General features: G+C 37.9%; 4 protein-coding genes across 4 annotated transcripts; all 4 read right to left on the bottom strand.

Moving 5' to 3' along the window:
* Positions 1-12,111: 12,111 nt before the first annotated feature.
* LOC148154180 (uncharacterized) lies at positions 12,112-14,689 on the bottom strand. The gene is made up of 5 exons (XM_088015270.1): positions 14,552-14,689; positions 13,455-13,513; positions 13,334-13,372; positions 13,182-13,258; positions 12,112-12,979 (listed from the first exon to the last, which is right to left on the bottom strand). The coding sequence occupies exons 1-5, from the start codon at positions 14,659-14,661 to the stop codon at positions 12,881-12,883; spliced, it is 384 nt and encodes a 127-aa protein (XP_087871396.1). The 5' UTR covers positions 14,662-14,689; the 3' UTR covers positions 12,112-12,880.
* Positions 14,690-31,117: 16,428 nt separating this feature from the next.
* On the bottom strand, positions 31,118-47,556 carry LOC106914587 (uncharacterized). The gene is made up of 11 exons (XM_088015269.1): positions 47,365-47,556; positions 47,124-47,284; positions 46,808-46,945; positions 46,293-46,434; positions 45,889-46,066; positions 36,256-36,397; positions 35,963-36,106; positions 33,000-33,058; positions 32,879-32,917; positions 32,730-32,803; positions 31,118-32,233 (listed from the first exon to the last, which is right to left on the bottom strand). The coding sequence occupies exons 3-11, from the start codon at positions 46,810-46,812 to the stop codon at positions 32,141-32,143; spliced, it is 876 nt and encodes a 291-aa protein (XP_087871395.1). The 5' UTR covers positions 46,813-46,945; positions 47,124-47,284; positions 47,365-47,556; the 3' UTR covers positions 31,118-32,140.
* Positions 47,557-53,315: 5,759 nt separating this feature from the next.
* On the bottom strand, positions 53,316-60,710 carry LOC106914590 (uncharacterized). Its single transcript, XM_088015272.1, has 11 exons — positions 60,535-60,710; positions 60,271-60,455; positions 59,261-59,398; positions 57,929-58,067; positions 57,641-57,821; positions 56,616-56,757; positions 56,291-56,428; positions 55,664-55,722; positions 54,346-55,566; positions 54,160-54,236; positions 53,316-53,911 (listed from the first exon to the last, which is right to left on the bottom strand). The coding sequence occupies exons 1-11, from the start codon at positions 60,649-60,651 to the stop codon at positions 53,831-53,833; spliced, it is 2,478 nt and encodes an 825-aa protein (XP_087871398.1). The 5' UTR covers positions 60,652-60,710; the 3' UTR covers positions 53,316-53,830.
* A 3,192-nt stretch (positions 60,711-63,902) lies between these two features.
* LOC106914592 (uncharacterized) lies at positions 63,903-71,433 on the bottom strand. The gene is made up of 10 exons (XM_088015274.1): positions 71,263-71,433; positions 71,004-71,191; positions 70,597-70,734; positions 69,865-70,000; positions 69,289-69,466; positions 68,661-68,802; positions 67,814-67,951; positions 66,270-66,328; positions 66,032-66,105; positions 63,903-64,976 (listed from the first exon to the last, which is right to left on the bottom strand). The coding sequence occupies exons 1-10, from the start codon at positions 71,377-71,379 to the stop codon at positions 64,884-64,886; spliced, it is 1,263 nt and encodes a 420-aa protein (XP_087871400.1). The 5' UTR covers positions 71,380-71,433; the 3' UTR covers positions 63,903-64,883.
* Positions 71,434-71,681: the final 248 nt, after the last annotated feature.

Here is a 71,681-nt window from a genome sequence, read left to right as displayed (position 1 = left end):
GATTAGGTTTCAAAATCAACTCTCAACAGGTGGTTTTTAGTCTAGATTTAAAGGAACTCAGTGTTTTGGCAGTTTTGCAGTTTTTTGGAAGTTTGTTTCAGATTTGTGATGCGTAGAAGCTGAATACTGCTTCTCCATGTTTGGTTCTGGTTGCAGTGCAGAGCCAGAACCAGAAGACCTTAGAGGTTCTTGAAGGTTGCTATGACAACAGCAGACCTTTAATGTATTGTGGTGCTAAACCGTTCAGTAATTTATAAACAAACAACAGTATTATAAAGTCTATTCTTTGAGCTACAGGGAGCCAGAAGGACTTTATAACTGGGTGATGTGCTCTAACTTCCTGGTTTTAGTCAGAACACCAGCAGCAGCGTTCTGGATCTGATTGATTTTTAGGCCTATCTGTGAAGACTGTTGCAGTAATCCATGTGACTAAAGCTAAACACATGGATGAGTTTCTCTAAATCTTGCTGTGACACCAATCCTCTGATCTTGGAGATGTTCTTCAGGTGATAAAAGGCCAACTTTGTAACCGTCTTTATGAGTGTCTGAAAATTCAGGTCAGAGTCCATCGCTACACCCAGATTTCGGGCCTGATCTCTGGTTTCCAACTGTAGTAATTGAAGCGCGTTCCTCTTTAGGTTCAAAGATAACTTCAGTTTATTTGTGTTTAGCTGGAGAAACTCATGGCACATACAAACATAAATAAAGCCAATTCAATAGCTGTTACATTTTTCCTCCTTGACACTCAATACAACTTCTCATCAATGTGTGGATGGAAAGATAGATGAAGAACAAATTTCATTTTCAGAATACAAACATTCATCCATCAATCCATTTTCTGTACACCCTTGTCCCTAATGGGGTGCTGGTGCCTCTCCAGCTGACGTTCCAGGCGAGAGGCGGAGTTCACCCTGGACAGGTCGCCAGTCTGTCACGATTACAAACACCAAGCATTAAGAAATCTTCAGCAAATGATGCAACAATCTCAGCAGCCTAATGGAACCAAGAACATTCATCAGCATTTCACAAACACAAATCAGGATTTTAGCCGATCTTCTCCCATCATGGAAAATCCGTAGTTCTTAGAACAGCATCCAATTATGAAAGTTATTTTTAGACAGAAGTTAGTGGTTCATTTTAAATAATTTATTTAGGGAGCTCTTTACAAAAACTCTAAATACGATTAACTATATTTAATGCTCCACTGTTTCCCTGTCCACATAGAAAACATGCAATTCATCCTATTTTTGATTATTGCCATAGCTAAGTTTAGTCCCACGACATAAAACAATCCCCAGATTTAAAATAGGTAAACCCAGTCATATGTTCCTGAAGGAATCAGATTCATGTTCATATTTAGCCACTAGGGGGCAGCCTTTTCTTTGACTTCCTCTGAGCCTTTGCTCAGCATGCAGACCTTAATGTCTGCAGGCAGCCCTCATCTGATCAGTACATCTTTGATCTGCAGAAGAAAACATGAGATGAATGTCAAATACAGTCGGTTTCAAATCATGAAATACATTCTCCTCCAAAAGTATTGGAACAGCAACACAAACACACTGAAGACATTTGGGTTTAACATCAAAACACGACCATGACACAAGAGTTAAGAATGTCAGTTTTTATTTCCTGATTTCTACATGTTGATTTGTTAAGTAAATTAGGATATCTTACCACTTAAAATGAATAAGTATTTAATATTGGGTGGGATAACCTTTGCTGGCAATGACTGCCTCATACCTGCCACCCATCGACATCACCAGGCGATTATATTCTTTGTGACTGATTAGTTTTTCAAGAACAATCTAAAACACGACTTAATCAGTTAATAAATAACTTTTTTCCCATTTCATATTGTTTCTGAACTGTTCGTGCTTTGCTAGAGCAGGGGGGCAACAACATGGCTCTCGGTATTAGGTGACAAACTGAACGCCGCCAGGACGTTGAGACCCGCAGGTCCTCCTCTGACTTGTTTAAAACGTTCATAACTTTATTAAAGAACAACAACAAAAACGTCAACAAAACGTGTTCAAATTAATGACCCAACAAAAATAATAATCTCAGTGATTATTGTTTCAACAAGGTGTTGCGCAATTCTGTGTGTTTCGGTCCCATTACCAAAATAACTAGCAGAGCAGGAGTTTAAAATTAATTAATCAACCAACCACAGCTGAGTTCAAGGGAGGCTTATTAATAATCGCAACATAAATATCAAGGCTGCAAACCTAATATCGTAACGGACTGAATGTGCAGGAGGTTGCCATGGCAACGGGTGTGCTTAAATGATAGAGAGACGGAGAGTAAAAAGATGTGAGTAGTTTAGAGTTGATCACCTGTTCAGGTTATTTTACATTTGTTTACCTTTGCTGTGGCTCATTACAGCCTCTGAACGTTCAATAAACAACAAACATGGACTAATCACCTCGTTCTTTGTGAGTATACGTCATTGACAACAAACACCAAACACAGTAAATATGTTTCATTAAGTATTTAACAAATACTTTAAATGGCTTCTACCGCGATAATTATATGAAATTAAATTAATTGTCTAATATAAAAAATAGTTTGATGCTGTCGGGCTCAGAGTCTGAGAGGCTTTTCCTTTATCAAACTATTTTTTATTTTTTTTGCCTCTTATTTAGTGGAAATATTGATGTTAATGAGATTTTCTCCAAAATGACCTTTTTCAACCTTTATAGCTCCACTGTTGAAATTGAGGCTCTAACATTCACAAATGACATTGAAATAAAATCAAGTCCAACATCTGGTTTGAGGTGATTCCTCTGGAGCCTGTTGGAGGAAAAACATCACAACTTCAGAAGATGAGCTTTTTAACCCAACAGAGCTCTGAGGTTCCTCCTGTCAGTATGAGAGTCAGGGTGCTGTCCTCTGAACGCCCCCTGGGGGGCGGTACCGCCCACGTTGAGAACCGCTAATATATATCTTATCTACATTTAAAACTAATACATAGCATTCCTTTTTTTCAACACATCACCTATCATAATCAGATTCCTGATTATGAGCTGATACCAGAGATCTTTATTTACTTGGCCTGAAACCACAGTGACTGTCACGCAGTAGATTATTTACAAATCTCTAAACATTTCTAGTTCATTAACAGTTTATTACATTTGTCCTTTTCAGCTTCAACTCGCCATCTAGTGGAGCAGAAGTGTAACTGTTACCATTGATCCTTCACAGAAAGATTTCTAATTCATAATCTCAGCTTGAACTTTTTTTGTTGGAGATTTTTTTATCAATATTTTTCTTTTCAAAAACATATTTTCTGCATAAACTAATCTAACATGCAAAAACATCTGTTTATTTTTTTATGCATGAAAACATGCAAAGAAAACAAATTCCTAAAGAAATTTGTAAATACAGAAACAGAAAAAGAACAAATGACTTGAAACTTCAGAGAACGTTATATGGTTATATACAGGTATTAGATACATATTTGGCGTTAGCGTCTTGTTGTCACGGCCCTGAGGAGGCGAACAATCATTGTTGGTGGCAGTCCTCGTCTGACCAGTTCATCTTTAATCTGCAGAGGAAAACACAAGGCTTTGTTGAGATGAAATAAGTGGCACATTATGAATTGTTCTCAATTTGTGTTCATGTCAATCTGTAGCTGGGTTTTAATAAGTGAAATTTGATTCTGATTTGCTTCTTCTCTCAAATTTCAGACAAGACATTTTAAAAACACCATAGCAAGAGACAAAACAGGCTATAGAATAAACTTCATCAGGCATATTGTTCAAATTAGATCATGATCAGATTTCATGAAGTTACTGACCTGTTTCACAATGGTCTCATAATCATTTTCCAGTGACAAACTTGTGGAGATCCTGCCATTCAGAGCAACAACATAATCTAGAAGGAAATAAATATTTTTATTCAGAACAGCATGGAAAATAAAAGACAGTTTTATTTCTATTTACAGTATTATGGTCGACAAAACATGAATTGTAGCCAGACTTACATGGCCCTGAAGCAGGTGTTGAATTTGTAGGTGGGGATGTTGCTGTAGCTGTAGTCATAGTTGGGGATTGGGTTGTAGTAGTTGGAGACTGGGTTGATGTAGTTGGGGATTGGGTAGTTGGGGATTGGGTTGTTGTAGTAGGTACAGGGGTAGTTGTAGTTGTAGTTGGAGATTGGATAGTTGCAGTTGGGGATTGGGTTGCTGCAGTTGGGGATTGGGTTGTTGTAGTTAGGGATTGGGTTGTAGTTAGAGATTGGGTTGTTGTAGTAGGTACAGGGGTAGTTGTAGTTGTAGTTGGAGATTGGGTTGTTGTAGTTGGGGATTGTGTTGTTGTAGTTGGGGATTGGGTTGTTGTAGTAGGTACAGGGGTAGTTGTAGTTGTAGTTGGAGATTGGATAGTTGCAGTTGGGGATTGGGTTGCTGCAGTTGGGGATTGGGTTGTTGTAGTTAGGGATTGGGTTGTTGTAGTTAGGGATTGGGTTGTAGTTAGAGATTGGGTTGTTGTAGTAGGTACAGGGGTAGTTGTAGTTGGAGATTGGGTAGTTGCAGTTGGGGATTGGGTTGTTGTAGTTAGGGATTGGGTTGTTGTAGTTAGGGATTGGGCTGTTGTAGTTGGGGATTGGGTTGTTGTAGTTAGGGATTGGGTTGTTGTAGTAGGTACAGGGGTAGTTGTAGTTGGAGATTGGGTTGTTGTAGTTGGGGATTGGGTTGTTGTAGTTGGGGGTTGGGCTGTTGTAGTTGGGGATTGGGTTGTTGTAGTTAGGGCTTGGGTTGTTGTAGTAGGTACAGGGGTAGTTGTAGTTGGAGATTGTGTTGTTGTAGTTGGGGATTGGGTTGTTGTAGTAGGTACAAGGGTAGTTGTAGTTGGGGATTGGGTTGTTGTAGTAGGTACAAGGGTAGTTGTAGTTGGGGATTGGGTTGTTGTGGTAGGTACAGGGGAAGTTGTAGTTGGAGATTGGGTAGTTGCAGTAGGGGATTGGGTTGTTGTAGTTGGGGATTGGGTTGTTGTAGTTGGGGATTGGGTTGTTGTAGTTGGGGATTGGGTTGTTGTAGTTGGGAATTGGGTTGTTGTAGTTGGGGATTGGGTTGTTGTAGTAGGTATAGGGGTAGTTGTAGTTGGAGATTGGGTTGTTGTAGTTGGGGATTGGGTTGTTGTAGTTGGGGGTTGGGCTGTTGTAGTTGGGGATTGGGTTGTTGTAGTTAGGGCTTGGGTTGTTGTAGTAGGTACAGGGGTAGTTGTAGTTGGAGATTGTGTTGTTGTAGTTGGGGATTGGGTTGTTGTAGTAGGTACAAGGGTAGTTGTAGTTGGGGATTGGGTTGTTGTAGTAGGTACAAGGGTAGTTGTAGTTGGGGATTGGGTTGTTGTGGTAGGTACAGGGGAAGTTGTAGTTGGAGATTGGGTAGTTGCAGTAGGGGATTGGGTTGTTGTAGTTGGGGATTGGGTTGTTGTAGTTGGGGATTGGGTTGTTGTAGTTGGGGATTGGGTTGTTGTAGTTGGGAATTGGGTTGTTGTAGTTGGGGATTGGGTTGTTGTAGTAGGTATAGGGGTAGTTGTAGTTGGAGATTGGGTTGTTGTAGTAGGTAGTAGTAGGTAGTAGGAGGCAGTTGGGGATATGGTGGTTGTAGTTGGGGATTGGGTAGTTGTAGTTGGGGATTGGGTAGTTGTAGTTGAGGATTGAGTAGTTGTTGGGGATTGGGTAGTTAGGGATTGGGTAGTTGCAGTTGGGGATTGGGTTGTTGTAGTTGGGGATTGGGTTGTTGTAGTAGGCATAGGAGTAGTTCTAGTTTTTGGTGCAACTGCAATTGTTGGTGGATATAAGCAGAGAAAAGTGCATTAGTAGAAATATCACGAGTAATGAAAATAACCCAAGAATTATTCAACTCACTGTTTCCAACTGTTACAATGACACAGCGAAGTTCAGACTGATACTGAGAACTGGAGACACTGTGGAAGTATACTCAAATGTAAATATGTTCACTGGACAAAATAAAACTAGGTTTCAATGTCATAAACAAAAGCGCTCCCTAGATATATAAACAATTGTTTATACAACAATTGATATCAATGCTTAGTTAATGAATTGTTTATATAATGTTTTATTGTTCTTTGTTGTAGGGCTTTGTAATAATTAAGCCACTGCTTAAAAGTTACATATGTAGTGTGAATACTGTCCAATGTTTTTCCCTCTGTGAAAAATATTTTTCATAATTTGCACTGAAGAAATCCTGCTTAACAAGGTTCTTTAATGAAAACCTTATTAGGTTGTTTTAACAACTGGAAGCTGATTACTGCATCAAACCGGATTTAAGAAATTACTTAGGTCTCAAACATTTTCATTTCTGTGGCTAGAAGCACTAACTGACTTATCATTTAATACTTTTATATATCATCTTCACGCTATCAATGATAATTTAAAAGTTAATGTCTCTTAATAAAATGTTTCTGAACAGTTCAGAATAGTGTGATGTTTATCAGACTAGATACTGACGTTGCCTGGATAACGAAACAGATGGGGTGACTTTCTCCATCTTCGGCCACAGATGGTGTCCACGTCAGAGAGAAGCTTCCTGATCCCAATGAACTCTTAGTTACGTTGTACGGCCCGCTGTACAGGAGCTCAGATGATCTTTACCAAACAGGAAATGCAGAGAGTAGTTAGAAATATTTTCCAAAGTTTCAAGCAGCTGCTTTTCTTGATCTCATAATCTAAACGTGTTGACAGACATCTGATTCAGGCATGGAAACTTTTTTTGACAAGAGATAAGATCAGATTCCTGATTGGATGTAAGAGTAAAACCATTTTACTCTTACTTACGTGGCTTGAGTTGCCTGTGAACTGATGGTGATCATCAGCATCTGGTTGACTGATGTGTAGAGCTGAGCTCTGTTGTTTGGAGTTGGACTCAGGAATCTGGGCAGATATTGACCTTCTGTGCAGGACGGTGCTGCAGCGTCCACTGAAACAATACAGGAAAACCACAAACTCAGCCATGCTGATGGAAATACTGACTCATCTGTTTATGCAACAGACCATCATCTAAATGTATTAGTTCAAATCATAAACCCTGATAAAATGTCATGTAAAGAACCTCAAGATATTTGCTGTGATTTGACATTAATTCATTGTAGCCTTTGTTTAAAATTACATATTCCAGGTAAAACATGAGCAAATGTTTTGTTGCTTCTTTACACAAAGTTAAAAATTGTGATTTAATTTTTCTACACTATAGATGGATATCTATTACAAATGTGCACATATTTTTGTCAATATTCTGCTGAAAAACACACTTTTAAAATTCCTGTATTTCCATTATCTAAGAGATCAGTTTTTAGAAATGGATCTAAAACTCCACATGAATAAGTTTTTTCACACAATGAGTCACCATAAAGCATGCTGTCATGCTTCTACCACTTCTTGTTGTTTTCTACCATAAAACTAAAGCTTACTGCTAGTATTTAGTTATAGAAAAAAATCAACGTTGTTACTTTGTACTGCAGCCAACAGCAAACTAAAAGTACTTGTTAAGTTACTTTTAGTAACAACTTTTATTATGTATCATAATAAGTACTTCTAGTATTTATTATTGTTACTATAAGTTGTCACTATATGTTGTAACAACTTATTGTTGTTATTTATGGTATCAACAATAAGTTCATACTATAATTGCACTATATCTTATAGAGCAACTTTATAGATGTTACTATAAATTATATAAACTTGTAGTTGTTACTTTATGTTATGGTTACAACGTATAGTAACTATAACTTATATCAACAACTCTATGTTTTCTTACTATAAGTTGTTATTATTTCACATCACACAAGTGATGTGAAAAATGTCAACTGTGAGTTGTAACTTATAGTAGTAACAACCAGATGTTACTACGGGCTGATGTTATTACTGCCAAATACAAACATTTCAATATTTATGAAAATCCATCCCATCATTAAAAACAAGTTAATGATGATAATGATGATAATGATGACGGATGTACCTTTTAAAACGAACTGGATGGGTATTGTGCTGATGGCATCACTGGTCGTTTTCTGCACCTGAGAACCACCAGTTTGGGTCAGAGTGATGGTCTGCAGGGGAAAGTCCTCCATCACCATCTGGACCACATATGAACCTCGGCTGCTGTTTGCAGATGAGCTGAACAATAAAGTACAAGAGGACTGCAAGAAGAAAAAAGGAAACGGTCAAAACAAACAAAATCTTTTGTGCCAAATAATATTAAGCCCCATAATATGAATCTGACATGAATTCAGCTGTTGATGCTTACAGATGAGATGCTGAGGACAGACAGATTCGTGGAGGTGACACACTCTGACAAGGCACTGGAGGCAAATCTGCATCTAACATCGTCTCCATCGGGGTCAAAGGTCAAAATGCTTATGTTTCTCTGACAGTTATAAGGAACTCTGTGATAGAAAACATATGCAGACGTATGTCATGAAGAGTCTTTAACAATCATGGTAAAATTAAAAAATGCTCTTCTTTCTATTTTAAGGCTGTTTGACTTTTTTTTATCTCACTGGACAGGAAACGTGATCTAGTTTTTACCAGGTTCTAAAATGTTTAAAGGTCTACTATTATGCTTTCTTGAAAGAAATAGAGCATGTTCACTACATTTAATACACAAAATGCACTGCTTTAGAGCTGCATCACAATTATGCAGATGAGCTGCTGCTGGCCAAGCCCTCCTGACTCAGTGTTTCCATCAGCACCTGCTACAAGCACTATACTGGGAGAAAATGGGCATATGCTCTGTACTGCAGCAAACAGCAGCCATTGTACAGCATATGTCATGTTCCGTGTTTCTGTGTTTATTTTTGAGTTTCTGTGTAGTCCTGTTCCCTGAGTCTGTCTCTGCGTCTTCCCCGTTGATTGTTTCCCAGGTGTGTCTCATTCCCTTGATTACCCCGTGTGTATTTAAACCCACCTGTTGTCTGTGTTCTTCGTCGGGTCCTTGTCAATTGTTGTCTAAGTTTGTCTTACGTCTTGTGTTCGCTCCAGTAGAACTGTTAAGTCCTGGATAGCGTTAGCTCTCGTTTCCAGTCCTGTGTGTCAGTTGCTACCGGTATTTGGCTGTGTGCCTGTCTCTCTGTCGTGCTGCCTGTTTGGACTGTTTCGAGCATCATCTTTATTAAAACCATCATATTCGTACATCCTGGGTCCGCCTGCGTCATCTCCTCACCACCTCAACCACACCTCCTGACAATCCAGAAGAATAAACTTGGTGTCTCTTGTAATGAAGTGGTAAGGGTTCACTTGTGTGTAAAAATGGGTTTGGCATGGGTTTACGAGCTAAAAAACAAAAAATGTGATTCAACAGTTTAGAAGTTTTTGAACCAGGCTGTTGGTTCAAAAAGCAGCAGAACATTTACTTATTCCCAAAGGAATGGCTGGGTGTTTTTTGTTGTTGTTTGTTTTGTTTTGTTCTTTGACTGTTTCTAGAATAGAAGGACATGCAAAAAGTGAAATTTGCATAACAGTGGACCTTTAAATCATCCTTCATGTTTACAAGACACACAGCAGGTCTCACCGAGGATTTGACTAGATTAGAAAGAAGGAAAGGACGAGAAAAAAAAACCAAAAACTGAAATGTAAAAAGTAACTGATATATTTCAGTTTGTGTAAAAGAATGATTGATCTAACATCTAGCAGAATTACCTCAGAGCTGGGAGGATGGTTGTCTGCGGTGACGTGTTGGCTTTGCTGATGTCAGATCGGGTCCTTAGTTCAACGTTAGTCACAGCTCTCCAGTTTACGATATTCTGTATGTTACTTATCCAGTTTCCACTAGCAAATCTACAATGAAAGTAAAGTTAATTTACAACAATCTGATGCATTTTGGTGTTTTATGGCTTTAATTAGAGGAATCCAACAGCCAAGCTCTTTCCAGATATCTTGTAATTAGCCGAGCCACTGATACTTTAGAGTAGGCGTGTTAGATCTAATATTTCCTCTGTGATATGGGAAGAATAAAGAGTCCAGAAGGACTTACACAAGTGTAAGTGGAGAGTTGCTGGTCAGCTGTCGAGACGTCACTGCTTCTCTCTGGCACCATTCACCACTGATTTCATCAACTTTGGTTAAAGGAAGGATCTGGGTCTCAGTCCCACAGTTTCCACTGCAAGACCAAGAGTCAGTGTGTGTGCAAAGGTCATAGCTCAGTTTGTAGTGAAGCTCAACCTGCAGATTTAAAGTGAGAAGGCGGTAAGTACAATCAAATGATAAAAGAGTAGCTTTGAGAATCCCCAAAGATTTAACTTACAGAAGTAGATCCGTTCATGTAAGAGGCCTTTGGGTAGTAGGTCATCATGACGCCATAGAAATGTGAAGCGTAAGAATCGCTGACCAGCAGCAGCAGCAGAACCACAGAGAGGAACATGATGGCTGTGAAAGTGTCTCCACACAAAGTCAGAGTTTGTTAGAAACCAGGAGGTTTGATGTGATCCACGCCCTCTCACTGCTTACTGTCTGTCCCGGAAATTTGGCTTTACACAGAAACCTGGCATGAGGAACGCTGATTTGACTGAAAGATAATGATGAGAGATAGAGTGAGTGAAGTGAAAACAGGGATGTGCAGACAGAATTATTTATGAATATAGATCTCTAGAAAAGATTAAGAGCCCATTGCATTGAGCCCCATAGAAAACCTGATGATTATTCCACCAGATATTGATTTCTGAACGTTTCCTGAGTTAAAACATTAGTATTGTTGTTTCTAAGTCAATACAAACTTGTTTTGTTGCATTATTTGAGGTCTGAAAGCACTGCATCTTTTTCTTTATTTCTTCTAATATTTTAGTAATCCTAACTGACCTTAAAAAGAAAAAGTTTAGGCTGACTTGCCATCAGCTCATCTGAAACTGTGGATTTAAATATCAGGTTTCCAGTGAATCTGTGTTTAGAATAAACTCAGAGGAAGGTCTTTCATGGAGCCAGATTCAAATGAAACCTTTTTTTAAAACGTGGGTCTAACAAACAGCTGTAGTGTGAACCATGATTTGTTTGGCTGCTATTTTAAATGTGATTTGCCTGTTCAGATGGATTTGCTTCTGCTCTGATGGTGATTAAAATAGCCTGATTGATGCAGGTAGAACTGAGCTCTGTTGTTTAGTGTTGGAGGCAGGAATAGGAGGAGCTCTGTGCATGATCACAAGATAATTAGATCTACTGGAAAAACAGAAAAGGTGTTAAATAAAATCAATCAATTAATTAAGTTTAATTGTATAGCACATTTCAGCAACAATACAGATAAAAGAGTTTTACACCATAAAAACAAGAAAATACACAGTTCTAGAAAACAGTCAACAATTGTCAAGTGCCATTGATACACATCAAAATGTTGGTCAATGTTTCATTATGTTTATTTAGTCTAGATTTAAAGGAACTCAGTGTTTTGGCTGTTTTGCAGTTTTCTGGAAATTTGTTCCAGATTTGTGGTGTATAGAAGCTGAATGCTGCTTCTCCGTGTTTGGTTCTGGTTCTGGATGCAGAGCAGAACCAGAAGATCTGAAAGGCCTGCAAGGTTGCTATGACAACAGCAGATCTTTAATGTATTATGGTGCTAAACCGTTCAGTGATTTATAAACTAACATTATTTTAAAGTCTGTTCTCTAAGCTACAGGGAGCCAGAAGGAGTTTATAACTGGGTGATGTTCTCTAACTTCCTGGTTTTAGTCAGAACTCCAGCAGCAGCATCTGGATATGATTGATGTTTTAGGCCGACCTGTGAAGACATGGTTGCAGTAATTGATGCAACTAAAGATGAATTTCATGGATGAATTTCTCTAGATCTTGTTGAGACATTCATCCTCTAATCCTGGAGATGTTCTTCAGGTGATAGAAGGCCGACTTTGTAACTGTCTTATGTGGCACTGTAGGATCAGGTCAAAGGTATTCTTATCAAATTATCTGTAATGTTCATGTTTTGATAAAATATGAACATTTTATAAAGTTTTTCACACAGATATAAAAATCCACTGCACTATTTTAGTTTATTGTCATAACTAAGTTTAGTCTGACTACCATTGACATGTTTCTACCTGTTGCTCGTTGTCACTTCTTGTCTCTCCAGGTCTGTGGAGGCCGAACGTAAAAGTGAAACTCAGACAACAATCACAGATCAATCAATATTTTATTCAATCAATCAAAAGCATGAAATCACACCAACATCCCAACATGATCATTGATCACCACAAACTAAAGGAAACATTAACCACCTTGATAAAGATGCGTCTTCAGAGAGCACCGTGTCTCACCCAGTGATCTGACTGACTGTTGTAGCTCACATACATTTATACCTCGCTGTGTCCAGGTGCTTTTTCTACCTGGGCCGTCCTGCAGTGGCAGTCAGGAGACGGACGCTCTCCTTCATGAGGATTTTCTACCCAGAGATAATCCAGGAGTTATTTTGAACAACATATTCTTCTATAGAAAGTGAGTTCATCAGTATACTAGTGATTTCCACTAAGTCGTCCTCCCCATCGTCCTAATCAGCCTCAGACTGGTTTCTGAGGCCACACGGTGCTCTCCTTGACCCCATGATGACCCCACATGTCACAGAGTTAAACAGAAGTTTGATTACAAATAATTAATGCACATACCATATAATATTCATAAAGAAAACTGAACAACAATCAGTTTAAGATCAATACATATTTAAAAATTAAATGTCTGAAAACTCTTTTAATTTAACTACAACTGATTAACCCATAAATGAAAGACAAAGTACCGTGTAACGCTACTCACTACTCATCACTCAAATCAAACTTGTATTCCCACTCTACCTAAAACAACCATAATTTATTAAAAAGTACAAGAAGTAAAAACAGATAAACCCAGTAAGATTCATTGCATGGATCAGATTCATTCTCATGTTTAGCCACTAGGGGGCAGCCTTCTCTTTAACCTGCACTGAACCGTCGCTCAGCAGGCGGACCTTTATGTCTGCAGGCAGCCCTCGTCTGATCAGTTCATCTTTAATCTGTTTTAAAGAAGAAAACATGAGATGAATGTGAGACACAGTCAGTGGTGAATTATAAAATATACTGAACAGAATCTGATTAACATTAAAAACAACAACAGCAGAGCTGAACTGCATCACTGCAGGTGATCACTTTGGGTTATGATTTGACATTTGTGGTAAATTAGTTTGGGCTGAACTCAAAGTCCAGGACATCACTGACCGCTTTCTCGATTTCATCCTTGTTGTCCTTCAGTGACAGCGTAGTCGAGATCTTCAGCTTCAGAACCGTAAGACGAGCTGGAAGAACAAGAGATCAACATGGTAGAAAGAACTACTTCCTGTTACTTTCAGTCCTGTTTCCATCTGACTTACATGTTTCAGGAGGAGGACTTGGAGTTGCTATGGAGGGAACTGGGATAACAGCAGCAGAAACATCATGAGTTTGGAATATAACAAATAAGAATAAATTAAAGATGTGAAAGAAATGACTCACTGTTTCCAACCCTCACAAGGACACATCGAAGGTCAGACTGGTAGATAGAACTGGAGGCACTATGGAGATAAATTAACACCAAAACTTTAAACTCTTTTTGAAATCGCCATCAAATAAAATTCAACATAACCATAAAAGGCACATTTCATGCACAATCTACTTTGTTAGCCCTTAAATACATGTTTTTTTGTTTACTTTGAGTGTCTAGGAGTGCAAACTCTTTTTGAAAAGGCCATTTAATAAGGATCAGAATAACCATAAAGGAGACATATTATGCAAAATCCACTTTTTTAGTCCTTAAATAATTTTTTTGAGTACTTTCAGTGTCTAATGTGCAAAATATTTAATTTTTATTCTCTCCTGGTGCTACATAGATATCTTTATAATTGTTATGGGTTTTATTTTTCAGTTTGTTCATTTCTCTCTATTCATTATAACATTATCTCAGTTATGACATCACCACATTTTCTGTGGAGCTGATAAATGAGGCCATGACTTCCTGCTAATCAGTTTTTGAATCCAACATTTTTTTCCTTGGATTTTGTAGACCGAGTTCAGTTTTGTCTAAGTTTCAAGTAAACAAGTTAAAATCTTTGGTTCTAGAGCAGTGGTTGCCCAAAGTCGGTCCTGAAGTGTCGAGCCATCATTTGATCCAGCTGCATTAAACCAGGGAGAGACTAAAACATGCAGGATGCCGACCCTCCAGGACCGACTCTGGACGCCCCTGGTCTCGGGTTTATTAATGCAGAGGATTTGTTACATCGCCTCTCGGCATCAGAGCCTCTTCCAAGGATCTGGTCAAATTTTATTTTCCTAAGGAAAATCTGTTTATGGAGCCCTTATGGATCTCTGCTTCAGCAACGTCTGTCAGAATCAGGAGGGATTTTCCAACAGATATTTTGTATCACTGAAGGTGAAAATTTTATTTATTTTTTTTACTTTTTTACTGAAGTACATTTCAGAACCTGTACCTTATACTTTTCATACAGTAAAATAGTTATGTTTATCAGCCTTTTTCAGTATCTGAAGTATCTGTATTTCTACTTAAGTAGAGAATATAGGAACTTTTGAAACTTCTGATCAGATCAGATACTGACTTTGCCTGGACAGTAAAACAGATGGGATGAGTTTCATTGTCGTGATTTTGACTGAAAGACGGCGTCCATGTCAGGGTGAAATTTCCTGAACCAGATGAATTCTTGGTCATGCTGACCGGTCCGCTGAACAGCAGCTCAATGATCCTTTAACACACAGGAGACACATCTATTAGCGACTATCAAACAAAGCAGCTGACCAGGGGAGTGGTTGTTGACGCACAATCTGATCGAAACGTAAATCAAAGCTGCAGTTACAATGATTTTATTATCAATATCCCAGGCAAAACAGTGTTCAAAGGCAGCATAAAAACGGATCCGTAGAATTAAAGAGTGATCAAACACAAAAACATAGCGGTCAGCAAAAAGTAGACCTCCCCCATGACCCACTCACTGAAGTCACCAGGTGAGCAACAGGTGATCTACAATCACTAATAACACCACGTGATCCCACACTACCCCTATCCACAACATCAGTCTGGTTGGTTATATGTGCAAAATGTCCTGAAAACATATTTTTATGATGTAATTATCAAGATGCTCTGACTGTTAAAAATAATTAATGACCAGATTTTATGTGTTTTGGATCATTTTACCATCATTGTGTTATTTTAACACAATAAAGATAAAATTTCAGATTTTTACCATCGATTACATAGAAACTTACCTGATTAGAAACAACATTTATTTTCTACTCACTCAGCCTGAGTTGCTTCTGCTCTGATGTTGATTTCTATCGTCTCATTAACGTCTATGAAGAACTGAGCTCCATGTTCAGGAGTTGGAGGCAGAAACCTGGGCAGATATTCACCTGCTGTGCAGGACGGAGCTGCAGGATCCACTGGAGCAACGCAGGGAAAAATAATGCAGATCAAGTCATGAAACAGCAGAATTAAACTAACAACTGCTGTCAGTTTAAAGATAAATTCAGTGAAGTTACACAGTTGTCCATCTGAGTTGTTCTAATAATGTGGGATTTTCTTGTGTTAAATTCTTAATGATCAACTTTCAACAGATGATTATTGAATATTAAATGTATTCAGTGTTTCTCTTTGCAGTGAAGCAACATGATTGAAACATGAAATCAAACCTTTGAAAACAAACTGGACAGGCATTCTGGTCATAGAACTGCTGGAGTTTATTGATGTCGTTCCATCCTTGTAATGAGTCAGGTTGATGGTCCATCTGGGAAAATCCTCCATCATCAGCTGAACTGCATATGAACCTTTATTGCTGCTTTTAGTTGGTCTGAATGAAAGAGAACAAGACTGGAAGAGAAGAGAGAGAAATCAGATTATAAATCAAGTTTAATAACATTATATTTACTGGATTTCATTATGGATTTTATTTGTGTTTGTTTACAAATAAAACAAACACAAATAATATTAAATTATTAATATTTTTAATAACTTAAAATATTAAGTTATTAAATGTAATATTTCTATTAACTTTAAATTTGAAATTTGAAATTTGAAATTTATTTCGAACATGATACAAATATAAAAAGTAATATAGCACACAATAACAAAAATGAATAAAAAAGAAGAAAAGAAAAAAAAGAAAATACAGATATCTGTTTCAGTTAACATATCATGTTCAAAATGGGGTAGGAAGAAGTAAAAACTTATTAACTCCTACCCCCTCAACACTTGAAAACTTACAATACTACTGTTATTTAAAAAAAAAGAAGAAAAAGAAAAAAAAATCATCAATCAATTAAAAGTCAGAGTAGCTGTCAGCAATTACTAATATATACCTACGCATTATCCCTTTTTGTACTGGTTTGTCTTTTCAAACCCTTACCCCGAGTTGTTCTCCTCAATACACACACTATTACTATCTCTTACTCAGGTGTTTATCTCTATTGAAAATGACCTCTTTATATTTTCTTTTAAATTGTATTAAGCTATTGCTTTGTTTTAAATCTTCATCTAATTTGTTCCATAAAATGGAAATATTAACTGCAAATTAACTTAATTTGCTGATTTATGGCTATAAGCACATCAACTGAGAGTTCATGCTGAGAATACAATGCAGCTAATTTTCAATTTAAATATTTTGTGGAACCACAAATTTAAAGAGTCGGACTCTCTTTAAGCCTCTGAGATCGAGGGCAAATATAAAAATAAAATTTGAGAATGAAAATAAATATTTCTATAGATTTTTAGCAGTGAGAAGCAGGTTGCTGAATCATTTTGTACCTTAAAAATAAAATGCTGTTGTATGAATGTATCTACAGTGAAATGCAGTGAACTAATTCCAGATGAGTCTTTGAAACTATTTAAAGCTTCTTCCAAAAATCCTGAGTCACAAGATGCTAAAAATAATTTTTGCCAAATAAATTATGTCACCAATAAAACAATATTTACATTAGAATACTAGTGTGAGACTCGTGGGTGTCCAGCTACTGTGATTCTCCTTTGAAGAATAATCCACAGAAAATAATTGAGCTCAGTGTCGAACATTTAATTTTTTTTTCACTACCCCCATCAGCTGTTCTCGAACTCAGCTGACCGGTGTTCTCTCGTCATCGAACGTTTGCGCTCTCTCCCCCATCCAGGGAGCCTTTCACAATAAAACATTTTACATTTCATAACTCCAATTTTCACACTTACACTACTTCCCCCTTACAACAAAAGAAGCGTCCCCACTTCAAAACATAGCAAATAAAATGGGGTGATTTAGTACAAGACAACAGCCATTTTCATAAACTAGAATTATAGGATTATATTTTTACAGGAATGAACTGTTAACACAGGAAACAAGGAAGAGAAAAATAAATAAATAAATTACAATGCGACTTCAAAAACCATTCTGAACAGGGCATCAGAGTAACCAAAAGTCATAACTTAACAGTGAAGGAGGGAAAAAAAAAAAAATAAAGTAAAATAACTCTTCAGAAGTCAGGGCTATACCTGTCTGGAGGACGAATGGGACGTCTGTACCTAGTTTGTTGCTTCACTGGGGATGGAACTGCACTGTCTGGTGGGCCTGCTACTACAGTTGGAATATTGCCCTCACCTTGACCTCTAGATTGAGTAACATGTGCCATGTCAGGTGTTGCCATACTGGTGTTGCCCAGTACATGGTTGAGCATCTGTCACAGAAGACCTGGGTACAGGGGACCTATACGGCTTCAGACGGTTGTAGTGAACAACTTTGGGTTTAGCTCTGGGGTCAAGTTGATCTAACACCTCATAGTCAACACCCATGTCTGCCTCAAAATCCAGCCGTTTTAAAACTTTGAAAGGACCAGTCCATCTAGGAGCCAACTTATGTCTAGATAACGAGGGGATGTCAACCCACACTAGATCCCCAGGATCATAAGCTTCATGTCTCACTTGCCTGTCATAATAGTGCTTCTGTTGTATGGCTGTAGCAGCCATGTTAGCAGCTGCAGTGTCAAAAGCAGAACACAGTTTGTTTAGGAGACTAGCAGCATACTCATTAGATGCACATGTAGGTGTTTGCTCATTGTTAGTGGGAGCACTAAGGAAAAGATCGCCAGGTAAACGAGCCTCCCTACCATGAACCAAAAAGAATGGGGTGAAATTTGTAGTGGAGTGTACACAAGTGTTGTATGCAAACTCAACCTGTTTCATGTGTTCATCCCACTCACCCCCTTTTGAGTAATGGTACTTGGCTAACTGGTCTTTTATTGATCTGTTAGCCCGTTCCACCATTCCATTTGACATTGAATGATATGGAGATGTCCTTGTTTTGTGTACACCCATACTCAAACACAGACATTTAATAAGGTCTGAGTCAAACTGGCGTCCTTGGTCAGTGTGTAGGCTGTGGGGAACACCATGGCGACAAATGTAGTCCTCAAACAAACACTTGGCTACAGTAACGGCTTTCTGATTAGGAAGTGCATACAGGTTAATGTACTTCGTGAAATAGTCCATTACAACAAGCATGTATCTGTTTCCATAAGTAATGAGGGGCAATTCAGTGAAATCCATCGCTATTTTTTCAAATGGTTTTGAGACAACATGTTTCAAAGGGGCCTGCTGATGGGGCGTTGGCGGCCGCCGTGCTTCGCACACCACACATTCTAAACACCACTCAGTTATGTCCCGAGACATGTAAGGCCAGTAGCACCTAGCTTGAGCACACTGTAAAGTCTTTACTGCATCAAAATGTCCAGCAAGAGAATGACCATGTAGTGCCCTGAACACTTCTTTTTGCAGACCACTTGGAACAACAATCTGCACAACAGGATCGCCAGGGGGATGCCGAACCTGCCGACAGAGAAGAGAGTCACTAACAATTAGTTTTGGAAACTCCCTCCAAAAGTGTCTATGCTCTGCAGAGCACTTCTTTATCTTTGCAAAGGGAGGCCTGTTATTTGTAAGAACCCATTCCAGAACAGTTTTTAACACAGGATCGTTGTTCTGGGCCTGTCTAAGATAGTCAGCGTCTCTGTTCAGGAAAGAGAGGTCAATAGGGTGATCTTGAGCCACCTGGTGGACCGATGCAGTAAAATCCACAGAATTTGCAGTCACTGTTGGAACAAGAGGAGAGTTTGAGGGATTTGAAACAGTAGAGCAGTCAACTGCAGGGGATGGTCGGCGTGACATTGAATCAGCATTTGCATGTTTGTGTCCTTGTCTGTGTTCAACAACCCAGTCATATGGATCTATTTCAAGGGCCCACCTGGCTCTACGTCCAGTTGGGTCACAGTCCAAAGCCATTTTCCTCAGACTAAGAAGAGGTTTGTGGTCAGTGATGATCCGAAAGCGGTGTCCAGTTATATATTGGCGAAAATGCCTAATAGACCAGACAATAGCCCATAGCTCTCTGTCATAGGTGGAGCAACATTTTTCTCTTTTAGTGAGGACATGACTACCACAGGCAATGACATTTTCCATATTCATGTCATTTGTCTGCGATAGTACACAACCAGTGGCCACATTTGAAGCATCTGTAAAAAGCAGAAATTCAGGTGAAAAGTCTGGATAATAGAGAACGGGATCGCTGCTTAGAGCATGTCGCAACGCATCAAAGGCACTCTGTTCAGTTTCTGTCCAACAAAATAGTTTCCCTTTTTGGGTGAGTGCAAAAAGGGAATATGCCAAGCTGAGACAGCTTGGCATATTGATAGATAAACCGTCTGTAGTATGAGCACAAACCTAAAAAGGCTCTCACTTCTGTGGGGCTGTTTGGGGTGGGCCACTGCTTTACTTTTTCCACATTTTTGGAATCGGGCCTAAGGCCTCCAGCAGATACAACATGCCCAAGAAAAACTACTTCTTTTTGCGCAAAGTGGCATTTGGAGGGTTTCAGTTTCAGATTGGCTGCTCTGAAGCGGTCAAAGACTTCTCTTAGGTGTTCCAAATGAGTAGAGAAGTTAGCACTGTATACAATTACATCGTCAAGGTAATTGTATAGGTTTTCCATGACAGACCTTGTAAAACCAACTACATCAGATACTGAAACGTAGGTGGAGCATTTACCAGTCCCATTGGCATGACATTAAACTGGTAGAGAGCTCTACCTGTGGTGAAAGCTGTTTTCATTTTGTCTTGTTCGTCAAGCTGCACTTACCAATAACCTGATGAAAGGTCCATAGTGCTGAAAACTGAAGAGCCTCTGAGCGCATCCAGTGTGTCATCAGTACGCGGCAAAGGATGAGCATCTTTAGTGGTGACGGCATTTAAACCCCTATAATCTACACAAAACCGCCATGAACCGTCCTTTTTTCTCACCATGACCACAGGGGCAGCCCATGGGCTATGACTGACTTCAATAAGTCCCTTATCCAATATTTCATTCACCTGTGATTCGATGATCTCCTGCATTTGTGGTGAGGTGCGGTAAGCTCGTTTACGAACAGGGGTTGCAGTGCTGGTATCAATTTTGTGCTTTACAATGTCTGTCCATCAAAAATCGTTGGGGTTTTTACTAAAAATGTCCATGTACTTTAGCAAAAGGTCATTAAGTTGAGACTTTTCCACAGGAGATAAGTGTTCCTCATTCAGATCAAATGGCACTTGGAGCTGTTGATTGAATTGATTTGAGTTGGTGGTTTGGTCCATGTCAACGCGACATATAGGGGTTGGCTGAATTGGAGTACTGTTCACGATGACGTCCTCTTTAAAGACAGGGAAAAACTGGCCTACTTTCATCCCAGGTTGTAAAGTAACAGGTCCACCGCTGCCACCAGTGTGAGACTCGTGGGTGTCCAGCTACTGTGATTCTCCTTTGAAGAATAATCCACAGAAAATAATTGAGCTCAGTGTCGAACATTTAATTTTTTTTTCACTACCCCCATCAGCTGTTCTCGAAATCAGCTGACCGGTGTTATGTCGTCATCAAACGTTTGCACTCTCTCCCCCATCCAGGGAGCCTTTCACAATAAAACATTTTACATTTCATAACTCCAATTTTCACGCTTACACTAGTAACCTCTTTTTGTAAATGGTTTGTGTTTTTGCACAAACTATTTTTCTATGAACTATTTACTAAAATCTGAGATTCCATCAAACTACAAATCTCTGTATTTCTCTCACTCCACCTTCAGACCGGATGGTTCTCACCTGTCAGGTTCTGTCCTGAAGCCAACAGTGTTTGCTTTACCAATTTGTCCACCAGGGGGCAGTGTTCACACACCTGAGTTTCAATCAACCTTTTGCTAGGCTGTAGCTACAGAGAAGCTCATAATGTGTTTCATTCAGTGGTGAAAGTAGCTTTGAATTCTTGGGTTTACAATAACTAAAAACCATCATTGGCTCATTGTTCTCTGTCTCTCTATCCGTGTGTTTTACAAAGGAAACTCCAAACCCAAACAAAAATGTATCAATGTTTTACTTTACTGCACGCTACGCATTTCTGCTATTTCTAAGGCAGAAATTAGAAAACCTTGATGATATGAAAAACAATGAATTTTAACAATTCATTGTTTTTCATATCATCAAAACAATGACATTTGTTTTGATTTGTTTTGTAACAAATTTATGTCATTACTGACATAAATTTGTTATAAAATAATTACTGATTGCACTTTAAAAATTAGGTAACTTTATGTTATTAAAGGTAAAGTTTAAACAGTAATGATTTCCTGGTTAATGTCAAGTTGTCATAACAAAGACATTTTGAATAATGTCAACTTTGTATTAAAAGTGTCATAATTTACCGAATGACGCTTTATGACAACAGTCATAAATATTCATGAAGGCTTATTCATGTTCATGACAGGTGTTATGTCATGTTTATGACAGTGTTATGTCAGTCTTATTCAACCCCCTTCAAATAAAGTGTTACCGCAAATGTTTTATTTTAATATGATCACTGTGGAGGTTCCTCCATCTTTTCCTCAGTGTTAGTATTTATTTAAATGCTTTCATATGATTAGAATTTCACTTTTTCCACCAGGAAGTGGAACAATCCATCAGGCTGCTGGAAGCAGGGGACTTGATGTCAAAGAATCTGACTCTCTCCACTAATGGCATAATTGCTAAAACCTTTTTGGTGTTAGGTTATTTTGGTTTTATAGTTGTGTTAAAGTCAAAATGTTTTAGTTTAAATTTGTCATTTATGTTTATACATTATTTGTTTTTGCCTCTTTCCCCTCCTCGTTTGTGTAGGCTAGCCTGTTTGTATAAATCCTCCTGTGTGTTCATTGTGTGAGGTCAGTTTTTGGTTTGTTATCTTCAGTTATGTTTGCCTTAGTTGATTTATTTTGGGCCTATTTTGTTATATTTTTTTAGATTTGTTGTTGAAACCTTTTGCTAAGATTTTTTTTGGAAAAAATAAATAGAAGATATTTTTTTATATATGCCTTTGTCCTTGACCGGTTGGACCGTCACACTCACATATGTTGTTCTGAATACCCTGGAAATTCTCCTTAATCTCCCATGTACACAGACACACACACACACACACACACACACACACACACCCCCACACACACACACACACACACACACACACACACACATTTATCTCTCCATCTCTGTATCAAACCCTAAACTAAACCAAAACTCAACTCTCACATCAGTCTTAAATTCAACCCCTAACCATAAACTGCATTTCTCCTTGTTGTTCAGACCTTCTGCTTTTTCTGCCTCCTGTCAAACTGTCACTCAGTTTGACTGAAGGATATTTACCTCCTCTCTTCTACTGTGAACCTCACATGTTCCTTTCCTGTAACTTGACACCAACATTTATTACTTACCGATGAGAGACTGAGGACAGACGGAGGTGTGCAGGTGTAGCACTCGTTGCCGTTTGATCCATGTCTGCATTGAACATGGTCTCCATCGGGGTCAAAGGTCAACAAGCTGATATTTCTCTGACAGTTTGAGGGAACTCTGAGAGAACCAGAAAACAAACTTCACATAATTATATCTGATATCAAATAATCTGTTAAAATTATTAGATTTACATCAAGGAGCTTCAGGATACTGACTGATTTGTGCTTCAGTGTTTTTCTTCCATCATTTTTTAGGTACTTAAACTCTTGTTTGAACATTGTTTCTTTGAGAAATTACAGAATGGTTCCTATGTTCAGTATGTCTAATTTAATCTGCAGTTCACAGAATAAAATTTGTCTTAAAGAAAAATCTTATTTGTAAGTAATTTTTAATGAATTACAAAATCTGCTTTGTTTCCATGTAACTCTTTGGTCTCTGTTACAGATGAAATCGATTCACAGAGTTTGGATCTCATTTTTCTTTACAAGAAAAAAGAAGAAAAAAAAACTTCAGAATCAAAATACAATTTATGCTCAAAGACATGAAAGGTTTCATGTATTTATTATTAACAACATATAAAAATTGAATTACCTCATAACAGGAAGGATGCCGGTCTGTGGTGATGAGTTTGGTCTGTTGATGTCGGATCGTTTTCTCTCATCAAGAAACATCATAGCGAGGCCAGATGTAACGCCATTTGTGTTGTTTATCCAGGGTATTCTAGTCCCCCATCTTTAATAGAAGATATTGGGAAGATTTCTAATATTACTAAGATTCTAAAACACAGAAAACCTTACAGAGCAGCAGACCAGAAAACTGACAGGAGGAATTTTAGACTTCTTGATAAAAACAGAAAATGATTAGATATAATTTTGTATAATGTTGAGATTCAGTCACCCAGAGTAGTAATCGTAGAAGTTCCTACTGGTCCACCAGTTGTACTCTCCCAGACACCATTCACCGCTGCTTTCATCAATCTTCTTACTACAGCCAGAGCACAGCCATGACTCAATTTCTCCACATGAGCTGTAGCCAAACTTAGAGCGACGCACAGCCTGTAGATTTAAAGTGAAGAAGCGTTGGATACAAGATGATATCTTTTCAAAAGGGAAAATAAAAAAACTTCAGAAAATATTAACTTACTGCAAATCTGTCTCCTTGTACATTTTTAGTGGTGTGGGTAAGCACAGCACCAGTATAACCAGCTTCTGTCCAGTTGACCATCATCATCATCATCATCATCATCATCAGCAGCAGCAGCACAGAGACCAACATGATGAACGAATCGGTTCTACTAACTAAGATCGGATCATCAGATACAGGCGACTTTATACAGTCACTCCTTATTCTCTCTGTTTACTGTTGGTGACATGGAAACATATTTTTATGGACTGTATTTACATAATGAACCAGGAAATGTCGACACCTGATTCATGATGATCAGAAAAACATTTCCTAGGAGGTAAAATTTGCTTTGCAAACTGAAAGACATTAAATCTATATTTGCTTCATCTCAGTGTTTCTAAGTCCTGCAGCTCCACCAGGTTCATTATTTATCTCAGTTTTTGTGTCTCAGTGAATATTTAAGATGTTCACAGATCAGAGCTGATCACTACCAGTTCACCACTGGTTTCACCAGATACAAACTTTAATGGCTGCAGACCAGCAGTTCATCTCTGCAGTTACACCAATAATATCCAACATATAATCCATGTTATGGTTTTTGTTTGCTTGTTTTTATACCAGTTTTTCCTGATGAATTTTAAACTCTACTTAGTTTGATGGAAAACCTTCTGCAGTCAAAGTATAACTAGGAAGCTGTAAATGATCAGATTATTTAAATATATTTATGTATTTAATTTGCTCTCCTGCCTGCTGACTGTATAACTCAGTAATTTTTGTTCTTTTTCTTCTCCAGACAATTCAATGAACATAAAATGTTTAGGCTGAAACTCCGCCTCCAAAGGTTTCCAGTGAATCCGTGTTTAGAATAAACTCAGAGGAAGGTTTTTCATGCAGCCAGATTCAAATGAAACCTTTTTTTAAAACGTGGGTCTAATAAACAGCTGTAGTGTGAACCATAATTTGTTTAGCTGCTATATTAAATGTGATTTGCCTGTTCAGATGGATTTGCTTCTGCTCTGATGGGGATTAAAATAGCCTGATTGATGCAGGTAGAACTGAGCTCTGTTGTTTAGTGTTGGAGGCAGGAACAGGAGGAGCTCTGTGCATGATCACAAGATAATTAGATCTACTGGAAAAACAGAAAATATGTTAAATTAAATCAATCAATCAAGTTTATTTGTATAACACATTTCAGCAACAAGGCAGTTCAAAGAGCTTTATATCATAAAAACACAAAAATTCAAAGTTATAGAAAACACAGTCAACAATTGTCAAATTGTACATTTACTTGACGTTGATACACATCAAAATGTTGATCAATGTTTCATTTATTTTATTTCAAAAGCAACTCAAGATTTGTGGTGCATAGAAGCTGAATGCTGCTTCTCATGTTTGGTTCTGGTTCTGGATGAAGAGCAGAACCAGAACCAGAAGACCTTAAAGCAGTGGTCCCCAAACTACGGCCCACGGGCCGAATCCGGCCCGCCTCCACATTTTGTCCGGTCCCCTGAACAATACCAGAGAGCATTCAGATTTTTTTTCATATACCGTTTTTTTCAGGACTAGAAGCCGCTTATATGTGGATTTTTCTTCAACCACCAGGGGGCTCTTTAGCAGGAAATCATTGGAAGTCAAAATTGGAAATAAAAGAAGAACGCGCCCATTAAAACGAAATTAGGTTTTAATAGGGAATTGAAATTTGAGAATGTTGTTGATCAGTTAAATAGCATTGAGGGGAAAAAGAAGATTTTTCAGTTTTTTTAAATAATACTCGGATCATTATGAGAATTTGAGGTATAGATATTAGGATCCAGTAGATGGCAGTAGTGCAATAATAATGGATTTTTTTTTTTTTTTAATTAAATGATGATAACAAACAGTATACAAAGACTCGTAGAGGTACAAAGAACATTGCAGCCTAGTTACATAAAGGAATAAACAAGGCGTGGGGCTAAAAAATAAAGACAATGACATTAAGGCAAATGAATTAAAAGGCAAGAGAAATTAAAACAAAAGAAGAGCAGAGATACTTGTGGTTACTTTTTTTTGCATAAACAGACTTCAAAAGTTTCAATGAGGTGAAATACAATTTAAATTGATTGAGAAAGAAAACAAAACCAGGGGTAAAACCTCTCCATTTACAGCAGTGTATATGATATTTAACAAGCAAGAAAACAATATTGACCATATCAGATATTTTACTATCAAGACCATCAACATAGTATAAAACATGGCTGATGTTAATCTCAGGAATGTTTTCAATTTTAAGGGACAGCCACCTTTTAATATCACCCCATAGTTTATAGGAAAAGGGACAAGAAAAAAATAGGTGATTAAGTGATTCTTCTGGACATTCACAAAAGGCACAGCATGTTAAATCAAATTTAAATCTTTTATGCAAAAATTTTGCCACTGGGTAAATATCATGCGAGATTTTGAAGTGAGTCTCTTTAACTTTAAGAGAAAGTGGCCATTTAACAAACCTGGAGAAAGCCTTCTCGATAATAGACAAATTGGGTGTCACCAAGAAATAGTTGTTGTAATCATTAAAAAGTTTAGATTTGAAGGCAGTCACAAGTAGAGCATTATTGCACTTCGTATCAGTCACAATATATTCACCAACTTTCAATTTGGGTAAGGATGCAGCGACCTTTGAATATCTTAAGGTGTTTTGGATGAGGTGGATCAGAGCCACAGGAATAGCTTTGCATATTTTAAGATATTCATTACAAGAACAGTTCAAATTAAATTTAATAATAAAGTATCTATGATTTAACAACAAACCATCACTACCCATTAAGTCAGTTACAAATAAAATACCTTTTTCATACCACTCAGCTTTAAAAATGGATTTTCTGTTTATTAGTATTGATCTGTTGTTCCACACTATGGATCCATGTGGGGTAAAATTGTGGGTGAAAACCATTTTCCAGAAATGCAGAACTTGTTTATGAAAATTAGACAGTAAAACAGGAATCTTGGTTAACTCAAAATCACATTTTAGCAGGAAATCTAATCCCCCGAGGCTTTTGAATATAGATTTAGGAATATGAAACCACATTGAGTTGGAATGGGACAGATAAGCCTTTAACCAATTTATTCTAAATGAACCAATCAGAGCCTCAAAATCTAAGGCTCTAATACCACCCTTGTCATAATCTTTAATAAGATGAGATCGTCGTAAATAATGAGTTTTGTTCCTCCAGATAAACTGAAAGATTATTGAGTTAGTTTTCCTAATATTTTTGTTAGAGATAAAAACAGAATGGCAAGGATAAATTAATCTGGATATACCCTCTGCTTTGGCTAAAAGAGTTCGTCCAAAAATAGTTAGATCTCTAGTTAACCAGCGGCTCAGGGAAATCTTCATACTAGCCAAGCAACTATCAATGTTTTCCTCTTCTCTTCTAGTATTATTATTAGAGATCAATAAGCCCAGATATGGAACCTCAGACTTAACAGTGATGGAGGCAACAGACGCATCAGAGCAGGAATGGATCGGCAGAAGTTCACACTTATTAATATTGAGAGACAAACCAGACGCTCCGGAAAACATAGAAATGGATTTTAGTGCGATGTTTACCATAGTTTTATCTCTTAGAAAGATTGTTGTGTCGTCAGTAAATTGACTTATTTTGAACTCCTTATCAAGAAATTTAATACCATGCAAATTAGAATTTTTTTATAATTAGAAGGGTAAGCATTTGAGATGTTAATATAAACCATTTAGGTGAAATTGAGCAGCCCTGCCTGATTCCTCTAGACATAGAGAAACTTGAGGTCATACTTGTTCCCAGGGAAACTGAGCTACTTATATCAGTATAAAATAATCTGATTGCAACAATAATGGATGCAAGCTGCCGTTGAAATCTAAAGAAGAAGAAGAAGAAGAAGAAAAAGAAGAAGAAGAAGAAGAGGAAGAAGTCGCCCATTTTCATGTAGCACATGCTAGTAGCAGACACGAAGCATCAGCACTTTTACAGTTACCGTTCGGAAACTACTGTAATCAGTTCAGTTAAATCTCATCTTGGCAACTTTTTCTTTTTCAACCGTAATAAATGTGATATTTAATTGACCTGTTATGACTCAAATTTTGGGTGACGCTCCCCTCTGCTGCTGCTGCATCGTTGTGGAAAACCTGGAGCGGCAGAGAATATCTGAGGCTTATATGCAGGCACGTGCAGAGGGGTGGGGTTGGGGGGGCTTGAGCACCTGCCCCTTTTGCTCCTTGCCCCCAAAGTGCCCTTTTGATCAAATTTTTTATTTTATTTTTTTTGGTATTAATATTTCCTAAGCCCTCGTCTGACACATAATAACATGAACTAAAATTATTTAGTTCTTTTGTTGGGGTTTTTTGTACAACATAATAAGCCATCCGGTCACCTTGTTACCTTTGACCTTTTGCCCGTGACGCATGACAACAGTTGCCTCTCGCGCAGTGAGATAAGGCGGCTAACTGGAGCTCAACGTAGCGAATGATCCAGATTACAGATCAGTTTTTGGTGAATTATAAAAAACATTTTTGGTGAATAAAGTGGAGTAGACCTGCTACTTGTCAAATGACTGAAAACGTTGAAGTGTCGTTTCTGCTTCAGCGGTTTAAGCAGAGAGGTAATGAAATACAACAGACACTGACAGGCCTCTGCATCTGCCTTTCTCTGAAGAACTACTGAGTGGGAGGAGACAGCCAGGTGAGGAAAAACTGTTCTTATCTATCGATTCAGTAATTTTATCATACAGACATTAGGCTGTTGTTGTTGTGCTATTAGCTAGCTGCTAGCTAACGACTTTGCTAGCAAACTAAAAAGCTTCTTCCCTGTATCGTTAATAACAGCAGTCATTCTTCAGTATTGCTTATGCAGTAGAGGCACATCGCGGTAAAGCTAGCTGGCTCTTCCAACAGCGGCACGCACAAGATATTCCTGTGCGTGAAAGCTCAAGACATAATGGTAACCTATGTATTTGAGGAAAATACATAGTTTAGGTAAATGTATTTTGAAGGAGAATAGCACTTAAATAAAAGTCCAACAAGGATATTCATTTAGAATTAAAAATGACTCACCCTGAATTACATGATAGATATAATGTATGTAATAAAAGTGTGTCATTAATGAAGGGGAAAAAACTCAATCCAGACTTTAAGCAAGTTTAGGGTCTGGTTCGCAGAGTATGAAGTTACTCTGAAGTTACATTGACTCAACTACATTTACTTGAGTAACTTTTTTTGAAGAAATTTACTTTTAGGAATATTTTTACTACGCTGTACTTTTGACTTTTACTTGAGTAATTTTATTATGAAGTATTTCTTCTCTTACTTGAGTAAAATTTCTGGATTTTCTTCCCACTGAATGAAAAACAAACATGATTTAACCAAAAATTCACCAGACACAGACATACACCTGCAGTTTATGTTACGTTTCATCAGTTTTTTATTCAAATAAACTGGTTTGGAAACATTTTCTCTTGTCCTATTTTGCTATTTGTTTTGTTACTTAAATGAATTAACTTTATATTTTGATCTGTTTATGTAATTTTCAAATATTAAATGATTGATAATTTGATCAGTTACTCAGTACTTGAGTAAACTTTTTACCAAACACTTTTCTACGTTTACTTGAAGTGTGGTAAGTTTGGAGGAAAACCATTTTAAACTGATTGTTTTAATAATTGAACATGTTCTGATGTTTTTATGCAGGGCCACAATATTAGTGATGTTCCAGTAGCAGCAGCATTATCTGGGCGTGTGGCTATTTGACGCTGCAGGTGTAACAACCGATATACATTTGTGTTTTTAATCAGATTGTATTGCAGGTTTTGTTTTGTAGGGCTGCACCAGATCCTTTGGATTTGACTTTGAGTGTTTGCTTATGTGATACATGAATGCACATAAGCATACCTTTGTTTAGTTTGTTTTAGATTGATTTGATTAAAGTGTTTATTATACGTGTGGCAATCTGTGGTTAAAATATGCAATTAGATTTGTTTTTTTAGCCAACAGCGCCACCTGGGACTTCCACCCAGGAAATCACCTGAAGGACAGACGCAGGTACATTAACTAAAGAAAAAAATTATGAAATAAATTCAGCTGCTGAGGCTTACCAGTAGGTACAGCCAGGTCCTGGATGGGAGGCTCCAAAATAAAGAAACCTCTACAAAAACCGTGAAGTCACTCACTTGTTGGATTTCCATCCACCTATTTATGTTGATCAGGACACAGTCACACCAAAAAGGACCCAAACGCACCAACGTTGATTCTCAGAGCTAAAAGCTGAATAAAAAGGAGTAAAAGACAAATTGTAATTTAAAATACAGGTAGAAAAAGACAAAATAAAACAGTGAAGAGTCTTTTGAGCTCAGCCAGCACAAGTCTATCTATGGAGTGGACCAGGATGCTGAATGTATATTAGCCCCAACCCAAAATAAACAGAACAAAAAACTATCAAAAAAACTCTCTATATCCTTTATATAAATGTCATCTTCTTAAGGTATGTCATTAAAAAACAAAAATATTCAGAAGTAGAAAGTTTGTCCAAAGTATCTAGTATATTTAACTGTAATTTACTGTCTTGTAATCTTGACATTAATTCTCTTTTCTCAGCAGGATATTTGGAACAGAACTAAACATGTTTTATTGTCTCTTCTTGAAAACAAAACTCACATTTTCCTGTTGGATTTTTCCCATTTTAAATAAAGTCCTATTTAACCCTGTAGGACCAAATCCTAATCTGGATTTAATGGTTTCCTCCTTTCTATTTCCTCCTGTTCTCCTCTAAACACTTTTCTTTGGATTCTGTGAAGCCGCCTGTCGGTTCTTTCTTCATCCTCCTGTTTCTGCCATCTTTCCTCAACCTTTTGTTTAATAATTTATTTGATTTCTCCTTTACTGAAAGGTGTCAGTCTACAGTTTGCCTCAGTGTTTATGATGAGCGCCCCCTGGTGTTGTTGGCTCGCCAGTGAAGTCTCCACCTACTTCCTGCCACAAAAGCATTTAGAAATTTTTATATTTTGTGTTTTTACGGCTCTATCACTGCTTCCTGCTGTACTTTAAAGTTTATTTTTTCTTTCTGTTTGTCTGTCCAGCTTCTGGATTATGTTGGTTTTCCTCAACAAGGAAAACCAACAAGGAAAACCAACAAGGCAGTTCAAAGAGCAAAACACAGAAATACAAAGTCATAAAACACAGTAAACTTTGTGTAAGGATAAAGAAAAACATGTTAAAAGAAAAGCATAAAGAGAAACCACTATATCAAGTAATCAGATTATTTTTATTCAAAAAATGGTGAAAACAAATATAAAACAGAAAATAAAAAGTGTTGTCTGATTGTTTTAGTAAAAAAAATATTGCAGCAAATTAAAAGACGTCCAAATTACAACTTCCTCACAAGCAAACGGTCCACTCAACATTTAATCTGACTAATTTTGTTATTTGTATTTTTACCTTCTAATTATTTTTCACTAATCTGTCTTGAGTTCATCAGTTTGTGAAACAACAGATAAGATCAAATTTTAGAGTCGATGCCCTGAAGAAAAAAACAAACCGGTCCAACCAGATTCAGTTCTGGATGCACTTCCTGCTTAAAGGTCAAATCTTTGGAACGGCTTTGATCAGAACATGTGGACTGGGCCGAACCACTCAAGGTGTTTTCAGTTTCAATTTGGGTTCATAAAACACAAGAGTCAGATCAACGTAGCGCGCTTCCATGTCAGGATACAGAAACATGCCGCTAAGCATTCTGGGAAATAGTTCCTTCTCCTGTCTTGTTCTTCTTTCAGGTTTTTAATTGCTAATCTAAAAACTCAGTTTATTCAACTCTATGACAAAATAAATACAAAGTTAACACCACTTACTGCTGTGAATTTATCTTCCACAAACTCACATTTAGGTTCAAAATCTAAAACTGGCTAAATTTATTTGACTTAAAGAGTGAAGATAGTAGACACAACTCAATATGGCTCAAATGTTTTACAGTGCATTTAAAATATTAAGCTGAATAAAAATCCCAGAGATACAAATGATACACATGAACACAGAGTAGTAATCCCTCAGTAAATATAAATATTGACCTTATTTACATTGGTTTACTTTATATTGATAATCTATCAATATATAATTTGTGAAAGTTTCCCTATTTTATAAAAAGAAAATCTATTAACACAGACTAAATTTACTAAAAACAACCAAAAGTCCCTGAAGTAACTAAAATATACAAGTAAAAACAGATTAAATCACATTTCCTGCAGAGATTAGATTCATTCTCCCATTTGGCCACTAGGGGACGGCCGTTTTATTAGCTGGACCGACTCTGAGCAGACGGACCTTTATGTCTGCAGGAAGCCCTCCTGCAACCAGTTTACCTTTAATCTGCAGAAGAAAACATGAAATCTATGTTAGATACAGTCATTTAAAATCTTATAATTAAAAATTGGAAAAAACAATAAAACAAATTATGCTGATTGACATGCAATTTTATATAATTAGTTTTCAAAGGAGCAGGTAGAAGATCTCATGACTTCCTGTCCGTCTGATATTCATCAACCTACAAACATTTAAATTTCCCCACAAGAGGTAAACTCTTAAATTATTCCCACATTGATTGATATTTAAATCTCACATTCTCATCCTTAAAGGTACAATAATTTACACATTTTTAATATCAAAAATAGGCCCATCCTATACACCATATTTCATTTTTTAACAGTTTTTTAAGCTGATTTATGTTTGTAGGAAGAAGAATTGGGTGGAAGTTGATAGTTTCTTACTTTAACAATTAATTTAGGTAAAATGACATTTTGGATAAATTAGTTTGGTTTAAACTCAGGTTGTGATGGTTTGTGTTAAAGTCCAGGACTTTACTGACCGCCTTCTCGATTTCATCCTTGTCTTTCAGTGGCAGCGTAGTCGAGATCTTCAGCTTCACAACCGTAAGACGAGCTGGAAGAACAAGAGATCAACATGGTAGAAAGAACTACTTCCTGTTACTTTCAGTCCTGTTTCCATCTGACTTACATGTTTTAGGAGGAAGACTTGGAGTTGGTATGAAGGGAACTGGGATAACAACAGAAACATCATGAGTACAGGAAATAAAAAGTAAGATAAATCAATTATCAAAAAGAAAGAAATGACTCACTGTTTCCAACCCTCACAAGGACACATCGAAGCTCAGACTGGTAGACAGAACTGGAGGAACTGTGGAGATAATTTAACACCAAAACTTTAATATTAAACTCTTTCTGAAATGGCCATTAAATTCTGTGCAAAATAACTGTAGAGGAGACATATTATTCAAAATCTACATTTTTAGTTCTTAAGGGAGATCATGCAAACTCCATGCAGAAAGACTGGGAATCAAACCCAGAACCTTCTTGCTGCAAGGCAACAGCTCTACCAACTGCACCACTGTGCAGCCCGTACTGTGAGTGTCTCGGAGTGCAAAATATTAAAATTCATTCTCTCCTGGTGCTGCATAGATATCGTTATATTCGTTTTGGGTTTTATTTTTTACTCTCATTATTTTCATTATAATATTGTCTCGATTGTGACGTCCCCACATTTGCTGTGGAACTGCTGAACAAGGTCATGACTTTCATCACTTTTGTGAATCCACCATTTTTTCCTTGCAGTGATTTTGTAGTCCAAGTTCAGTTTTGCTGAAGTTGCAGGTAAACAAGTCAAAATGTTTGGTTCTAGCGTGTATTAACCCACACAATTCCTGACATCACTACTCATCAGAAACTCTTCAAAGTGTCTGGTTCCTCTCTATTTTCTCAGTAATGTTCCCACATCAGAGGGGAAAGTCCGTTTGTTGGGAGCAGAGTCCTTCAGCATCCTCTGCCACTATGGAGGGATTTTCAGGAAGACTTTTCTGATTGAGGGCCAGAAAAGTTTCTTCTCTACAGAAATTACCTCTAAAATGACAACAAAGCTTATTTTAGTGATGAATCTTATGTTTTGATATTGATGCCCTGCCATTGCTTTGCTAGTAGCATTGGTGCTAGTAGCTTCTGTTAGCGCTGTATGCTAGCTTTTAGCTGCCTCTTTGAGAATAAAACTGTTCTGCATGTTTTGGGTGTAATTATTTGGCTTGTTTTTGTCTTGGGGGAAAATGATGCAAATGCATTCAGTGATGTTAGTGTTGAGGAAAATAAATATTCTTTGTGTTTAATACAGTTAAATCTTACGACATGTGAAAATAGTGGCTTCAGTAAGAGTCCTTTGGATGAAATCTTACAGGGCCTGCAGAAAAGAATGTCTGTTATCAGGGAGGAACCTAATAAATTAACTTTGGCACACAGGCAGCGAGGAGACACCTCAAGTCATCTCCCTCAGAGAAACACTAAAACTTAGACAAACAAAACTAACAACACAATACTAAAGATTATTGCAATTTAGTTAGTAGAATACCATTTAGTTAAAATTAACATGACTTAAACTAGCTTAATTTGTAGTTTTATATTAACAAGTACTAGTTAGTGTCTAACTCATATTAATACACGTTAGGTTATTATAATCAAAATGATTAGGAAACTTAATGTTTTAGTAATGAATATTTCAGGTATGTTGTAAAAGTTCTTGGGAAGATAATCGTGTCAGTTCTTTAAATCCAAAGTCTCGGCTGTGTTCTACCCGCTGGAAACCACCAGGTCATTTTAGGGTTAAAACAGGAATCTGTTTTTTGGTGAATCGCTCAGGCAAGAAAACAAGCAAGGTTTAGGTGAAAGATACATTTCTTTCTGACAACTAGGGTCTTTGTTCAAATGTTTATCAAGAGAGCAACTCAGATCTCAGATGTGATCGCTGTGAGAACATCCTGCTTAAAAATGACCTTTTGCTCTTTCTCTCTTTTATCTTTGGTTTTGAATAAGGTCTAAAACCAGGTGACAAAACTACTTAGACCATCCCATCTAGGTAATTTAAAAACTGGGTCTGTCCATACAAGGAGAACAAAACGCCTTAATCGCATAAATTAAAACAAAGGAAACACCTTTTTGAACAAAAGTAAAGGCCCCAGAGGAACAAATCAGATTTGCTTTTGCAACTCTTCAAAGACGTCTTTGCCTTTCTGTCTTTCTTCTTCTTTTCTGTTTTTCAGGTAAATGAATGTCTGTTTTAGTGTGTTTTGAAGTGTATGTGTTGGCAATGTGATTTTATACTTTTAAATGTTAGAATAAGCTCTAAAAATGCATGACGTGGAGCTCTGATTGTTAACTGTGGCTTTTTCTTCCATGTATGGCGTCATTGAGAGGATAAGAGAATACAACGAGCCAGAACTTGATGATTTTTATTCTCTTACATTAGCTAACTCATGAATTATCTCAAGGCTTTGTTTACTTCATTCATATTTTAATAATCATCTGATTTGTATGGACACTGTAGTTAAACTACGCTACATTTGGTAGGTAGTTGGTATGAATGGAGACGGTTTAAATACAGTAATAACAATGAGATGCATTTATTTAAATGTGTGGTTCTGCAGGCTGTTCTCTGGATCAGACTCTGACTCCAACATGTATGGATGCTAGATGATTGTTGACATTTTTAATAAACTTTGAAGAAAAAAGTTTATCTGCCGGTAGATGATGTGTTGTTGTCGTCACACTACAGAAATGGCCGAATGGGGTGGAGTGGAGCCCTCTGTGATCTGGAGAGGGGCGGGGCTTGAAATGTCTCATTTACATTTGAAACGCAGCAAAACGAGTTTCTCTAAAACCTCAGAACAGGAGTGAACACAAGGTCTGTGAAGCTACAATAACCAGGAATTCAAACCAAAACAGTGCAGTTCTCCTTTATATAGACCATAAGTGAATGGTTTATGTAAAAGCGTGATATATCCACTTTAAATCTAATGTATTTTGAGTTGCATTTTTTGTTATTTAACTAACTATATATCACTATATCAAAAGTCATTTTGTATCAGTGAAGATCTAAATAATTTTTAACTTTTGTACTTGTACATTTCATAACCTGTACTCTGTACTTTTACTTAGTTTTTGCTTTGTACTTTGTTACTTTTATCAGTCATAAGTATCTGTATTTCTACTTAAGTAGAGAATATGAGGATTTTTGAAACTTCTGATCAGATCAGATACTGACTTTGCCTGGACAACAAAACAGATGGGATGGGTCTCTTCATCATCATATTGACTGAAAGACGGCGTCCATGTCAGGGTGAAATATCCTGAACCAGATGAATTCTTGACCATGTTGAACGGTCCGCTGAACAGGAGCTCAGTGATCCTTTAACACACAGGAAACACATCAGTCTGTTTGGTTATACGTGCAAAATGCCCTCAAACCAGACTTAAAAAGTATCTTTGAAATGTGATTTTCACCATGAATTATGTCAAAACTTACCTGATTAGAAACAACATTTATTTTCTACTCACACAGACTGAGTCGCCTCTGCTCTGATGTTGATTTCTATCGTCTCATTAACGTCTATGAAGAACTGAGCTCCATGTTCAGGAGTTGGAGGCAGAAACCTGGGCAGATATTCACCTGCTGTGCAGGACGGAGCTGCAGGATCCACTGGAGCAACGCAGGGGAAAAAAATGCAGAGAAACTAATGAGACACATTAAAAATGGTTTGTCTAGTCAAATAAGTGGACAGTTTGTTTAAAAGATAAATTCAGTTACACATTGGTCATATAATCCGTCTTTATAATAGGCAGGGGTGAAAGTAGTTTTAAATTCTTGGGGGTACTATGACAAAGAAAAATACATATATAAAAAAAAAATTCCCTTCTCACCCTCCTCGGGTGGTCTCTCTCTTTCATCCTCTGAGCTCGGGTCCTCCACCAGAGGCCTGGGAGCTTGAAGGTTCTCCTCCAGTATCTTGGCTGTGCCTAGAACTGCACATTTCTGGACTGAGATGTCTGATGTTGTTCCTGGGATCTGTTTGAGCCACTGCTCCAGTTTGGGGGTGACTGCCCCGAGGGCCCCAATGACCACAGGCACCACTGTGGTCTTCACCTTCCAGGCCTTTTCCAGTTCCTCTCTGAGGCCCTGGTATTTCTCCAGTTTCTCGTGCTCCTTTTTCCTGATGTTGTGATCACTTGGTATTGCTACATCCACCACAACGGCTTTCCTCTGTTCTTTATCCACCGCTACAATGTCCGGTTGGTTCGCCATTACCATCTTGTCTGTCTGGATCTGGAAGTCCCACAGGATCTTAGCTCGGTCATTTTCCACCACCTTTGGAGGTGTTCCCCACTTTGATCTCGGGGCTTCCAGTCCATATTCTGCACAGATGTTCCTGTACACTATGCCCGCCACTTGGTTATGTCGTTCCATGTACTCTTTCCCTGCCAGCATCTTGCACCCTGCTGTTATGTGCTGGACTGTCTCAGAGGCCTCCTTGCACAACCTACACCTTGGGTCTTGTCTGGTGTGGTAGATCTGAGCCTCTATTGCTCTGGTGTTTAGGGCCTGTTCCTGGGAGGCCAGGATGAGGGCCTCCGTGCTGTCCTTGAGTCCAGCTTTCTCCAGCCATTGGTAGGATTTCCTGATATTAGCCACTTCAGTTATTTGTCGGTGGTACATCCCATGTAGGGGCTTGTCCTCCCATGATGGTACCTCTAGCACCTCGTCTTCTGTTCCCCATTGCCTGGGACATTCGCTGAGCACATCGTCCGTTGAGGCTTTGTCCTTGATGTATTGATGGATCTTGGATGTTTCATCCTGGACAGTGGCTCTCACACTCACTAGTCCTCTGCCTCCTTCCTTACGGCTTGTGTACAGTCTCAGAGTGCTGTATTTGGGGTGGAACCCTCCATGCATGGTTAGTAGCTTCCGTGTCTTAACATCCGTGGCCTTCATCTCTTCCATTGGCCAGCTAATTATTCCGGCAGGGTATCTGATTACTGGTAAGGCATAGCTGTTTATTGCACGGATCTTGTTCTTGCCATTGAGCTGGCTTCTCAGGACTTGCCTTATTCGTTGGAGGCATTTGGCTGTGGCTCCTTTCCTTGTGACCTCATCGAGGTTGCCATTTGCTTGTGGTATTCCCAGGTACTTGTAGCTGTGCTCTATGTCTGCTATTGTTCCCTCTGGGAGTGAGACCCCTTCTGTGCGGACGACCTTCCCTCTCTTTGTAACCATCCGACCACACTTCTCTAGTCCGAATGACATCCCAGTGTCAGTGCTGTAGATCCTGGTGGTGTGGATCAGTGAGTCGATGTCTCGCTCGCTCTTGGCGTACAGCTTGATGTCATCCATGTAGAGGAGGTGACTGATTGTGGCCCCATTCTTGAGACGGTATCCATAGCCAGTCTTGTTGATGATTTGGCTAAGGGGGTTCAGGCCTATGCAGAACAGCAGTGGGGACAGAGCATCTCCTTGGTATATGCCACATTTGATGTACACTTGTGCAAGTGGTTTGCAGTTGGCTTCAAGGGTGGTTTTCCACAGCCCCATTGAGTTTGCAATGAAGGCTCTTAGCCTATTGATGTTGTACATCTCTAAGCATTCAATGATCCAGGTGTGTGGCATTGAGTCATAGGCTTTCTTGTAATCAATCCAAGCGGTGCACAGGTTGGTGTGTCGGGTTTTGCAGTCTTGGGCAACTGTGTGGTCTACAAGGAGTTGGTGTTTGGCTCCTCTGCTATTTATGCCCATGCCCTTCTGTGCCGTGCTCATGTATTTATCCATTTGCCCACTTATCTTAGCTGCTATGATGCCTGACATGAGCTTCCATGTTGTAGAGAGACAGGTTATCGGCCGATAGTTGGATGGGACTGAACCCTTTGAGGGATCCTTCTGGATCAGGATTGTGCGCCCTTCAGTTAACCATTCAGGGTGAGTCCCATTTTGTAGCAGCTGGTTCAGTTGAACTGCCAGTCGCTCATGGAGGGCAGTGAGTTTCTTCAGCCAGTAGGCATGGATCATGTCAGGCCCTGGTGCTGTCCAGTTTTTCATACCCGAGACTCTTTCTTGGACATTTGCCACAGTGATGGTTACCGGGGCTTGTTCAGGGAGGTTGCTGTGGTCCTCTCGTAGAGAGGTTAGCCACTGTGCATTGCTGTTGTGGGACGCCTCCCTTTCCCATATGCCTTTCCAGTATTGTTCAGTCTCCAGCCTTGGTGGGTCTGCTCTGTTGTTATTACCCTGCCATTGAGAGTACACTTTAGCTGGTTGGGTGGAGAAGAGCCGGTTAATCCTCCTGGCTTCATTCTCTCTTGTGTATCTCTTTAGGCGGCTGGCCAAGGCTTGGAGTCTTTGTTTGGCAGTTTCAAGTGCTTCGGGTATGGGCATCTGGCTGTACTTCTTAGGTACTGATCTTTTCATTGCACCCCTTAGGAGCTCTGAGAGTTGGCTCACTTCCCTCCTTGTTATCTTGATCTTAGCCTCTAACAGTCTTTTCCATGGTGGATATTGTGTCTCATGGTTGCTCTTATAGCCAAGCATCTCAAGGATCACTGATGCTGAATTGTATATCAGGGGCGATATATATATATATATATATATCTCACTCCCAGAAGGAACAATAGCAGACATTGAGCACAGCTACAAGTACCTGGGAATACAGCAAGCAAATGGCAACCTCGATGAGGTCACAAGGAAAGGAGCCACAGCCAAATGCCTCCAACGAATAAAGCAAGTCCTGAGAAGCCAGCTCAATGGCAAGAACAAGATCCGTGCAATAAACAGCTATGCCTTACCAGTAATCAGATACCCTGCCGGAATAATTAGCTGGCCAATGGAAGAGATGAAGGCCACGGATGTTAATACTCGGAAGCTACTAACCATGCATGGAGGGTTCCACCCCAAATACAGCACCCTGAGACTGTACACGAGCCGTAAGGAAGGAGGCAGAGGACTAGTGAGTGTGAGAGCCACTGTCCAGGATGAAACATCCAAGATCCATAAATACATCAAGGACAAAGCCTCAACGGACAATGTGCTCAGCGAATGTCTCAGGCAATGGGGAACAGAGGACAAAGTGCTGGAGGAACCATCATGGGAGGACAAGTTATTTGTCGGTGGTACATGGGATGTACCACCGACAAATAACTGAAGTGGCTGATATCAGGAAATCCTACCAGTGGCTGGAGAAAGCTGGACTCAAGGACAGCACGGAGGCCCTCATCCTGGCCGCCCAGGAACAGGCCCTAAACACCAGAGCAATAGAAGCTCAGATCTACCACACCAGACAAGACCCAAGGTGTAGGTTGTGCAAGGAGGCCTCTGAGACAGTCCAGCACATAACAGCAGGGTGCAAGATGCTGGCAGGGAAAGCGTACATGGAACGACATAACCAAGTGGCGGGCATAGTGTACAGGAACATCTGTGCCGAATATGGACTGGAAGCCCCGAGGTCAAAATGGGGGACACCCCCAAAGGTGGTGGAGAATGACCGAGCTAAGATCCTGTGGGACTTCCAGATCCAGACAGATAAGATGGTAATGGCGAACCAACCGGACATTGTGGTGGTGGATAAAGAATAGAGGAAAGCCGTTGTGGTGGATGTAGCAATACCAAGTGACCACAACATCAGGAAAAAGGAGCATGAGAAACTGGAGAAATACCAGGGCCTCAGAGAGGAACTGGAGAAGGCCTGGAAGGTGAAGACCACAGTGGTGCCTGTGGTCATCGGGGCCCTCGGGGCAGTCACCCCCAAACTGGAGCAGTGGCTCAAACAGATCCCAGGAACAACATCAGACATCTCAGTCCAGAAATGTGCAGTTCTAGGCACAGTCAAGATACTGCGCAGAACCCTCAAGCTCCCAGGCCTCTGGTAGAGGACCCGAGCTCAGAGGATGAAAGAGACCACCCACGGAGGGTGAGAGGGGAATTTTTTATATATATATATATATATATATATATATTGTCGAGAAAACTGGCCTGGGAGTGTGAGATCTCTCTAGGTACACGCAGAAAACGGAGTACGGGCCTGGAAGGCAACAGTGACTTTGTATGATGATTTAATGATGATTAAAGAAATGAAATATAAATTACATATGGGTGTAATAGTTGAGATGATTGATGTTATTGTAATCACAATGTCTGTAACGTATAGTTGAAATATATACTCTGTATTCATGATCTGTAGTAATGGTAACAGCTTAATTATTGTTGTATTTTGAGTTGATTGGGTTTCATGATATTATAAGAAGACTGTGGATTTGAGTACAGGAGAAAAAGAAATGAACTGTGTCACAGGCAGTACACTGAGCTGGGCAGAGGTCCCAGAACATCTCCAAAAAAGGCAATAACTGCCAAATAGCCAACAGGAGAAAAAGAGAAGTACTGGACAAGAGTTGCAGCAGTCAGACAAGAAAAATTTGGGTATTTCCAAATTCAGGGTGGAGCAGAGTTGGGGAGGATGGGATGACTTTCCGATGAAATAATCGGGAAGGATGAGTCATGAGACCTCTCCCACACACAACTATGAACCAAGAGGGTTTAAAAAGCCAGCAAGCTGGGGAGGAAACTGTTCTTTGTCCGCGGCGCTGAGGAAGAGACAACGAAAGGGCGCAGACTGAAGATCAGCGGAGGACCACACCCTGGGACCGAGGGAGAGTTGAAACTCTGCGCCGCATAGAAGGGACAAGATCCATCAGCCCCCAGCCTTGGTCCCTGATTCGGCTGACTCCTCCACCTCCACCCAATGATCCGTATTCTACTGTGGCGGACTTGGAGAAAAGACAAAGGTCACTGGGTGATGAAGATCCTGTTCGTTTAATGGAAGACAGACTGATCGACTTTTCTTCTTTTCTGAAAAGAGAACTTTGCTCCGTCAGGACAGAGACTCTAACCAAGGACATCTGAGGACCTCAGCTGCCAAGATCAATTTGCCACCGGGTGTGAGTTGTACTGCCCCCCCCAAAAGCCTCGCTTAGTGGAACTGGTGACACAGAGTAGGGTTAGGAAAGAGAGTAGGTTATGATTGTTTTTAATTTGATTTTATACTGTCGTGAATTGTAATCTCTGAAAGAAACTCTGCTTGTTATTTACCCCTGCTAAAGCTTGCATAATAAAGTACCCATCAAAAATTAATAGAAATTGTGGACATTGAGGTTAATTGAGTCAGTTTGATCATTAAGGGTTCTCTTGACAAATAGTAAAGTTAACACACATGATTCCAGAGATGTGGTGGCTTCATACTTTCCTTTGGTGAGTGTTAAAATAATGGCCCTGGGACTTAGATCTAAGTCACTAAATCCAATCTAGCCGATAACAAGTGCACGTTATTTTCAGGAGAAAAGCTACCGTTAACAGGAGTGGTTGTTGGAACTATGCGGCAGTGAGGGCTACTCTGCCGACTGTTTCTCAACTGAAAAGGGCCGTAACTTCTGGATCTGAAGGTAGTTAGAGCTAGACGAGTTTTCTCCGCCACCAGTTTAAACAGAGAATCTCCTGTATACCTATTTTAGGGTAAGACCCAGGTTTCAGGGATTTTCCGGACCTGTTAGACAGAGAGCTGGTCAGTAGTCAGTCGGTGGTGAGATTAAGGCGTGGCTGGCTATTGCAGAATAACGAACAATATATATATATATATATCTATATATATATCTATATATATATATATATATATATATATATATATATATATATATATATATATAGATATATATATAGATATATATATATATAAAACCAGATCCTTCTAAAAAAATTTGCATATTGTGATAAAGTTTATTATTTTCCATAATGTAATGATACAAATTAAACTGTCATATATTTTAGATTCATTGCACACCAACTTAAATATTTCTGGTCTTTCATTGATTTAATACTGATGATTTTGGCAAACAGCTCATGAAAACCCAAAATTCCTGTCTCAAAAAATTTGCATATCATGAAAAGGTTCTCTGAACGAGAAATTAACCTCATCATCTGAATCAACAAAGTAACTCTAAACACCTGCAAAAGATTCCTGAGGCCTTTAAAAACTCCCAGCCTGGTTCATTACTCAAAACCGCAATCATGGGTCAGACTGCTGACCTAATTGCTGTCCAGAAGGCCATCACTGACATCCTCAAGCAAGATGGTGAGAAACAGAAAGAAATTTCTGAACGAATCGGCTGTTTGCAGAGTGTTATATCAAGGCACCTCAGTGGGAAGTCAGTGGGAAGGAAGGAAAAAGGAAAAAGTGTGGCAGAAAACGCTGCACAACGAGAAGAGGTGACCGGACCCTGAGGAAGATTGTGGAGAAGGGCCGATTCCAGACCTTGGGGGAAGCAGTGGACTGAGTCTGGAGTAGAAACATCCAGAGCCACTGTGCACAGGCGTGTGCAGGAAAGGGGCTACAGGTCCCTCATTCCCCAGGTCAAAGATCAAGCCACTTTTGAACCAGAAACAGCAGCAGAAGCGCCTGACCTAGGCTACAGAGAAGCAGCACTTTGGACCACTGTTGTTCAGTGGTCCAAAGTACTTTTTTCGGATGAAAGCAAATTTTGTTTGTCATTCGGAAATCAAGTTACCAGAGTCTGGAGGAAGACTGGGGAGAAGGAAATGCCAAAATGCCAGAAGTCCAGTGTCAAGTACCCACAGTCAGTGATGGTCTGGGTGCCATGTCAGCTGCTGGTGTTGGTCCACTGTGTTTTATCAAGGGCAGGTCAATGCAGCAGCTATCAGAAGATTTTGGAGCACTTCATGCTTCCATCTGCTGAAAAGCTTTATGGAGATGAAGATTTCATTTTTCAGCTCAACCTGGCACCTGCTCACAGTGCCAAAACCACTGGTATTACTGACCATGGTGTTACTGTGCTCAACTGGCCTGCCAACTCTCCTGACCTGAACCCCATACAGAATCTGTGGGATATTGTGAAGAGAAAGTTGAGACGCAAGACCCAAAACTCTGGATGAGCTTAAAGCTGCCATCGAAGCATCCTGGGCCTCCATAACACCTCAGCAGTGCCACAGGCTGATTGCCTTCATGCCGCATTGAAGGCTGCAAAAGGATTCCTGACCAAGTATTGAATGCATAACTGAACATAATTATTTGAAGGTTTACTTTTTTGGTATTAAAACTTTTCTTTTATTGGTCGGGTGAAATATGCTAATTTTTTGAGACGGGGATTTTGGGTTTTCATGAGCTGTATGCCAAAATCATCAGTATTAAAACAATAAAAGACCTGAAATATTTCAATTGGTGTGCAATGAATCTAAAATATATGACAGTTTAATTTTTATCATTACATTATGGAAAATAATAAACTTTATCACAAAATGCTAACTTTTTGAGAAGGACTTGTATAGTGGGGAACACCCCCAAATTTTTATTTATTTATTTTTCCCGCTTTGTGTGCTTTAGAGTTTCTATGCCGATTAATTTTTTTGCAAAGCGATAAAAGCTGGGTAGCTCTTCAATTGCTACAAAATAAAGCTGTATTTCCCTCAGCCCAATGGATATTGACACCTTGAGATGCCATGTGACCTAAATCCTGAACATCATGGCATGGAGTGCGTCCCAGTTTTCCATGTCTGGCATATAACCATTCATTTTAGCTTTTAAACTGGTTCTATTGATCCTGTGTCCAGACAGAGGAATAATCAGTAGCCCAGCATCATGACCTGTTTGTTCTGAAGATCCTGCAGCTTCCACTTCTCTTCCTATCATGGCGCCTCCTCACTCTGAGGAGGCGCCATGATAGGAGGAACCTCAGAGCTCTGTTAGGTTAAAGCACATCTTCTGAAGTTGGAATATTTTTCCTCCAACAGGATCCAGAGGAATCACCTCAAACCAGATGTTGGACTGGATTTTATTTCAATGTCATTTGTGAATGTTAGAGCCTAATTTTCAACAGTGGAGCTATGAAGGTTGAAAAAGGTCATTTTGGAGAAAATCTCATTAACATCAATATTTCTACTAAATAAGAGGCAAAAAAATAGTTTGATAAAGGAAAAGCCTCTCAGACTCTGAGCCAGGCAGCACCAAACTATTTTTTTTATATTAGACAATAATTTAATTTCACATAATTATCGCGGTAGAAGCCATTTGTTTGTCAAATACTTAATGAAACATATTTATCATGTTTGATGTTTGTTGTGAATGATGTATACTCACAAAGAACGAGGTAATTAGTCCAAGTTTGTCGTTTATTGAACGTTCAGAAATTACAGCGGCTGTAAAGAGCCACAGCAAAGGTAAACAAAGGTAAAATAACCTGAACAGGTGATCAACTCTAAACCTCTCACTCCCTCTCTCTCTCTCTCATTTAAGCACACCCGTTGCCATGGCAACCTCCTGCGCTCTCCGAGCCAACCAGAGGTTACATTAAAAACATAACATTTAGTCCGTTACGATATCAGGTTTGCAAACTTGATATTTATGTTGCGATCATTAATAAGCCTCTCATGAACACAGCTGTGATTGATTAGTTAATTTTAAACTCCTGCTCTGCTAGTTATTTTGGTAATGGAACCGAAACGCACAGAATTGCGCAACAACTTGTTGAAACAATAATCACTGAGATTATTATTGTTGTTGGGTCATTAATTTGAACACGTTTGTTGACTTTTTTGGTTGTTCTTTAATAAAGCTATGCACGTTTTAAGCGAGCCAGAGGAGGACGTGCTGGTCTCAGCCTCCTGGCGGCGTTCAGTTTGTCACCTGATGCCGAGATCGACTCAAAACCTTCCACGATCGACGTATTGCAGCGCTGCTCTAAAGCACGAACAGTTCAGAAACAATATGAAATGGGAAAAAAGTTATTTATTAACTGATTAAGTCGTGTTTTAGATTGTTCTTGAAAAACTAATCAGTCATGACTGCACAGTGATCCCATTGATTTTTTTTACAGCTGACAGCCGCTCCCCTCTCTTGCAGGTACTCCGTACCCCCACTAAATATTTTAGGGGTTTGCTGTACCCTACCGTACCCCCCTACTTTCACCCCTGATAATAGGTGATCTTCATATGTTACATTTCTGTATCTGGAATTTAAAAGCCTGATGTATTTTAATAGTCTTTAGTTACTGGTCATCTTCAAACAGACACTTATTGAATATTACATTTATTAATACCAGTGTTGCTCTTTGACAGTAAAACAAGTTGATTGAAACATGAAATCAAACCTTTGAAAACAAACTGGACAGAGATTTGGCTTATGACGCTGCTGGGGCTCCATGAAGACGTTGAACCATCGTATCGAGTCAGATTGATGCTCTGTCTGGGAAAATCCTCCATCATCAGCTGAACTGCATATGAACCTTCATTGCTGCTGCTGGTTGGATTGAATGATAGAGAACAAGACTGGAAGAGAAGAGAGAGAGAAAGATTAACTATGTTATATTTAATGTTCTCTGTTATGGATTCATGTTGTTTTTGTTCATACCGACAATATTTGTTTTTATTTAAAAGGTTTCAGAGTAATGTTTCATTATTAGTCATTTATAGTTAGTTAAATAATCAGTAAATTTTGTTTTATTAACTGCAAACATTTTCTGTTGCATTGCTGTAACCAACATTTATTACTCACTGATGACAGACTGAGGACAGGCGGTGCTGTGCAGATGCTGCACTCATAGTTACTGGAACTGGATCCATATCTGCATTGAACATGGTCTCCATCAGGGTCAAAGGTCAACAAGCTGATATTCCTCTGACAGTTTGAAGGAACTCTGAGAGAAACAGAAACAAACGTCACAAAGAACAAACAATCTGCTCAAATTATTTGATTTTCATCAGGAATCTTCAGTATCTTGACTGATTTGTATTTCAGTGTTTTTATTTTATTATGTTTTAGTTTATTTTGCTCCATGAATCTATTTGGTTTCTTTTGAAGATAAAATCAATTCACAATATTTGGATATTATTTGTAAACTTTTTCTAATTATCAAAGCTTTTTGGTTGGGCTTTACAAGAAATAATTAAAAATATTAACAGAATCAAACTATTCTTCATGTTCAACTAAAGACACCATCTGTCTTTAGTTTACATCATGTTAATAGTTAATAGTTAATAGTTATTAACATGATGTAAAAACTGAATTACCTCATAAAAGGGATGATGCCGGTCTGTGGTGATGAGTTTGGTCTGTTGATGTCGGATCGTTTTTTCAGCTCATATGTTATCCGAAATCGCGCAGTTGAAACATTGTTTCTGTTAGTTATCCAGGTTCCATGTTCCCACCTTTAACAGAAGATATTGGGAAAATTTCTGATGTTACTCAGAGTTTCTGAAACACAGAAAACTTTACAGAGCAGCAGACAAAAAACTGACAGGAGATTTAATTCAGTTAAATTTTAGATTTAGTCACTTTATGGGAACAACTGAAAAATGTTAGATATTTTTGTTGACATTCAGTTACCCGCCCCAGGTATAGTCAGAATTCCAACCAGTGATTTTGTTGGTGTACTCTCTCAGACACCATTCACCGCTGCTTTCATCGATCTTCTTACTACAGCCACCACACCACCACGGCTCAAGCTCCCCATATGAGCTGAAGCTTCACTTAAAGCGACGCACAACCTGTAGATTTAAAGTGAAGAAGTGTTAAATACAATACTTGAAAAAGGACATGAAAGAAACTTCAGAACATCTCGACTTACTGTAAAACTGCTTCCTTGTACATTTTTAGTGGTGTGGGTAAACACAACACCATAATAACCAGCTTCTGTCCGGCTGACCATCATCATCATCATCATCATCATCATCATCATCATCATCATCATCAGCGCAGAGACCAACATGATGAACGAATCGGTTCTGCTAAACTAAGATCAGATCATCAGAGACAGGCGACTTTATACAGTCACTCCTTGTTTACTCTGTTTACTGTTGGTGACATGGAAACATCTTTTTATGGACTGTATTTACATAATGAACCAGGAAATGTCGACACCTGTTTCATGATGAGAAAAACATTTCCTAGGAGGTAAAATTTGCTTTGCAAACTGAAAGATATTAAATCTATATTTGCTTCATCTCAGTGTTTCTACGTCCTGCAGCTCCACCAGGTTCATTATTTATCTCAGTTTTTGTGTCTCAGTGAATATTTAAGATGTTCACAGATCAGAGCTGATCACTACCAGTTCACCACTGGTTTCACCAGATACAAACTTTAATGGCTGCAGACCAGCAGTTCATCTCTGCAGCTACACCAATAATATCCAACATATAATCCATGTTATGGTTTTTGTTTGCTTGTTTTTATACCAGTTTTTCCTGATGAATTTTAAAATGCTACTTAGTTTGATGGAAAACTTGTTCTATAGTCCAAGTATAACTAGGAATCTGTAAATGATCAATAGTAAAGATATTTATGTTTTAATTTGCTCTTCTGTCTGCTGACTGTATAACAAAACTTATTTTAGTTCTTTTTCCTTTTTTGTCCAGACATTTCAATGAACATGGTGTTTTTTACACTTCTACAAAAGATGGAAAGGTAGAACACCATCATGTAAATTGTTATTTTGCATAATATATGCTTCCTTGTTTGTTTACATATTTTTGCAGGTGTGTGGAAATCACCTAACAGATGACCTTTACTTTCTATGTCTTCAGTTGAACTTCTCCTTTTTTCCCAACATTCACTATGTTCTAGTTTGAAAATGTTATTTAGGTTTGAAGAGTTTAAATGTCTTTCATTCTTTATCTCTGTAATATGAGAAAATCATTTTGTCTACCTGTCATGACTGGTTCAAGGTCATAACATGCAGTGGTTACGGTGTAGAAAATGAATATTTATTAAAAACTACAATGACTGTGATGTCAGTGGAGTAAAGCAAATGGTTGGATGTGTTGGATGTGTGCATGAAAGTGTTTAGGTGCAAAAACCTCAACACTTTCTCAAATGTGCAAGAGGAAGCAGAGCAGGACAGGCATCAGGAGGCAGAGAGGCGACCCAGAAGGTGGAGACGACCAGCTTTAAATGTCCTGAGCTCCAGATCAGCAGATCAAACCTGTAAAGGAGGAGCACAAGACAAACACCAAAAACACCTGGAGGCCCGTAACACTAACCTTCAACCAGAGTCGGGTTGTAACTACTTACATTTACTCAATTACATTTACATAAGTAACTTTTTTGAAAACATGTACTTTTAGGAGTATTTTTACTACCACTGAATGAAAAACAAACACATTTTAACCAAAGTTTCACCAGACACCAGAAGTTTATTGAAAGAACTGGATTTTTCTAATTTTTTTTTTTATTGTTTATAGAAATTGTCATTTTGTCCTTAACTAATAAAGATAGTATTATTAGTCATAATAATATTAATATCAGTAATATTCATAGTTGGTATGGGTACAATATGTTCTTTTTACTTATTTCTGGCAAACAGAACCTTCTCATATTTTAAATGAGTTCTTGTTAAAAAATCCAAGTGCAGAAAGTCACTAGAGCGTTTATAAGTTTAATGAAATAAAGAGAGACAAATAAAATCTTCAGCAAGGATCAGGGTAGAGAGAGAGATGGGAGGAGAGGAGCAGGAAAGAAGTAAACAAATTACCTAACAGAGATGCACAATAAGTAAATACAAAAGAACCAAAGTGAGGAAAAAAAAAAAAAAAAAAACGAGCATCTGATTTAAGTAAGGGAAACGGAAAACAAAAAGCAAACATAAAAAACAAGTGATCAAAATGAAAAAACCCAAATAATCCAGGATCCTGAAAAACCTGCCATCTTCCTGGACTTGTTGATGGAAAGACATTTTCATGTTACGTTTGAATAGTTGTTTAAAAATATGCACAGAAAAACTCCAGGCACATTCAAATAACTGTTTTTTAAAAACTGGTCCAACAAGGGAAAGCACAGTGCACCATTTGTTTGTTTTTCTTTTTTTTCTTTTTTTTGCTGATGTCACAAAACAGGAAGAGGCTGAGCCAATGCAGCTCTCACTAGATGGCCTGAAAACTGCATTTCTGTAGGTTTAAAAGAAAAAAAAGTGTAAAGAACTAAGAATAATCTGAAAATCAAATCCAAATGAACAAGGAAGAAAACAAAAAATAAACCAAGAAATTGAACTAAAAGGAATGAACTATATGGCAACACATTAGTAACAATAATGAACACAGAAAAATTAAATAAACCTGGAAAGACATGGCAAATAAAACCCAAAACACCCTTAAATCATGACAGCTGTTATGTCTGCGTCTTAAATTAATGATGAATTAACATGTTTATATTTTATATAACAGCAACATTCAGCCTTCCAGATCAACAGTCTTCAGTTGTTCAGAGCGGACAACGACGAAAGGTCAGGGGAAACACGGGGAGGAGGAGTCTGTCTGTATGTGAATGAAGTTGGTGTACGAACTGTGGACTGGCTAAAAGAGTCTGTCTGTATGTGAATGAAGTTGGTGTACGAACTGTGGACTGGCTAAAAGAGTCTGTCTGTATGTGAATGAAGTTGGTGTACGAACTGTGGACTGGCTAAAAGAGTCTGTCTGTATGTGAATGAAGTTGGTGTACGAACTGTGGACTGGCTAAAAGAGTCTGTCTGTATGTGAATGAAGTTGGCGTACGAACTGTGGACTGGCTAAAAGAGTCTGTCTGTATGTGAATGAAGTTGGTGTACGAACTGTGGACTGGCTAAAAGAGTCTGTCTGTATGTGAATGAAGTTGGTGTACGAACTGTGGACTGGCTAAAAGAGTCTGTCTGTATGTGAATGAAGTTGGCGTACGAACTGTGGACTGGCGAAAAGCTGCTGCTCTGAGGTGATGGAACTCATGACAGTGAAATGTCGGCCGTACGATCTGCCTCAGGAGTTTACTGCGGTGCTCATCACCATTGTTTACATCCTGCTGGGTGCAAACGGCAGCGAAGCATCGAAGGAGCTACATGACACCGTTAGCTCACTGCAGATGAAACACCTGGAGGCGTTTTATGTGGCTGCAGGGGGACTTTAACCACATGAAACTGACAGACACTCTGCCCAGTTTTACCAGCACGTCACCTTTCCCACACGGTGAGACAACACTCTGGACTGTGTGGACACACCAACATTCATGTTGCAGCTCTTCCTCATCATCATCTTGGCCTCTCCGACCACATCTCCATCCTGCTGGCGCCAGCATGTCGTCCACTGATGAGACGGATCGGACCAACGAAGAAGACAGTCACTGTGGTGCAGAGATGCAGCCTGTGTGCTGCAGGACAGTTTTCAGTGCACAGACTGGCAGCTCTTCAGAGAAGCAGCTACTAATGAGGGAGAGGTGGACCTGGAGGAAAACACCTCCTCTGTTCTGGGCTTCATCTCCGAGTGTCACCACCACCTCTTGGAGAACTGGGTTACAAATTGACACTTTCTCTCTCCCTCTCTCTATTTTTTGAAAACCTGATTGTATCTACTTTTTTAGCAGCATAGTAACAGCCACAGTCATTCTTGTCTTCTACTGACTGCTGCTGAACACGACAAACAGGAACGAACCATTTCATGCAGATCCATGGGGGTTCAGTGCAAATATGGATGTTTGCTTTATGGTCTGGGAGGGGGAACATTACATTTCTACTTCTAAAACCAATTTTAGAAAACACAATGTAATTAATTTTGTAATTGACAGGGCGCACTTTTTTTTCTATGAACAAAAAAGGAGGGCCCCATCAGTCAGGGTCCCTCGGAAACGTCCTAACTTTTCCCCCCTATAGGGGCCCCTGGGTGGAGAACATTGTCTGCACCTGCATCCCCATGTGGCACAGTAGCTGCACTGCTGCTTAGAGCATCGCTCTGCAGAGGACTGTGGGTTTCCAGCCTTTCCTCCACCTCGGACCTCTACACAAGACGATGCAGGAGGAGGTTCCTCATCATGAAGGACTCCTCCCATCCTCCACCCATCCTCCTCCCATCCTCCTCCACCCACCCAGCTGCTCCCCTCAGGGCAAAACCATCAGGCTGAGGAACAGTTTCTTCCCTTCAGCTGTCAAACTGCTGAACTCAAGCCACACCGAATTCATCTTCACCTAATAAATTATTTACACACACACTTTTTTAATGTACTTATATCACCTAAATTACTTTACTATTCATTTATTTATGTATTTCTATTTGTGTATTAAATGTATTAATCTGGGACCTGAGTTCAAATTTTGTACCACAAACAAGTAAAGGTGGAATGACAATAAAACTCCTTTAATCCTTGACTGTATTAGCTTAGAACAAGTTCAACCCTAAATGCCATTCTTCAACAACATCAAGTCTTAAGTGTCTGTGTCCGAGATGTCAAATGCTTTTAGGAGACATAATCCTTCGCCATAACACAATAAATCTCAGAACAGACTATAAATATATATATTTTTAATCTTGAGGCCGCACTGTAAAACCAAGACAGCATCTTAGTTTTGATAACACAAACAGACGCAGGAGACGGGTCCATTTCCAGGACAGTGTTCATAATTATTTAGAGATTAGAGATTACATAAGTAATTTAATCAGCAGTAAACAAAATGCAAATGAAAGTTTGTGGCACATAGTGTGAAAGTGATCCGTTTTAGAATATATGATGGCAAATTGTTTTGTAATATATATTATTTTTCCAAAATATACATCAAAATGAGCTAAGGATTAACTGAAGAAGAAATGTTATATAATTCACCACTAGGTGTCACTGTTTTCTGCTCGAGTAAAACCAAAACAGTTTTAAGATAAAACACTTGACCTGATTTTCTGCCTTGGAATTAGAAACTAAACTGTGTCTGGATGATGGAAATCAGAGTTGCTCTGTCAAAGAATAGATCTATGTTTATAGATGTGCATAAACATTCATATAATGTGTAATAAAATCACATTATATGCTACATTAAAGCTCTTTAATGTGTCTTGATTGATCAGAATTATCTCAATAACAATTTTGATCAATCAAGATGTAGTAATTAAGTGACAAACATTTCTTTTCAACTATTTTTATACTGTATGTGAACTTTCTACTCAAACATCTTTAAGCATATATATTCATACTGGACTGGTGATATTACCAATTAATTCTGTGGGAGTTTAATGTTTAATTTACATATTTCTGGTGCTTCTGTGTGTTCAATACACATTTCAATGGAAGCAAATCTGAAATATTCTAACTAACACGCTCAAATTCCATATGAAATAAATATGATTTTCCATAGTTATAGATAACTAAAATTGAACAATTTGGTTATTTTCCTGATAATCAGGGGTTGCCACAAATTGATTTGATCTGAATTAATAGTATTATTAATAACAAAGGTATTGGTAACTGATCATTTATGCCCTAAGCCTCATTTGAGCTTTGACACATTTTACTAAATCAGGAAATGTCAGAATTTCAGATTTTCACAATAATTTTGTATGTGTAGTTATTGCCCCAGAGAACTGTACATATAGGGCAATGCAAAATCTAGAAAGTGCTTTACTTCATTTAGTAATGCTTTAGACTTAATATATTTATTGTGTAATGAAGTTTGTCCTCGTTAATTACTCCACAAATTCTCTTAATTAATCTTTGATATATAAAATGAATAATTTGAGTCCCAACACTCGACCTTGAGGGATACCAGAAGTGATGCCAAATAATTATAAGCAGCTGTCATTCAGGTAAACACTTACCTCTTTATTATATAAATCTTATCTACATTTAAAACTAATGCATAACATTCCTTTTTTTCAACACATAATGGTCTATTATATTAGATTCCTATTAAATAATACCAGAGATCTGCTTGGCCTGAAACCACAGTGACTGTCACACAGTAGATTATTTACAAATCTCTAAACATTTCTAGTTGGTTGACAGTTTACTGCATTTGTCCTTTTCAGCTTCAACTCGCCATCTAGTGGAGCAGAAGTGTAACTGTTACCATTGATCCTTCACAGAAAGATTTCTACTTCATAATCTCAGCTTGAACTTTTTGGTTGGAGATTTTTGTATCAATACTTTTCTTTTCAAAAACATATTTTTTACATAAACTAATCTAACATTTTTTATTTAAAAAAAATAGAAATTACTAAAGAAATTTGAAAATACAAAAACAGAGAAAAATAAATGACTTGAAACTTCAGAGAGCGTTATATGGTTATATACAGGTATTAGATACATATTTGGCCTTAGCGACTTGTTGTCACGGCCCTGAGGAGGCGAACAATCATTGTTGGTGGCAGTCCTCGTCTGACCAGTTCATCTTTAATCTGCAGAGGTAAACACAAGGCTTTGTTGAGATGAAATCAGTGGCACATTATGAATTGTTCTCGATTTGTGTTCATGTAATTCTGAACTACACTAAATTGTTTTTAATAAGTGATGATTTGCTTCTGCTCAAATTTAAAACAAGACATTTTAAAAACACCGTAGCAAGAGACAAAACAGGCTATAGAATAAACTTCATCAGGCATATTGTTCAAATTAGATCATGATCAGATTTCATGACGTTACTGACCTGTTTCACAATGGTCTCATAATCATTTTCCAGTGACAAACTTGTGGAGATCCTGCCATTCAGAGCAACAACATAATCTAGAAGGAAATAGATATTTTTATTCAGAACAGCATGGAAAATAAAAGACAGTTTTATTTCTATTTACAGTATTATGGTCGACAAAACATGAACTGTAGCCAGACTTACACGGCCCTGAAGCAGGTGTTGAATTTTTAGGTGGGGATGTTGCTGTAGATGTAGTCATGGTTGGGGAACGGGTTGGAGTAGTTGGAGACTGGGTTGATGTAGTTGGGAATTCAGTTGTTGTAGTTGGGGATTGAGTTGTAGTTGGGGATTGGGTTGTTGTAGTTGGGGATTCAGCTGTTGTAGTTGGGGATTCAGCTGTTGTAGTTGGGGATTGAGTTGTTGTAGTTGGGGATTCAGCTGTTGTAGTTGGGGATTCAGCTGTTGTAGTTGGGGATTGAGTTGTTGTAGTTGGGGATTCAGCTGTTGTAGTTGGGGATTCAGCTGTTGTAGTTGGGGATTCAGCTGTTGTAGTTGGGGATTCAGCTGTTGTAGTTGGGGATTCAGCTGTTGTAGTTGGGGATTCAGCTGTTGTAGTTGGGGATTGAGTTGTTGTAGTTGGGAATTCAGTTGTTGTAGTTGGGAATTCAGTTGTTGTAGTTGGGGATTGAGTTGTAGTTGGGGATTGGGTTGTAGTAGTTGGGAATTCAGTTGTTGTAGTTGGGAATTCAGCTGTTGTAGTTGCGGATTGAGTTGTTGTAGTTGGGAATTCAGCTGTTGTAGTTGGGGATTGGGTTGTTGTAGTTGGGAATTCAGCTGTTGTAGTTGGGGATTGAGTTGTAGTTGGGGATTGGGTTGTTGTAGTTGGGGATTCAGCTGTTGTAGTTGGGGATTCAGTTGTTGTAGTTGGGAATTCAGTTGTTGTAGTTGGGGATTGAGTTGTAGTTGGGGATTGGGTTGTTGTAGTTGGGAATTCAGTTGTTGTAGTTGGGGATTGGGTTGTAGTAGTTGGTAATTCAGTTGTTGTAGTTGGGGATTGAGTTGTTGTAGTTGGGGATTGAGTTGTAGTAGTTGGGGATTGAGTTGTAGTTGGGGATTGAGTTGTAGTTGGGGATTGGGTTGTAGTAGTTGGGAATTCAGTTGTAGTTGGGGATTGGGTTGTAGTAGTTGGGAATTCAGCTGTTGTAGTTGGGAATTCAGCTGTTGTAGTTGGGGATTGAGTTGTAGTTGGGGATTGGGTTGTTGTAGTTGGGAATTCAGCTGTTGTAGTTGGGAATTCAGTTGTTGTAGTTGGGAATTCAACTGTTGTAGTTGGGAATTCAGCTGTTGTAGTTGGGGATTGGGTTGTAGTTGGGGACTGGGTTGTTGTAGTTGTTGTTGGTGCAGTTGCAGTTGTTGATGGACCTGAGAATAGAAAAGTGCTTTAATAAAAATATCATGAGTAAAGAAATAACTGGTTCAATTAAACAATAAGGAAAAACCCAAGAATTATTCAACTCACTGTTTCCAACTGTTACAATGACACAGCGAAGCTCAGACTGATACTGAGAACTGGAGACACTGTGGAAGTATACTCAAATGTAAATATGTTATTAATTCACTGGGAAAAAAATAAAACTAGGTTTTAATGTCATAAGCAAAAGCACTTCATAGCTATATAAACAATACATATATAAACAATTGATATCGATGCTTAATTATTGAATTGTTTATATAATGTTTTGTTGTTCTTTGTTGTAGCTCCTTGTAATAATTAATCCACTGTTTAAAAGTTACATATGTAGTGTGAATAATACTGTCCAATGTTTTTCTTTCTGTGGAAAATATTTTTCATAATTTGCACTGAAGAAATCCTGCTTAACAAGGTTCTTTAATGAAAAACTTATTAGGTTGTTTTAACAACTGGAAGCTGATTACTGCATCAAACTGGATTTAAGAAATTACTTAGGTCTCAAACATTTTCATTTCTGTGGCTAGAAGCACTAACTGACTTATCATTTAATACTTTTATATATCATCTTCACGCTATCAATGAGAATTTAAAAGTTAATGTCTCTTAATAAAATGTTTCTGAGCAGTTTTTTGTATATTTCAGAATAGTGTGATGTTTATCAGACTAGATACTGACGTTGCCTGGATAACGAAACAGATGGGGTGACTTTCTCCATCTTCGGCCACAGATGGTGTCCACGTCAGAGAGAAGCTTCCTGATCCCAATGAACTCTTAGTTACGTTGTACGGCCCGCTGTACAGGAGCTCAGATGATCTTTACCAAACAGGAAATGCAGAGAAATATTTTCAAAAGTTTCAAGTAGCTTCTTGATGTCATAATCTAAACGTGTTGACTGACATCTGACTCAGGCATGGAAACTTTTTTTGACAAGAGATAAGATCCAATTCCTGACTGGATGGCGTGACGTACTTACAGCTAAAACCATTTTACTCTTACTTACGTGGCTTGAGTTGCCTGTGAACTGATGGTGATCATCAGCATCTGGTTGACTGATGTGTAGAGCTGAGCTCTGTTGTTTGGAGTTGGACTCAGGAATCTGGGCAGATATTGACCTTCTGTGCAGGACGGTGCTGCAGCGTCCACTGAAACAATACAGGGAAACCACAAACTCAGCCATGCTGATGGAAATACTGACTCATCTGTTTATACAAAAGACCACCATCTAAATGTATTAGTTCAAATCATAAACGCTGATAAAATGTCAAGTAAAATGCCTCAAGATGATATTTGCTGAAATTTGACACTGAATTAATTCTGTTTAAAATTACATATTCCAGGTAAAATGTAAGTAAAAGTTTTGTTGTGTTTCTATACACAAAGTTAAAAAGTGTGATTCCTTTTTAGCAGACTATATCTGTGTTTGCGTTACGTGTGTACAAAACTTTGTCAATGTCACAATTTAGCAAATGCAGTGTTTCCATGAACCAAGAAAAGAAACTAAATGACACACAAATAAGTTTGTTCATTTGAAAACATGCCATCATCTTTCTACCACTTCCTGTTGTTTTCTTCATCTTTCCGCCAGTAGTAGCATCCAGTTGTTGTTACTACTATAAGTAGCAACTCATATTAACAACTAACACCTGTTACTATAAATTGTAACTTTAAATGAGTTGTCACTTAAATAATGGGTTATAACTTTTTGTTATAGTAACTTGCGACTACTAATAAGTTATAGTAACCTGTTAGAGATTGTTACTATAACAATATAGTAACTTATTGTTACTATGAGTTGTTACTTATACTAACCTATTACTTATAGTAACAAAAACCAGTTGTTACTATAAGTTATAGTAACAACTTATAGTTATAACAACATACAGTTCTTACTATAAGTCATGATAGTAAGAACTGTATGTTATGACTTATAGTAAGAACTGGATGTTATTACTGCCAAATACACCAATTTCAATATTTCTGAAAATCTACCTCATAAAACAGGTTAACGATGATGTATGTTTGTACCTGTCAAAGCAAACTGGATGGGTATTGTGCTGATGGCATCACTGGTCGTTTTCTGCACCTGAGAACCACCAGTTTGGGTCAGAGTGATGGTCTGCAGGGGAAAGTCCTCCATCACCATCTGGACCACATATGAACCTTGGCTGCTGTTTGCAGATGAGCTGAATAATAAAGTACAAGAGGACTGCAAGAAGAAAAAAGGAAACGGTCAAAACAAACAAAATCTCTTGTGCCAAATAATATTTAGCCCCATAATATGAATCTGACATGAGTTCAGCTGCTGATGCTTACAGATGAGATGCTGAGGACAGACGGAGTCGTGCAGGTGACACACTCTGACAAGGCACTGGAGGCAAATCTGCATCTAACATCGTCTCCATCGGGGTCAAAGGTCAACATGCTTATGTTTCTCTGACAGTTTATAGGAACTCTGTGAAAGAACAGACATATCTTATGTCTAAGGTTGTTGGGGGGTGGGAGGTGATGAAAGGTGATCTAGTTTTTACCAGATTCTAAAATTATTTAAGTCCTACTTCATGTCTACAGAACACACAGGATAGGGCCGGCCCAAGCCTCCATGGACAGGGCCAAAGCAAAATGTGGTTTTGGGGCCCTCTAGGTCTGCTAACAATGTGGACTGGCTGCAATCAGCAGTCTGATCATTAGATCATTCACACACCTGCTATAAACTTATTGCATCTCTGGCAGTGCTGTTTACATTATATACATAATATAGGATACATTTATTGGCCAACTGATTTATTGACCAGTTGATTTCTGGGCGTCGATTTCCTTAATCTTGGGGGACAGTGATCGGCCAATGTGAAGCTGATCTTATTCCCTAATCTTATCTTCGTCAGTAAAGGTTTATAAATCAGCCTCTGTCCTCTTCTGCTCTGCAGTGAGAGGTTTGACTGACAGACATTGTTTTGCTTTTGCTGACTGGAGCTTTGGACGTTTGGGTGCTCTGCACGGCAGCTCATATTACCAACGAAGCGTGTGGTACCTGCCGCGGCCACCAGGGTCCCCAAGAGCATTTTATGTTTTTTTCTTTTTATCCATAAAATGATTTCTAAATACATTATCAAATATATATTATTGTAAAAACAAATCAATTCATGGTGAAATTGTGTGTTTTTGATAATATAATGACAGAAATTATTACTAAAAAAAAAAAAAAACAGTTCCACAGAGGGAGCCCCTAAGTGGCTGCTTAGTTTGCTTGTGCCTTGGGCCGGCCCTGACACAGCAGGTCTCACAGAGGATTTGAAAAAACGTTGTTTTTTTTTATTATTTTTAACAACACATTTATTTTTGCTATAAAATACATTATGGCATCAACATTTATCCTAACATTTCCATAAACACAGGGTTAAAAACTAACTGTCCACACACAACATTGTTAAAACACCACAAAGAGAAAAATGTTGTGCTGTTTGAATGATGAATAACTTTCAGATTATTCATCATTGAAACAGAAATTCAGCTTTTTCTCTGTTTTTATCATCAAAGTAAACATAGTGTCAACATTTTCCCAAGAAAGAAAGAAAAAGAAACAAAAAGGCAATTTCATTTGTGTAAAAAAGCTATTAATTAATTTGTTCTCCAGTCCAACAGAATTACCTCACAGCCGGGAGGATGGTGGTCTGCGGTGATGTGTTGGCTTTGTTGGTGTCAGATCTGGTCCTTAGTTCAACATTAGCCACAGCTTTCCAGGATCCAATGCTGTATACATTAAATATCCAGTCTCCACCAGAAAATCTAAGGTGAAAGTAGAGTTCAGTTGTTATGCTGTACTCTGGTGTTTTATGTCTTTTATTATCGGAACACAGCAGCCACGCTCATCTCTACCATCTCTGTGATTAGCCTGAGCCACTGGCATTGTGGAGTTGCCATGTTAGAGCTAATATTTCCTCAGCCCTATTGACAGAATATAACTTATTCTGTCAATAGGGCTGTCAACGTTAACACCTTACCACATGCAATCAATCTAAAAAGTTTAACGCATTAAATCACGTAATACTTATTAATTGCAAAGCAGCGCATAATATGGTCTTGTACTGCGGTCAACAATGCAGAGTTGCATGTAATGTGAGTGACAAGATGAGCACTCACATTTTCAACTCTAAAATTTGTGCTTAGCAACAAATTTCACTTTAAAAACCCTGCAGTCAGAGCGGGTGTCCTGTATGCAGAGACTAAAGTTCTCGAGTTCGAATCCCATCCTTGGTTCTCTTGCTTCCTTTTCTCTGCCACCTTCCTGTCAGATTACTGTCAAATAAAGTCCAAAAGACCCCCAAAAAATCTTAAAAACAAAATACCAGAATGACTGGATAAAACCAAGATAGTATATAGTTATTGCAACAGGGAATTATCTTTCCACCAAAACACAGTTTATAGTTAACATTTCTAAATTATGTTTGGAGTAAAAATTACTTCTTAAACCTTCCTGTAAATAAAAACCTGGGAAAATTTGATCTTTGGTTTGAGACAATAAAACATTTTCAACTTTTGAAAACGTGTACTTTACATTTCAAGATTACAAAGTTAAACACAGTGATTAATCACGAATAATGTGATTCAGTTTTATAATTGACTGACAGAAAGTTAGTACGTTGTTCTGGAGGACTTACTCAAGCGTAAGTGGAGCATTATTTGGAAGCAGCCGAGATGATATTCTTTCAGTTTGACACCATAAATTGGGGATTTCCTGAACTGTCATTGCATTAGAAATAAAGGTCTCAACCCCACAGTTGCCGGAGCAAGACCATAAAGCAGCGGTACACGAGTGGAAGTTCATCTTGTAGCGAAGGGTCAACTGTAGATTTAAAGCAAAGGAGTCTGTAGCATAACTCAAATTTTACAGGCACATGTAGAAATGCATAGTCTTTACTTACTGACACTGATCCGTTTATGTAAGTGTCCTTTGGGTAGTAGGTCATCATGACGCCATAGAAATGTGAAGCGTAAGAATCGCTGACCAGCAGCAGCAGCAGAACCACAGAGAGGAACATGATGGCTGTGAAAGTGTCTCCACACAAAGTCAGAGTTTGTTAGAAACCAGGAGGTTTGATGTGATCCACACCCTCTCACTGCTTACGGTCCAGGAAATGAAAATGTTTGTGGCTTTACGCAGAAACCTGGTATGAGGAAGATTTATTTGACTGAAAGATAATGATCAGAGATAGAGTGAGTGAAGTAAACACAAGGATGTGCACTAAGTATTATCTGTGAATATACATGTATATTTGTGAGCATCTTCTTTATCAATGATTGTGGCTTAACTTTCTTGTAGACGTTGTCAGAGTGTGACTAAGATTTATAGTCACCAGTATTTGCTGTGGTTGTTAATCTCCAGCAGTCATTGGGTCTTTCACAGAGACATACTTTAAATTCACAACTAATATTAAATTAGAAAGATCAATTAACCAATTAACAGAGATGTTTTTGGACCGAGAAACCAAGTATGCAATGAGAGAACCTGCAATCCAGGTTACTACAGCATCACCATCACACGGGCCATAAATATTGATATTACGTGTATTTATAAAATCATAGCAATCATTTTTGGCAAGAAAATATCCATAAACAAAAAAAACTTCAATCCTAAACAAATTCCTTTGAATGGATCCAAAAATATTGTTGATTTTAGCCACAAACTGTTGGTTTAATAACTTCATCTATGATTTGATTGAGAAAAAATAAACAAATAATTTTGCAGATAAAGCGATGTAGTCTAAAATATATATATCTGGACAGACGAGTCAGGAAGAGAAAACATGTTTTTTCCACATAAAACCAACTTGAACTGTTTGAATAAAGATAAATTATTTTGATGACGGTCAAAGTGATTTATAATCATCAGATCAGCTCCATACAGACCTGAATATAAACTTTGTTTTCTCATGATTACACATCTTCACATCTCATTACCTTCACTTAACACCAACCACTTTGTCACTTTTGCCCAGACAATAAAGAACCCGGAGGCTCAGTGCATAATAACGGCTTTTGTTTGAATAATTACTGTGGCTTCAGCTTTCAGGTGTAACTGTAAGCAGGAACAAAGCTGCAGTCTGTGCATAAAAGCAAATAGTTAACAGCAGGAGAAAACTGCTGAGTATCTGGAATGATTCACACGAGGAACAAGGAAGAAATTCCCTCTCAAGACTCCAGCAACACTTGAAATGCAGGAAAACAACTTTAATAGCAGAGCATTTCAGTTTCTGGCCTTCACCAGTCGCACTGTCACAAAGACACTTAGAGACATAAAGAAAAGGAGAAATATAGAAAAATGTCTTGATTATTATTTTGTAAACTTAAAGAGTTTAGAACTGATTCAAATGTTTCTTTTATTTGCAGATTGTTTATGCTAAAAATAAAACCCAACATATGAAATGTTCCTCACATGTACTGAGCTTTTAATATGAAACATAAAGCAGTTTTGACTCTTTAGCATCATTCATACACATGGAAAAGTGTTTTATAATAAAACACAAAAATACAAATAAAATAAAGTGTAAGGGTAAAGAAAAATATGTGGAAAGAAAGGCATGAAGAGAATCTAATGTTAGAATCTAATATATCTAATGACAGTGTTGTGTTCAAGACCACCTAACTCGAGACCGAGACAAGACTGAGACCAAAAGCGGTCGAGTCCGAGACGAGACCGAGACCATCAAAAAATGGTCTTAAGACCGGTCTCGAGACCAAGACCAACTTCGAGTACCACAACACTGTCTAATGATCAGATTATCTTGATTCAAAAATTGTTGAAAACAAATATAAAACAATATTAAAAGTTTTGTCCAACTGGATTAGTAAAAAATAAATATTGTATCACATTAAAAGACAAAACAGTCCACTTAACACTTAATCTGACTAATTTTGTTATTAATATTCGGTAACACTTTATTTGAAGGGGGTTGAATAAGACTGACATGACACTGTCATAAACATGACATAACACCTGTCATGAACATGAATAAGCCTTCATGAATATTTATGACTGTTGTCATAAAGCGTCATTCGGTAAATTATGACACTTTTAATACAAAGTTGACATTATTCAAAATGTCTTTGTTATGACAACTTGTCATTAACCAAGAAATCATTACTGATATAAATTTGTTATAAAAGTATTACTGATTGCACTTTAAAAATTAGGTAACTTTATGTTATTAAAGGTAAAGTTTGAACAGTAATGATTTCTTGGTTAATATCAAGTTGTTGTAACAAAGACCTTTTGAATAATGTCAGCTTCGTATTAAAAGTGTCATAATTTACCGAATGACGCTTTATGACAACAGTCATAAATATTCATGAAGGGTTATTCATGTTCATGACAGGTGTTATGTCATGTTTATGACAGTGTCTTGACAGTCTTATTCAACCCCCTTCAAATAAAGTGTTACCTAATATTCTAATTATTTTCTCCAATCTGTCTTGAGCTCATCGTTTTGTGAAACACAGATAACTTCAAGGAGTCGATGCCCTGAAGGGGAAAACGAACCGGTCCAATCAGATTCAGTTCTGGACGCCACTTCCTGTTTACAGATCAAATCTTTGATCAGAACATGTGGACTGGGCCGAACCGCTCAAGGTGTTTTCCACTGTTTGACAACTTCACAGCGATCATCAATCATGCTTTTAATATTTTGGAGTTTTTTTATTTCTTAGACTGATATTGAAGCACTAATGTAGTTTTAAATGCAGGGTAAATGTTCAATGTATTTACTCAATTGCAGAAATTCAATATTCACTAAACTACACTGTAAAACATTTGAAGATGGTTTAACTTGAAAATGAAAATCCACATGCTGCCTTGAAAATTAAATTTAAATTAATAAGAACATAGTTTTGGTTTTAACTCAAAGATTAAAGTTCATGAAGTTGATTTAACAAAAGACAAGCTGTCTAAACATTGTTTTTTTAAGTTCATTAATGTTGAATTGTGAGTTTTAACTTAATGCTGCAATTTAAACCAAATTATTTCATAATATGCAAGAACACAATGCCCTCATCTGGTTGAAGGTCACATTTCTTTATTATTTTACTCACAATGTCAAGTTAAAATAAATATTTATTTTACTTTAGAATACTTTAAAGTTTTGTTTTACAAATTGCATAAACAAAATTTATGATTCGATAATTAATTTAACTAAACGTCACAATGAAACATTTAGTGTGAACAGGGTCTTATCCTCAAGCATTAAAATAAACATTTGTCTTAATAAAACACAAAAGCGAGATCAATTTAATCCAATCAATCAATCAATCAAATTTTATTTGTACAGCACATTTCAGCAGCAAGGCATTTCAAGGTGCTTTACATAATTAAAGAAAAAATAAAAACAGCATGTGACATTGAATAAACAGTAAAAAAAAAAAAGATTGAAAAAGATAAAAACATACTTTTGTTACATAATTTAACCGCCTGTCGTCGCTAGACTCCGCCATCCGTTTAACGCGGGTTTTATCCAGGTATTATCCAGGTTTTATCCAGGTTTTATCCAGGTATTATCCAGGTATTATCCAGGTATTATCCAGGTATGATCCAGGTATTATCCAGGTATTATCCAGGTATGATCCAGGTATTATCCAGGTATTATCCAGGCCCTGTCGCCTGACAGGACAAGGTCTCCAGCCTTGCAGCACCAGGCTCTCAAGATACAGAAGCATTCTGGGAAATAGTTCCCACTCCTGTCTTTTTCTTCTTTCAGTTTTTTAAGTACAATCCTAAAAACTCAGTTTCTTCAACTCTATGACAGGTCTGACAGTATTATTAAAAAGTTAACACAACTTACTGCTGTAAGTTTGTCTTTCACAAACTCTCATATTTAGATTCAAAATCTAAAACTGGCTAAATTTATTTGACCTACAGAGTGAAGATAGACAACTAAATGTGGCTCAAATGTTTTACAGTGCAGATTGGATATTAAAATCCCAGACGCATAAATGCTACACATGAACACAGAGTAGTAATCCCTCGGTAAATATCCGTTTAATAAAAAGTTCAGGTGATGCCAAATGTTGACCTTATTTACAATGGTTTACTTTATATTGGTAATCTATAATAATGATTTGTGAAAGTTTCCCTATTTCATAAAAAATAACTATTGACACAGACATCACTAATTATACTGAAAACAACCATAACTCCCTGATTTAATTAAGAGTAAAAAGAAGCAAAAACAGATTAAATCACATTTCCTGCAGGGATCAGATTCATTCTCATATTTGGCCACTAGGGGGCAGCGGTTTTATTAGCTGGACCGAAGCTGAGCAGACGGACCTTTATGTCTGCAGACAGCCCTCCTGCAACCAGTTTACCTTTAATCTGCAGAAGAAAACATGACATATATGTTAGATACAATCATTTAAAATCTTATAATTAAAAATAGAAAACAAGTCAAATGTTTAATTTAACTTTCACTACACAATATTTTAATAGAATAAAGATCTATATAGAAGAGGAACTTTAAGTTATTGTAGATGTGAAACAAAATCTAGCAAGTTTGCCTTATTTTTAAAAAACTACAAATTATTAAATATTTATAGTTTTTCTATTATTTTTGAATTACTTTGTGTTTTTCTCATCAACAAGATCTGATTCGCTCATCCTTCACAAAGTTTTGTTTTATTTAGTGGAGTTTACTAAAAGAAATTACTTCTCGAGTAAAAGCCACTGAATGTTTGTGGTTCTGTTTACTATGAAATCTAATTAAATTATTTTTTCCATATTTAAGAGACTTTATTTTCTGTCTTCTTTGAAAAGCAATTAAAAAATGTTTTAACTGCATCAACCTCCAAACTGGAGCTGAAAAACAAGTTTGTATTGCAATCAAGGGCCAAAACTGGCCCCCGCGCCACACTTTGGACACCCCTGCTTTATTTATTTATTTATTTATTTATTTATTTATTTATTTATTTTAAACATACAAAAAGTAAAAACAGGGGAAAAATAAAAGTAAAGCAAATGATTATGCTGATTGACATGGAATTTTATATAATTAGTTTTCAAAGGAGCAGATAGAAGATCTCATGACTTCCTGTCCGTCTGATATTCATCAACCTACAAACATTTAAATTTCCCCACGAGAGGTAAACTCTTAAATTATTCCCACATTGATTGATATTTAAATCTCACATTCTCATCCTTAAATGTACAATAATTTACACATTTTTAACATCAAAATAGGTCCATCCTATACACCATATTTCATTTTTTTAACAGTTTTTAAGCTGATTTATATTTGTAGGAAGAAGAATTGGGTGGAAGTTGATAGTTTCTTACTTTAACAATTAATTTAGGTGAAATGACATTTGGGATAAATTAGTTTGGTTTAAACTCAGGTTGTGATGGTTTGTGTTAAAGTCCAGGACTTTACTGACCGCCTTCTCGATTTCATCCTTGTCTTTCAGTGACAGCGTAGTCGAGATCTTCAGCTTCACAACCGTAAGACGAGCTGGAAGAACAAGAGATCAATATGGTAGAAAGAACTACTTCCTGTTCTGTTTCCATCCTACTTACATGTTTTAGGAGGAGGATGTGGATCTGGTGATGAGAAAACAGCAGAAACATCATGAGTTCATGAAATAAAAGTTTAAAAACTAAGAATAAATCAGTGACCTGACTCACCGTTTCCAACCGTCACAACGACACACCGAAGCTCAGACTGGTAGACAGAACTGGAGACACTGTGGGGATAATTCAGTGCAGGAAAATTAATATTTAATACAGAGCTGGGCAGTAACTGGCTACATTTACTCACTTAAGCATTTTTACCTCGCTGTGCTTTTTACTTTGAAGTATCTCTGGTGAACTTTAAACAAAATTCACCAGATACTCACCTGCAGTTTTTATTAAAGTTTCATGAGATTATTATTGAAAGAAACTGATTTGTTACTTATTTGAATTATTGTCATTTTGGTCCTTAAAATACCAAAATATCCATGTAATATTTTGGTCTGTATGATGATGTAATTATCAAATGATTGATAATTTGATTAGATACTCAGTAACTGAGTAGAATTTTTACCAAATACTTTTTTACTCTTACTCAAGTAAAATTTTTGGGTACTTTATCAACTTCTTAAATATCAAATAATGTTCAAAATGATTTATTATAATTATTTGTTATAATTTATTATAATCAAAATACTCCCAGAGTATTTTGGACCATGATAAAAAAATGTTTAAACAGGAAAAACTTTCATCTTCTATGTAAATTAAATCGTTTGTTCCTGCTGTGAAGAAGGACAGCGCCACCAAGTGGTCACTGTGTACAAGAATACAAATATAATCAAAAGTATATTTGTATTTTTTTTCATTTTTTACTGGAATATTTTTAAATAAAAAGATGGTGGCCTTTACTGGAAGACTGAAAATGAGTGAATGACTCCCAGTTTGTATTTATCTAACGGTGGCTAATGCCATGACCTCTGACCTCTACATATTCTAGACTTTATGGTACAACAAAGATACAAGTGTAACAAGTTTAACCTTAACGAAGGATGTTCATTAAGGTTAAATCATTACCATGAATTTGTCAGAAAAATGGAAAACATCAAGAAAAAACCCTGACATTTTGCTTACTTTGCATTAAAACATCATTACTGCGTCTGGAGCCTTAATAATTAATGAGCTATAATCTCATATTCAGCTCTAGAGAAATGAAGAGCCCACTGCCCTGAACTCCACTGAAAACCTCCTGGTTTTTCCACCAAATACTGATTTCTGAACTCTTCCTGAGTTCAAACATTAGTGTTGTTGTTTCTAAATGAATATGAACTTATTTGCTTTATTTTAGGTCTGAAAGTGCTGCGTCTTTTTCGTTACTTTCCCCATTTCTTATTTTCTGCAAATAAAAACTACATTTTTGCTTGGTATTTCAGAAACATGTCAGGAGTTTACAGAATAAAAGAACAATCTTCATTTTACTCAAACATAAACGCGTAAAAAGTAAAATCTGAGAACTGAGCATCTAAGCAGTCTCTTAATTTTTCCAGAGCTGCATATCACTGAAAACATTTTCAGTTTACACTTTTTTGTAAACTCAGAGAAAAATATTGGTCAAAATGTTTGTTTAAAAATAAAATCTGATAGTGCTGGACTGTTCAGACGTTTTTCACAAACGTTCATATTCTCATCACTATGACTGTGTAAATACTGACCTTGCTTGGACAGTGAAACAGATGGGGTGGCTCTGTCCATCTTCACTGGCAGACGGCGTCCACTTCAGGCTGAAGTTCCCCGATCCTGATGAACTCTTGACCACGTTGTACGGCCCGCTGTACAGGACTCCATTGATCCTTTATTGATGATAATAACAGGTTTACTATGTGATGTTTACACTGCAAAAACACAAAATCTTACCAAGTGTTTTTAGCCTGCTTATTTATCTTATTACATTTAAATTAACTTACCATCAAGACATAGGAGCTTTTTTAAGTAAATAATTCCTTAATATTGATGAAAAAGTGCAGGTTCTATTGGCAGATAAATTTACTTATAACAAGACAATTTCCTGGGCTGCAGTTGGTAGCACTGCTGCCTTGCAGCAAGAAGGTTCTGGGTTTGATTCCCACCCTGGGGTCTCTCTCCCTGGGTACTCCGGCTTCCTCCCGCAGTCAAAGACAGTCATGTAGAGAAATTGGTCTCTCTAAATTGTCCCTAGGTGTGTGTGTCCATGGTTGTGTGTCCTGCACATTTAGCAGCGAGTACATGAGGTGGATTGACAGCGCTACGCCCCTCCTCCTGGCACTGATTGGTCGTTAGTGGTGCATTTCTTCAGACAGCAACAGTAGCTCAAGGAGGAGATTGAGGAGATCGATGTTTTCACAGATTGTCTCATTACAAATATGTAAAAAAAAACAACATATTGTGTAAAATAAAAGTAACAAACTGCAGCTTTAAGCCAAATGTTACCAAACACAACCTGATTTAAATAAAGCATCTGCCCTATTTATCATATTTGGTTTTGTTGCCACTGTATTGTTCATGTGTTTTGCGTTTCCTTACTGAGACTTCTTTGCTTCTGCTCTGATTTTGATCTCCAGAGTCTGATTGACGGGGCTGTAGAACCGAGCTCCATGTTCTGGAGTTGGAAACACAAATTTGGGCAGATAAACGCCGTCTGTGCAGGATGAAGCAGCAGAATCCACTGGAAGACAGCAAGAGAGAAACAGCATCAGTTCTGCTAATGCAGATCTGTTTGTGTGTAAATCATGTCTACGGTACAAATTATCCTGCAGAAACGAGTTTAGAAGATGAATCTTAATGTGATGATGTATTACATCACATTACATCAGCACATTATTACAATTATTTATTCCAGTAATCCAACAAGTGAAACTCCTGTTTTAACTAAATTCATTACACAATGTATTTAAAATGTTTGTCTTTTACTGTGATATTTAAAGATGATAGGAAATAAATTAAGACCAAAGAAAAAGTCATTTTAATGCAGGATGGATGGATAAATGGACGGAGGTTAGTCCAACATTTACTTTATTTTGTTTATTTTAAACTTTAATTTGTGAGATTTCCAGCTGAGCTGCTGAACACAATCAACACAACTAAACACCTGAAATTAATCCCTGTAATTTTGCTCCTTGTTGTTGTTTCTATGGTAACCAGGTGATCGTACCTTGAAAAGCAAACTGGACAGGTATCATGCTGATTGGATCGTTGGTAGTTTTCATGACCTTTGACCCGTTATACTGAGTCAGAGTGATGGACTGTTGGGGGAAATCCTCCATCACCATCTGGACGGCGTACCAGTTTGTAGCGCAGCTGGAAGTTGATCTGAATGACAGGATGCAGGTCTGCAAAAACACAGACAGATTAAGATAATCTGAAGAGAAGCTGCCAGATTAGCACAATGTATTTAAATAAATCTTAGTATTCTAAGCTTTGGTGCAGAGGAACTAAAGATGGAAAAGCTGAAGACACGTGTAGTTCAAAGTTTAGTTTGGAGTTTGAAGAGGTTCTGTGACGTTACGATCAGTAATCGGTGGTAGAAAGAAATCACAGCATGGAGGGTTTTTGGAAAAGGAAGTCCTCACATATAGAGGGAAGTAAACTTATCACATAACTATGAGACTTTATTTAAACAAAACTTTTTCATTCATCCATGTTTTCTGCCACTGTAATGTAATTTTCTGTTAAGTTTTGATCATTTTGAACTGAATGTGTTGTATGAATAAATCTGCTTGTTACTCACAGGTGAGAGGCTGAGGACAGACGGAGGCGTGCAGGACGCACACTCTGACGAGGAACTGGCATATCTGCATTTAACCTCGTCTCCATCGGGGTCAAAGGCCAACAGGCTGATATTTCTCTGACAGTTTGAAGGAACTCTGAGGGGGAAAGATGCATCCATCACTGTGGAACATGGCTGTGTTCACTGATCACTGATGTTTTGCTCTTTTTGCCTGATTAACCTTATAATTTATACTTCTTAAAATTCCTCACAGGCTCCTATATCTTGATGCATTTTTCCTCCTTTGCTCATATATTTATTAATTGCAAGACTAAAAATGATTTAGTAAGTAAATGTTTAGATTGTTGCACTGCTGTCCAGCTGTAAGAATTGATCATATGAGTTACAGCAATATTTAGTTTCCCTCTGGGATCAATAAAGTTTTTTGAATTTAAATTTGACGGATTAATTAAAACATCTAATTAAAAGCTCTTCACTGAAACTTCAGCTCACAATTGTTTCACAGTTAATGCCACAAGTCTTGCAGGATCAAAAGAAAACTTAAAATTAAAGCAATTTTAAAAACGCTATTCGAATTAAAACATCTGATTTTACTCCTTATAACTCACAGAATGTCCAACCTGCTGCCGACAGATAAACTCATCTGAATATGGATTTCACTATTTATATCCAAATTTATCATCATCTTTTCATGTAACTCATAACTTGTGATCCAGATGGCAGCAGAATCACCTCAGAGCTGGAAAGATGGTGGTTTGTGGTGATGAGTTGGGTCTGTTGGTGTCGGACCGGTTCCTCAGGTCAACACCAGTCACTGCTCTCCAGGCTACAATACCATTACAATTAGTTAACCAATCTCCACCAGTAAGCCTGGATTGGACGATCAGAAAAGGTTTTCAGATGGAGACAAGAGCTTCTCTTATAACTTCAGATTTGTTTCAATAAATAATTGAATTATCCAGTCAATGGTGAAACATGCGATAAAGTAAGTTTGTAATGTCATAATTTACAAAAAATGTTTGGTTTTGTTGAGCAATAAAGCTTCTGACTTTCTAATCTCTCCTCATACCGAAGATTTAAACAAATATGTTTACAGCAGATATGAAATATTGGATTAAACATTTTAAATGTGGACTCACGCAAGCTGAAATGGAGAGTTGTTGGGAAGCCGCCGAGTTGTGATTTTTTCACTCTGACACCAAGAACCAGAGACTTCATCAATCTTGGTATTTGAAAGAATCGTACTTTCATTACCACAGTTCCCAAGTGGGCAGCCAAATGTACCATCTTGGCATGCATCGAAGTTAAACTTAAAGCGAAGGATCACCTGTTGGTTAAGAAGTGAGATCAAGTTTTAAAACACTTAAAGTTACAGGAATGTATAAATAATCTACTTACAGAGATGGATCCGTCTGAATTGGTTTCCATTGGGTAGTAAGTCACCATAGTGCCACGATAATGAGAGGATTGAGCGTCGCTGAGCAGCAGCAGCAGCAGCAGCACAGAGAGCAACATGTTGCAGCAACCTGACCCTGCAGGAGAACTGAGCTGCTGGAGATCAGGAGGGTTTAAACTCCCACAGCCTCTCCTCTCATCCTCCTCCCCTCAGGTTCCACTGACATCCTGGACGTTCGACGCTCTGATGGTGGAGTTTTAACATGAATGTGGGCCAAATATTCACATTTCACATGATTAACATGCAAGGAAAAACAGAGATAAAGACTGTTGCCATTCTGAGAAATCAGGAAATGCAGGAAGTTAAACTGAAGTTAGTTTGCAAATTTCCATTTAACTCTGAACTTCCTCTTTTAAAACAT

Source organism: Poecilia mexicana, unplaced genomic scaffold (assembly GCF_051168715.1).
Source record: "Poecilia mexicana isolate PSO_F unplaced genomic scaffold, ASM5116871v1 scaffold_18, whole genome shotgun sequence".
Lineage (NCBI taxonomy): Eukaryota > Metazoa > Chordata > Actinopteri > Cyprinodontiformes > Poeciliidae > Poecilia > Poecilia mexicana.
This window is presented reverse-complemented; position numbering and strand designations above follow the sequence as displayed.

What these genes read in the sequence shown, in the direction of transcription:
- LOC148154180 (XM_088015270.1), bottom strand. Translation starts at nt 14,661, where the DNA reads ATGACCAAGAATTCATCTGGTTCAGGAAATTTCACCCTGACATGGACG. An exon ending in TGTTTTACTGTCCAGGCAAA is followed by an intron (nt 13,514 to 14,551) that starts GTCAGTATCTGA and finishes TTATCTCCATAG; the next exon opens with TGCCTCCAGTTCTATCTACC. An exon ending in CCTTGTGAGGGTTGGAAACA is followed by an intron (nt 13,373 to 13,454) that starts GTGAGTCATTTC and finishes CTGTTATCCCAG; the next exon opens with TTCCCTCCATAGCAACTCCA.
- LOC106914587 (XM_088015269.1), bottom strand. An exon ending in GCAGAGGCGACTCAGTCTGT is followed by an intron (nt 36,107 to 36,255) that starts GTGAGTAGAAAA and finishes TGTGTGTTAAAG; the next exon opens with GATCACTGAGCTCCTGTTCA. An exon ending in TGTTTTGTTGTCCAGGCAAA is followed by an intron (nt 33,059 to 35,962) that starts GTCAGTATCTGA and finishes TTATCTCCACAG; the next exon opens with TTCCTCCAGTTCTGTCTACC.
- LOC106914590 (XM_088015272.1), bottom strand. Translation starts at nt 60,651, where the DNA reads ATGTTCCTCTCTGTGGTTCTGCTGCTGCTGCTGGTCAGCGATTCTTAC. An exon ending in ACATAAACGGATCAGTGTCA is followed by an intron (nt 60,456 to 60,534) that starts GTAAGTAAAGAC and finishes TTAAATCTACAG; the next exon opens with TTGACCCTTCGCTACAAGAT. An exon ending in CTGTCCTCAGCATCTCATCT is followed by an intron (nt 57,822 to 57,928) that starts GTAAGCATCAGC and finishes TTCTTCTTGCAG; the next exon opens with TCCTCTTGTACTTTATTATT.
- LOC106914592 (XM_088015274.1), bottom strand. Translation starts at nt 71,379, where the DNA reads ATGTTGCTCTCTGTGCTGCTGCTGCTGCTGCTGCTCAGCGACGCTCAA. An exon ending in GCAGAAGCAAAGAAGTCTCA is followed by an intron (nt 67,952 to 68,660) that starts GTAAGGAAACGC and finishes TCATCAATAAAG; the next exon opens with GATCAATGGAGTCCTGTACA. An exon ending in TGTTTCACTGTCCAAGCAAG is followed by an intron (nt 66,329 to 67,813) that starts GTCAGTATTTAC and finishes CAGTGTCTCCAG; the next exon opens with TTCTGTCTACCAGTCTGAGC.